General features: G+C 38.5%; 6 protein-coding genes across 8 annotated transcripts in view; 1 reads left to right on the top strand and 5 right to left on the bottom strand.

The window, feature by feature from the left end:
- The window catches only part of atp1a1b (ATPase Na+/K+ transporting subunit alpha 1b), a 14,374-nt gene extending 5,127 nt beyond the window's left edge, over positions 1-9,247 (bottom strand). The window contains exons 1-9 of the mRNA XM_036590618.1: positions 9,052-9,247; positions 5,010-5,123; positions 3,877-3,936; positions 3,546-3,749; positions 3,344-3,457; positions 2,919-3,053; positions 2,423-2,540; positions 2,021-2,289; positions 399-707 (exon numbers count right to left, since the gene is read on the bottom strand). Of these exons, the coding sequence (XP_036446511.1) occupies positions 399-707; positions 2,021-2,289; positions 2,423-2,540; positions 2,919-3,053; positions 3,344-3,457; positions 3,546-3,749; positions 3,877-3,936; positions 5,010-5,123; positions 9,052-9,063 (1,335 nt within the window). The 5' untranslated portion in view covers positions 9,064-9,247. The remainder of the gene's footprint in view (positions 1-398; positions 708-2,020; positions 2,290-2,422; positions 2,541-2,918; positions 3,054-3,343; positions 3,458-3,545; positions 3,750-3,876; positions 3,937-5,009; positions 5,124-9,051) is intronic.
- A 16,552-nt stretch (positions 9,248-25,799) lies between these two features.
- On the bottom strand, positions 25,800-31,515 carry mab21l3 (mab-21-like 3). The gene is made up of 7 exons (XM_036590447.1): positions 31,468-31,515; positions 31,222-31,362; positions 31,065-31,136; positions 30,573-30,864; positions 27,073-27,254; positions 26,412-26,606; positions 25,800-26,033 (listed from the first exon to the last, which is right to left on the bottom strand). The coding sequence occupies exons 1-7, from the start codon at positions 31,513-31,515 to the stop codon at positions 25,800-25,802; spliced, it is 1,164 nt and encodes a 387-aa protein (XP_036446340.1).
- Positions 31,516-32,270: 755 nt separating this feature from the next.
- dnajc28 (DnaJ (Hsp40) homolog, subfamily C, member 28) lies at positions 32,271-35,538 on the top strand. Its single transcript, XM_036590328.1, has 2 exons — positions 32,271-32,699; positions 34,193-35,538. The coding sequence occupies exon 2, from the start codon at positions 34,218-34,220 to the stop codon at positions 35,346-35,348; it is 1,131 nt and encodes a 376-aa protein (XP_036446221.1). The 5' UTR covers positions 32,271-32,699; positions 34,193-34,217; the 3' UTR covers positions 35,349-35,538.
- A 232-nt stretch (positions 35,539-35,770) lies between these two features.
- LOC118821782 (potassium voltage-gated channel subfamily E member 1) lies at positions 35,771-36,598 on the bottom strand. The gene has a single exon (XM_036590546.1). It carries the CDS (start codon positions 36,494-36,496, stop codon positions 36,104-36,106), a length of 393 nt encoding a protein of 130 aa, XP_036446439.1. The 5' UTR covers positions 36,497-36,598; the 3' UTR covers positions 35,771-36,103.
- A 2,226-nt stretch (positions 36,599-38,824) lies between these two features.
- rcan1a (regulator of calcineurin 1a) lies at positions 38,825-52,344 on the bottom strand. 3 transcript variants are annotated; one of them, XM_036590207.1, is made up of 5 exons: positions 43,257-44,000; positions 42,812-43,113; positions 41,330-41,503; positions 40,993-41,152; positions 38,825-40,139 (listed from the first exon to the last, which is right to left on the bottom strand). In XM_036590207.1, exons 2-5 carry the CDS (start codon positions 42,896-42,898, stop codon positions 39,964-39,966), a joined length of 597 nt encoding a protein of 198 aa, XP_036446100.1. In that variant the 5' UTR covers positions 42,899-43,113; positions 43,257-44,000; the 3' UTR covers positions 38,825-39,963. The 3 variants fall into 3 exon arrangements, with proteins under 3 accessions (XP_036446100.1, XP_036445938.1, XP_036446024.1); XM_036590045.1 differs by lacking the exons at positions 42,812-43,113; positions 43,257-44,000 and adding an exon at positions 51,864-52,344; XM_036590131.1 differs by having other exon boundaries at positions 42,812-44,000.
- Positions 52,345-53,022: 678 nt separating this feature from the next.
- On the bottom strand, positions 53,023-66,340 carry si:dkey-67c22.2 (uncharacterized protein LOC792544 homolog). Its single transcript, XM_036589930.1, has 8 exons — positions 66,182-66,340; positions 63,691-63,829; positions 60,229-60,415; positions 60,026-60,105; positions 57,358-59,877; positions 56,831-57,267; positions 56,583-56,678; positions 53,023-54,963 (listed from the first exon to the last, which is right to left on the bottom strand). Exons 2-8 carry the CDS (start codon positions 63,716-63,718, stop codon positions 54,961-54,963), a joined length of 3,351 nt encoding a protein of 1,116 aa, XP_036445823.1. The 5' UTR covers positions 63,719-63,829; positions 66,182-66,340; the 3' UTR covers positions 53,023-54,960.
- Positions 66,341-71,340: the final 5,000 nt, after the last annotated feature.

The raw sequence follows: 71,340 nt of genomic DNA, 5'->3' as shown, positions 1-71,340 counted from the left end.
TTTAACAGCATCTTGATTATTTATTTATTTAATTGTTTATTTAATGGATTTGATTGACAGCCACTATTGTTATTCAAACAGCATACATAGGCTGTTACAAGGTGCTTAAGTTACATGCTACATGCTTTCTGTAACATAGTAAACAAGTAGCAAACAGTATGTAAGGCAGATTCAGGAATTTTTTTTTCAAGTGTTGGCTGGTGGTGCAAAACAATGAAACAGAGAGTAAAATAATTTCTTTGTCATTCAGTGTCTATACTGTCTGTGTCCCAAATTACCCAATACACTGTGCCATTTTACCTGTACATACATCAGTTGTCAACAGTAACCCATTTCAGGGCAGAACTATTGTTTGATATAATGTAACTGTGCTTTAAAAAGTGGATGATAAAAAGTACCTTTAGAATAGGAACATCAGTTTGCTCTGCTAAGAACACAGCTCTATTGCAAAGGCCAGCAATGCGTGCCAAGCAGGCCCAGGTGGCTGAGCTGCGGTCAAAGGAGGTTCCACTCTGGTTTTCTGTGGTGTCAGCTTCATGGATTTGGTTGTCAAACCACATATGGGCCACAGTCATGCGGTTCTGCGTCAGGGTTCCGGTCTTATCTGAGCAAATGGTGGAAGTGGAGCCCAGGGTTTCCACAGCCTCAAGGTTCTTCACAAGGCAGTTCTTCTTGGCCATGCGCTTAGCCGTCAATGTAAGACACACCTGAGGAGGGAGAAGCAGAGATCAAAAGAAAGTAAAAGGAGACTTGACTTCATTCCAAAATGCTGTATATCCATTTTTAACCATTTTGGATATAAATAACAACTGATGTATCATAAAATCACATTTTTATTTTTTTTAATAAAAGTGATATAGCATTGATATTTATTTTATGTATAAATCCCACTCCCAAAAATGTACATCATAAAAATTCTTTTGAAAATGATCCATAATGCATTTTGGAACAAAGCCCTTCACTTAAACCTCATCTAAAAGAGACTCCTTTCATTACCTACAATAGAGAACAAGCCAATTTAATTTGTATAGCACTTTTTACAACAGACACGGTCAAACACAGACATCCAGGTCCAGAACTCTAATGAGCAAGCCAGTAACACTTACCTACATAAGCCTTTCATGACAACTGACATAAACCTACATAAGCAATTATAAAGGCTTATTTCAACAAGCATCAGTTGCCATAAAGGTAAATTCTGATATCATCTCACCTCAGTAGGTTTTATAACCAACACTTGTTGGAATACGCCTTTAATAATGTCTACAGGCTTAAGTCAGTTGTCATGCAAGGATCATGTAAGTGTCATGTGGCCTTATGGACAATGCCCTTCAGTAAAAAGTTCCCAAAATAAACAGGAGGAAATAATGATAGTACCACCAGTACCAAAAAGGAGAAAACACATCCACCTCTAGGCGACACCAGACAGTGGAGTTTTACAGTTAACTCTTAAAAAATTACTGTTTTCATCATGATAACAAAACACTGTCATTATTTCACATTTTTACCTTATTGGAACAAGCCGAAAAATTCATGAAAGTGCAGATTTAAATTTTTCAAATGACACTTCCTTTAAGTAGTTAAAAAGTAGAAGGAAGGGTAATTTATTTGAATCTGACAAGCATTCAGCTATTGTGAAGTCTTGCTTTGCATGAAGAAAAAAATAAGCTTTACATTTTAGCCATACTTTAGTCATAACCGAATGTAAATTTAACTGATTGCGAACTTACTATGTGATAAAATTACATAATTACATAATTACATAAATAAATTTTAATAGCATAGCAAAATGAAAATAATACCTCTTAACCTCTAAGGCATAAACAGAGGCACTTGGATCATACCAAGAAAAAAATCTGTGAGATAAGCTTATTATTATAGTAAAGTGGTAGATACACTTTCAATAAAAAGGTAAGCCAAGATAATAATAGTAATAATAATAATAATAATAATAATAAAGTATTTTGGGATGTGAACTTAAAATATGGTTCTTTTAACATCTTTCATATTTTTCACTTACAGTAACAGTAGCGAGGAGCCCTTCAGGCACATTGGCAACAATGATTCCAATGAGGAAAATGACTGCTTCAAGCCAGGAATAGCCCAGGATAAGGGACAGGATGAAGAAAGAGACTCCAAGGAAGACAGCCACGCCTGTGATGATGTGGATGAAGTGCTCGATTTCAATGGAGATGGGTGTGCGGCCCACCTCCAGACCAGAGGCAAGAGTGGCAATTCGGCCCATCACAGTGCGATCCCCAGTGCTAATGACAATTCCACGTGCAGTGCCTAAAGACAAAGAAAAGTGAGAACAATCTTTGAGAAACACAGCACAAATAGGAACCAGGCTGATCTACTGTGATAGAAAACCCTTAAAGATCTTACAGACAGGATCACGATCATAGCCAACAATGCTGAGTACCTTCTACACAGTTGGTAGAGAAGAAAGCAATATTTCTGGTCTCCAGAGGGTTATCATTTGAGAAGTCTGGAGAACGAGTCTGAGGCTCTGACTCTCCAGTGAGAGAAGAGTTGTCCACCTATAAGAAAGTCAGATATTGTTCAGCACTTAAATATAATTAAATGTAATTATTTTTGCTTATTGCTTATCATCGAGTAGCTGGTTTTTAAACATCATTGGAGGCATGCTGTAAAATATGTGTTTGTGTCATTTTGTTTGTGTCTTTATGTGTTTTTGTCAAGTTATTTGCCTTATCTTCACTTTTAGAATATGATGAATTCCGGATATTAATTTTATTATAACTTAAATCTCAATGTCAAACTTTTGAATGGTAGTGTATGGATATTCAAACACTGTGAAAAAATTCCTTTATTGGAATTATCTACACAACAGTTGTGCAACAGTTGTAGAGTTCTTAAAAGGCTCCATACTTTTAAGATTATCAAAAAGGACCCACCTTACAACCATGTGCAGAAATGATGCGGAGGTCTGCAGGTATTCTATCTCCACCTTTTACCTCCACCAGATCTCCTAGTACAACATCCTCAGCATTAATGTGCTTTTTCTCACCATCACGGATGACTAAAGCTTGCTAGAAAGATTTAAAAAACAATAATTTTACAAGGGCAATTCAGTAATCTGGTTTCAAGCTGAATTACTTCAGCTGATTACAAATTACAGTTCTTTGGAGTTCGTCACTTGTAGAGTACATCACTTTACGCTGTAAAATAGATACTGATGGCATGCTGTACTGCAGTCTGTGCAGCACAACCATACAGTACTGCTACAACCGTAAGTACTGACCTGCAATACTGACTGTGTTGTGTGTTCACAAACTTATTCCTTTCAGAGTAGGTACAGATTAATAAAGGCGGCTTTTACCTGGGGCACCAAGTTCTTGAAGGAGTCCATGATTTTAGAGCTCTTGGCCTCTTGGTAGTATGAGAAGCAACCAGTGATGATGACAACAGCAGATAGCACAACTCCCAAGTACAGCTGCATTGAGTAAAGAAAAAGGCTAGATGTGATAAAAATGATCAAAATCAGTAACAGACTAAAAGTTCTCTCAGCATTTTGTGCTCACGTTATCATTGGCAGGCTCATCATCCATTGCAGCTTGAATACCATAAGCAAGGAAGCAGAGAACAGCACCAGTCCACAGCAGCATGGAGAAGCCTCCAAACATCTGCTTACAGAACTTCACCCACTCCGGTGTGGTAGGAGGAGGGGTGAGGGCGTTCGGGCCGTCACGGGCAAGTATCTCCAGCGCACGGGCAGTTGTAAGACCCTGAAATTCATAAAAAGAAACACAGATAAGCTTTGTTTATTCTTGAGAACATGCATATTTCATTAAATCAGACCTGTATTCTGTAATAATTCTGTAAAACTCACACAAATATAACTCTTTCACTTACCCTGCTCAAATCTGTCCCATATTTACGGTGAAGCTCATCGAGGCTCAGCTTGTGATCATCCTTAACAAAAACATCAATAAAAAGAGATATTCAAACTTTTGTCAAATGATACTTAAACTGTTCTCTTTTCTACATGCTACAGTTATACAGTGTTTGAACATCTCTGGTCAAATTAATTAATTATAAATGAGTGAACATATCATCTACAGGGAACACACTTATGCACATGTTTATGCACATTTACGGTTTATGTGCTGAATTTAACATTTTGAAGAAAAATAAAACACTAAATGTGGGCTGTGCAAATGCTATGGCATATCTAATTTTTTTTCCAATGTGTAAGACTCACATATATAAAAATGATCAATAAAATTGGCAGAAAAATTACACATTTAAGCTTGTTGCCTATACAGGAAGTAATATTTTCACCTAGAAAATCAGCAAAACACATACTTTGATGTTTCAGATGTTTAAAACAACTGTATCTTACCACATAGCCATTTGTTGTTGTTTTAGAAGCTTTCTGTAATTTACTTTTACTCATACATAATGTTTTTCCACTGTAAACTAATTCTTGCTAATCAATCTAGATTTCCTTTTATTGTGTCACATTGCTATTGTGAAGTCACTGAGAAAGGAGATATTCAAAGTAAACATATCATTAATATTACTAGTATAATTATTATGGATGCACACTGAGATCAGATTCATATCAGCATCGGCAGATGATTACTTAATAAAATTATCAGCACCAGAGAGATGTTTAGATTTGGCTGGTATTTCATAGTGATATTTGATGATGTATTTATTGTACTCTGGAAAATCAGAACAATTAGGTGACACTGGACTACAATGTCTGGATTTTATTTACTTTACTGTATTTGTAACCCTCTACAAATAAATATTATATTCCTCTGCAATGCTAATCCAGGTAAGTGTGTCACAATTTCTACATTATATAAGTGTCTATGTAAGGGATCAGCATGGTCTTTGGCAGAAATGAACATAAGATACATTGCTGTTAAGATACATACCTTATTATTATTATTAGTAGTAGTAACAGTAGTAGTATGTAATACCTCTTATAACGTCAAATACACCAGTGATCTCAAAACTAAAGTCAAAATGCTCACCAAATCCACTTCTTTTTTCAGCTCATCCATGTCCTTATCCTTCTTTTTATTCTTGTTCTTTTTCTTCCCACCTTGCTCAGACGTTGCTGCCAGCTCATACTGATCCCGTCCCCCCTGCAACAGAATGCACACCATTTAAAACACCGCTCTGGAAGATCTGCTTCTTCCCAGGAGTAGTAGTTAAATGACCATCATACAATAGTACTTCATTTATTCACATTTACATAATACAGCTATTGCTATGTTCTCAAAGATTATAAAACATTCTTCTAGTGGAGTAGGAGGAATAGTGATTACAGATGTGGAGGAGACCATGAGAGAATGTTCCCTTGAGAGCGATGACCACACATGGCAAGTAACCACCAGAGAAAAGCAGTTCAGGGACCACACCAGAAAAAAACAGTTATTCCATGTCAATGCAAAACTGCGGACTAGAGGTACTGAGATTATTCAAGCTTATGTGCCAAAAAAGGCCTAGCAAGGACAAAAAGTAAAAAAAATATTTGATTGCTGTATCTGAAATAAATCATTTCATTTTATTCTTTTCTTCTGAATTCCTGTAATAGAAAAAAACACTAAACCTTACTGTAATGGTTAAAGACTGTACAGTGATGATGCAAATATAACAAACAGCAAAATAGGTACAGCAGCAACAGGCAGTTGGTAAGATAATGAGAGCTATCTAGGTTTAATGACCTATATAGAGCTACATGAGCATATAATAGGGCAGTTTTTATGTACTTACAAAGCTATGCTAAGGGGAACAGATATACCTTTTAGCATGACCTGCCATGTATAATGAGGTGGTCTAATAACATATGCTTTGTAGCACATGGGTCGTCTTTATCAGGTACATGTGCAACCACCACAACGACCTGGTGTCCGTCCAAGTGAAACAAATGAGTGCAAGCAGCAGTGGAACCCTCTGGACATAAATGTCATCTCTGTCTTGTCATCAGTCATTCTGTTGCTTTTCCCAAGAGGACAGAGAGGAACATCAGCATACATTAATGGCTGATCATCACTGAGTCCTCTCTAAACACCTGAGAGGGTTACAGAGTTCCAAACACATTGACTAAAGCCCCTCTGAAGGGCCTTATGCTCATGTTTTATTCAGCTGTCTGTTCAGCCAGAGCTCACAGCCATTGTTGCTTCAGGGGTGAGGCTTATAGCTTTTTTTCTACCAACTTTGTGCTTGACATAAAAGTGTGCCAGAGGGGGCTTTGGCTGTCTAGGAAATACTGAATTGCACGGAGCCTAAAACTGCCTTACTCTAAACATACTGCTGTAGAGTGATGATGAGATAAAGACTCTGAGGCAAAGAATACCACAAACTATGTTGGCAGTATTCAGAATACAGTTATTTTTACATTTTTAGGAGAACACTTTTAGAATACTTACCCACTAAATTAAAAAATATACATATACCATGTTCAGTGCTTGTTTATTAGTTATTTTAAAATAAGTGCAAAGTAACATACTCTACAGAAGAACTCAATAAAAGTCTTCTTTACAAACACTGAAGTTCCTGCTAAAGCCTGAGTGGACTGATAAATCAATGTGATGAGCTCGTCATTAATCCCAGTATTTCTAAACTTCTTTGATGGATGAACGAAAAGAACAGTCTCCTGTCGACATGTTCATAAGTGATAGGCTTAGCATTGCTGTTGTACTGGACTTGTGTATACTGTTTTTGGCAAGTTACATATACATGCACATAAACATGTGCTGCCAAAACAGGAGGTCCATTCTTGCTCCAGGTCTGAAAAAATCCACGAGAGTTTCTGTCCATCCTTCCACTGTGAGAAGACATCAACACTATGAGTCTGAAAGGATGTGTAGTTGACAAGAAGTTGTTACTGAGAAAAGGAAACAGACAAAAAAGAAGAAAATCTGTGCTAAAAGACTGAGACATGGAATAAGATTTTATGGAATGATGACTCCAAATTTGTAGTTGGGATCAGGTGAACTGTGAAAAGTACAAAACGCAAGCAACTTCTAAGACTGAACTTCAGAGGTGTAGAAAAATATCCCTGTAGATTTCTTTCAAAAACTGAAGACAAGTCTCCCGAAAAGAATGGAGGCTGTAAGAAGCGGAGAGAGGACACATTAAATACTGAAAACTTATATAATATTTAATTGTCGAAGCTTCTGTGTAAATTTCAGTTAAATATGTTTTCTTCAGACCCTGAAAAAATGCATAACGTGAACTGAATGGCCGTTTTGACTGGAAATGAAATAAACAAGAGGCTTTGCACAGAACTGTATATCATAACCGATGATAAGAATTAAATGATTCTTGGAGCATGATTACAAAAGGAAACAATTCATAGTGCTCATGCTGAACAAGAGTATGAAAGTAGACCCCCTTTCTTAACTGTTCATAACCATTTGGTTGAGAGTTTGGAGTTTTACCTTATTTGCTTATCCAAGCAGTCTTGTGCAGGGTTTGAATAGTTTTTGCAAGTGCTGTTGTGTGTTGTTTCAGCACGCTGAGCTGGATAATGTACTTAACTTTGATATACAGCGCACACTATGCTCCACAGAGGAGAGGACATGAAGAACAACAACAGCAAAAACACCCTGTAGCACTGCAGCGAGCCTCTGTGATAGAGATCACACACCACTATTACACTGTGGGCCCAAAAAAGTGCCTCAGGGAGTGAAATAAAGGTACTTGGTGTGTGTTCCAAAACAGGACGGAACTTATTTGAGCACTCAAGCAGCAACCCTCTCACGCTGAGAGGTAATTCTGTTGCCATGGGTGATAAAACCATTCCTACAGGCAGCCGAATGGGCAGTTATATTATACAGCCCTCTTTTCTGGCTTGTTTATAGAATCAAAGAATGTGATAAATCATACAGAAAATTCATTAAGATAAAGAAAACCGAGGAACCAGGATTATGCTAATTTAAGCTGAGCACATGAATGGAAATACTCTATACAGAGTGCAAATAGGGAATGACTTTGGGAATGTTTACTCTACTGAAGTCAATTCACAGGCTCTTGATATGTACAGTAGGCTATATATCTGTGTCTGTGTCTGTTGTCTATGTACTGAAACTCTTACAGAGCGGGAAAATAGTCAATAAAGACCACAACAACATTTCTCCTCAGTTCTTTGAGATTTCTGAACTCCATCATGATTCTCTAAAAAAAAACACCTCCTAACAGTAAATACTCATTTTAAGCCTCGATGCACATCAAAGTTAAGTCTTTTAAAGGGGAATTCCACTGATTTTTCAAGATGTCTGCATAATTCAGTGGTTGAGATACAAACAGTCATTCAGAGTGGTTTGATGTGAAATGGTTAATTTGTATAAATAACAGTCAGTCTGAAACATAAGGTTTTTGGGGGGACTATTTTGCCTTAGAACACCATTCATGTATCCCTTTACCCTGAACAGATTAAAATACATTGATTAAAATACATTTTAGGCCAAAATTTTATCACAGAACTACTGCAAAACATTGTCTCAGACACCAGGCTGAGTATTCATAACCATTTCATGTAATAACTTGTCTATCACCACCACTGTGAACAATTCAGACTTGGCAAGTTTCTCTAGAACGAAGCATTTTACACCAAACCACTTACATCTCAACCCCTGATTTATGCAGACATCTTGAAAAATCGGTTGAGCTCCCCTTCAAGTAATTTTAAATGACTTTCACATGAAATCAAGAAACTGGTCTTTATACCTCAAGCTACGTCTTCTACGTATTCTGCCGTTAGCCTTACTGTGTTTAGCAGTGTGGAATAACACACAGCTCTCCAGAGACCTGTGGAGAATTCACTCATTCCTGAAGAAAAACACTGTATCTCTCTTCTCTCAAAATTAGCAATACATTATTCGCTCCTGAACAATCTCTCCGTGACTGGGCTGACTGGGTTAATCTCTGTCTGAACTGCATCACTCTCGGTTACAGCAGCTCACGAAAACACTCCGGCTGAAGGTTTTTTCTAGTCAGTAAAGACCCAAGACATACTTTTTGGCTCATGTATGTCGCACTTATGATTGTTTATATAGTTTTACTTACTCCGCGTCCCATTTTTGGCTTGTAAATCGGAGCAGCTCCCCTCACACGCTGCACTCCCGGTTAATTTAGAGTCAGGATCTCCTGCAGTCTAGCTGAGCTCGGCTGGCTCTGCGTAGCCGCTGCTGGACACACATGTAAGCCTCTTTCACAACATACTTACAACTTATATAGAGTAGCGGCTCCGGTGACGTGTGCTCTGTTGGCCATGGAAACGAAGGAGGTGGGGCGTGGCCTTTTCCTCCTGAGGTGCGGGGTCCGTCACTGGAGGCCATTGTGGAGCTGAACATGTTCGGCTGTGTAGAGTGCACTGTCTGATTTCCTCAGGGATGTACTCAGATCCTCTTACAGTGAGGTGTAATATCATATCATGACTTACACTATATGTCCAAAAGTTTGTAGACTCCCGCTTATCCAACGTTTCAAAGCTATTAAAGGGGAATTTCATCATTTTTCCACCAAATTTTCTGCGCAACAACATCCTTAAAATGTAAACAGTCATTTGATGTGAAATGCTCCGTCCTAGAGAAACTACACCAAGTCATCAGAATGTGCTGCCTTCATTGTTTTATGATAGATTCGAGATAGGATTTTGGCCTAAATATTCTTTAAAATCCATTAATGGTGGAGAGGTGTATGTAGGACAGTGTAAGGCAAAATAGTACCCAAGGAAAATTATTTTAGATTTACTGCTGTTCAACCATAATCAACAGTACATATAAAAACTCAGAAGACACATATAGGTTCACTGGATAGCAAATAAGGCAGTGCTCTGCGACATATTTGCACTGTAGACCGTAAATTCTCTACAATGCACTGTTTCATATTAAACCACTCTGAATGACTTTGTTTGCATCTTAACAATTGATTATGCAGAAATGTTGAAAAAAAAACAAACACAGCACAGACCAGCATGAATTCCATGCTGGTAAACTGGTCTGTGCTAGTTTATGATGGTTTGTGCTGGTCTGGTGTTGGTTTAGCTGGTCAGTGTGGTATACCAGCATACCAACATCCAAAACACAACATACGCTGGTTTTGCCAATGACCAGCCATGCTGGCTTATGCTGGTATTTCTAGCAGGGAAACCAGTGGAATTTCCCCTTTATGCAGAGTTTACACCACATGTGCTAAACTAACAGGGGAAGGCCTCACACCAGATGTTGGAGCATTGCTGTGAGGATTTGATTGCGTTTAGCCACAAGAGCATTAGAGAGGTCAGATGCTGCTCTTGGATGATTCGTTCTGGATCGCAAATGACACTCCAACTCATCCCAAAGTAATTGGATGGTTCTCCGCCAAAGAACACAGCTCCACTTCTCCACAGCCCAATGCTGGGGTGGCTTTATAGCCCTCTAGCTGATGCTTGGCCTTGGGCATGGCAGCTTTAGGCTCATGTGCAGCTGCTTCAAAGCGTCCTATTCTCTGGGCAATACTTTTCTATGCAGATTATACAAGCTGTATGTGCAAGTGAGCACCTGTGTCAGCAACGTGTGCAACTTAAAGTAGCTGAATTCACTAACTAGAACCGGTATCTGGATACTTTTGAATTACTTTGACTAACTTTTACAATATACTTGCACTTTACTTTAGGGCCATCTACTGACATCATTCATGTTTTGTGTGTTTAGATATCTACATACACCCTTTGTTACTAAAGAGTTTGATTTTTTATGTCACAAACAAGGCCAACTAGGCCAGCTGATAATCTTATCGTTTGCACTGACAGACCAATAAAATAATTTTTGTTTGCCATTAATGCTCAGCTACATTGAAGATGGCCAGAGATAGAGTTTTTTATTAAAGCAAGAGGCTCCTGTTCAGTGCTCAGTGTTGCCTTCTAATCTCACTCTGAATGAGAAATGTTAATTATATCTCAATCTGAAAAAGGACGATCTAAAATATATCATTAGAAAGTGTAGACTCAGCTGCGGCGGTGCAAGCGTATCTGTTTCTGCTGCACTCTACAATGATTTGCCAAATCTGCCTAATGTTCTGCATTTCTCCTATTCTCAGACGCTCGGGTCTCACACGTATCCATTAAATAGAGTCCTCCTGACAGGGCAATAAAAACAAAAGCCTTTTCCAGCCCAGTTTATTTTCATCACCTGTCCTAACACGAGCTAGAATAGATCCTTATTGTCTGTAATTATTATCTATGTGCTGATGCAGTTGAAAGCACATTTCACATATGTGTCAGCTTGGACAACATTACATTGTCCAGCACTTTATCTTCTTGAGGCTCCTGTTGTGAAACCAAGAGTGTTGTGGCGTGCTCCAGACACAGCCTTCAGATAACAGGATGGCCTTATTCAGACTGGAGAACAGGCCTGTCAGAGCGGATACCTGTAAGGAAACAGCATTCACCCCATCTGCAGTCTGAAAATTAAAGGTGCCAGAAAGTGTTCTTCACAGCAATACTGTAGAAGAAACATTTTTGGTTTCAGAAAGAGACTTTCAGAGGGTGACTTTTTAAATAACTTTAAATAAGTCGAAGAACATTATGAACATTTAAAGAAACTTCACATAATATAAACGGTTAAATAAGGTTCTATACCCATGAAAAGAAATCAAAGGTTTTGCTAGTACTGTACATCCATTCCAAGAACTATTTAGGTACCTTTTAAGAGTGTACTGGACTGTGGAGAGATGATGTCCTGCTTCAAAGATCTTCAAACACTAGCAAAGTGAACTATAAGTCAGTAGATTTTGTCATTGTCACTCAATGCACACTCTTAAAAAATCAAGGCTTCAAAAATGGTTCTTTACTGTAATGCTATAGAAGAACCCTAAAGAACCTTTGAATGGATTGTTCTAAATCTGAATAACTTTTTAAAATGTAAAGGACTTAATTTATAAGCTCTATATCAATGAATATGTCCGATACAAGAACCATTTAAGAAGCTTTGTTTTTAAGAGAATATAGTTCTCCCTGTGTCTTACAGGTTCAGTTGGTCAGATAAGCCCATCCCAGGCGGGGGGACAGAGTATGAACATGATAAGCGGCTTCTGAAGTCTTATCTACAACAGAAACAAGGCAAACAGTTTACTTTCCCATTTTTAAATACCTTCCCAATAGAACCCTTTTTGAAGTAGCTGTGAACCAATTGATCACTTTGATGAATTGCTACAGATAACCATTGCAGTTGCTGTAAGATTATTAGATCTCGTATAATTAAATATGCTTTATCAGATCAGTGTTGGTGTCACTATTGTAACAAAACTTTATATCTTTGAAACTGTAACTTTATAGGAGGAATAATATTGTTAAAGGAATGGTTAACGGTTAAGTTACACAATGTTCCACTTACCCTAGATAAAGTCGATCAATCAAGACACGTTTAACGTCCAAATTTTTTTTCTTTAGTTTTAAACTGGAGCTAACACGTTATAGAAGTCAGTAGTCACCCAAAATCTTTTCCATAAACACATCTTGAATTTTCAAACCGAGATGTTTATGAATTGAAAAAACGTGATGATGCACATAAATGTGAAGGGGAGGCTGATTCTTTGGGACACTGACTGTTGGCTGACTGCGGCATTTTATAGTTCACAATAAGTCGTACTGTGCTCTAAACCACAATGACAAGTCTGTGTGACCTTAATGAAGGATGCGGTTTGATGAGTTTGAGAGAGGTTTTGGGCATACATTTACAGAAAACATCTGAGTGACTATTAACTTTAGTGTTTGTTAGCAGTGTTAGCCTTATAGCTTCAGTGATTTCGATTTGATCTTGATCTTGATTTGATTTAGTTGTTGTTGGTAGTGTTGTAGATGTTGTTGTTTCTTTGAGGTTTTTTTTTTTTATCTCAACGTGACAACCCTGGTTAAATAAAGGAAAAATAAAAATGAAAAAATACAGAAAAGATTTGGGTGACTATTGATTTCTAGTATTTGTTAGCAATGTTAGCCTTGTAGCTACAAAGCTAAACTAAAGAAGCACAATTCAGACACCAAGTTAGACATGTCTCAGCTGAATACATCTGGGGTAAGAGTAATTGTTTGTTCACACAATGTCAAGAACAGCTGGCATTGTCAAATGATGTAAAAGCCAAAAAATCATTACAAGGCTTATATAACCTCTATGATCTCCTGTATATCTCACATTGACTGATATATATTTTTATGCAACAAACCAAAGAAAACAATGAAGCAAAACAGTGAACTGAATCTATGTAGCTGAAAGACAAAATGCCTGGCCAAGGCCTTCTTGCTGCTTTGCTTCACCTGAAGCCAGAGGATCCAAAAGAAATTCTGTGGAGGGAACCCAAAGCAAACAAATCACCCACTGAGCCCTCTTCTTTATTATTCTATCTTTCTCTGCTTCCCCTTGTGTGTGTGTGTTTGCTGTCTTAGTGAATCCGTGGCTCTGCACTCTCTCCTGACTCACTCTTTGCTCGCCATGCCTTGCTTTTTCTCACAGTACCTCTGCGTATCAGTAGCTGTCAGTCTGGATCCGTCTCTTTCTGTCTCTCCACCGATGACACTTTATCTTCCAGCCACTCCTTTTGTCTAGCATGCCAGCTCCCTCTGTCTCCTGCTTTTTCATGCACTTTCCCCTCGTCCTACTTCTACTTGTTTATCACTGTCAGTAAATGTGTCTCTGTCTTGTTCTCTACCTCTGGGGCTATGGTTTTCTGACATATCAGAGAGATTGGGGCCTTCACTCACTCTCTAATTTCAGCACTAAAAGAGAGAAAAGATATCTTGTTTTCACAATTTTCAATTTTTTTCTCACTTGTTTGAACATTTTTATCCATTGAGAAGCCATATTTTCAAGATACATTAAAACAGAAGTGATGCACTGAATTTACTTGATTCAAATTCTACAATCATTACATACTTTACAACAACACAATTTGGTTTTCAGGTTACTTACATTATGTGTTGATGTAAAACATTGATAGAAATGACATACACAGGGATGTACGATTAACGATTACCTAGAAATTTAAAGAGTCGGATTACTTTACACTTGTGGTGATAGGAACCAGGGGTCACAGTGTCTTCCATCACTTGCCTTAAAAATACCCTACATGTACCTCTCCACTATAAATGGATGTGAAAAAGTGCATTCTGGGACAAAAGTGTATCTCAAAACTATCCCAAAACAATGTCTCAAGCATCAGGCAGCAAATTCATAACAATTTCATGTAATAGCTTTCTGTGAGGGAGCTTATAGAGGCATTTAACTCTTCAGATGTCTGGTTTCCATCACCACCACTGGCAGTGTTTCAGATTAAACCACACGTAATAGCTTTGCTTAAGTACTTAAGTATGTTAAGTACTTAATAATGCAGAAATGTTTGAAAATCAGTGGAATTGCTCTGTGATATACAACATTAATCTGAATGTTACTGGCCAAACTAATACATTTTCTTTGTACATTTGTAATCAAGTGAGCAAGTTTATGAACCTATATGTGTATTTTACTGGAAATGGTTCTATAATGTGCTGCAAAAGCACCACAGTATGGAATCTGTTCTGTTTTTGAATCTACAGGTAGTTTTTACCAGAGATGTAAAACTCTTGCGGTTAGGCATTTTCCACTTTTACTGGTCACATCAACCATCCAGAAGACATTCATTGATAGTAATGGATATAGTAGTGAATGTGTTGCATCTGACTGAGTTATGGCTATAACAAACTGTCTAGGTCTATCATGACTGTGGGAAATGGGGCTGTTCCACATGTCTCACTATAATTCCTCACGGCAGCCAGTTGACAGAATGCCCAGAGAAAGCTGTTCAACACTGGACCCATTATGTGCAGTCCCAGCAGGATGTGATCCACAATTGTCCCTTTTCAGTACCTGGGAGAAAGAGAGAGGAACAAAGAGTAAAAGAGTGGGTTCTTACTATTTGGCCATGAAAGAGAATGTTCCCTCAGCCACTGACGTTACTAAGCAGTCAGCTCTTCTCTTCAGTACTGCTATGCATTAATACACCATCAGCATCTAATTACCAGCACAAAATATAATGGCAGAGTTACCACAAAGGATAGCGAGCTCGTTTTGTAACTTGATATTCATTATTTCTCACCATTATCTCACTGAAACAATCTCAGAAAGTCTGTCAAAAGTGCAGATTCAAAACTTTCTACTGATAGACTTTACATGACTAACTGAGTGATTGCAGTTTATCTCATTTGCTAAAACACATTTAATGAAATGATGATCTTCACTGTCACATGAAAACATGTAGTGACAGCTTATAGAAAATGTTCTCATAGTTATATCTCCAGTACACACCTGTGTGAATCATGTAGCGCGCTACGGTTGACTCAGCACTCAGGTGTCACTAGTTTCTGGCTGTAAGCATAGACGAAGGAGACTGTAGACAAGTATTTATCAGACCCTCCACCAAGATGTTCAGAAACATTTGTTTCTGCTTTTTGCCATACTTGTTGAAAGAAGTTAAGAATAGTAGAAGGCAGTAGCATCCCAAATGATGTAAAACAGGAGGCAGGAGACAGTATTTGTAATAGGTAACAGGAGACAATGTGTAGAATAGCTAATTGCTGGGATGGGTGTTTGCAGCGCATTGCACTGCGATGTTTTTCTGGTGAAACCATCTAGGAGATAAGAATAGTTTCCACTCTGTAATTTTAACATTTCTAAAATGATTTACATTCTAGAATTATGTACAGTAGTGTATCAGCAGATAATACAGCACAGTCGTACAGCACAAATGAAGGCTGAATAGGTTTACAGTTTATCTTGATCACTAAAACACATTCAACAAATCTGGGGTTGACTTAACTACCTTCCTGGGGTTGTGAAGTCTCTATAATTACTGAATAATAAGCCTTAGTATGTAATAAGCTTGGGATTTTAAGGGCTGAATCATTGTCACTTTCCTAGCAAAGCAAAAGTTCTTTTGTAAATGTGTTAGCATGTTCTCATTAGCTTCTGTAATTTTTCACATAATTTTATAGAACACACACAATTCCATTGGATAACTGAGCAAAAGACAATGAAAATAATCACATAGTTACAAATACCTTCAGCACCCATAGTGAACATAGTGCATTATTGTTAGCTCAGTAATGTCATCATCAGTCAATGTAAGCGTGGAAAGTGCAGACAGGCACTGATCATGTTTATCATATGAGGAATAGGTGACGGGTTTTTTCATTATTTAAAGCTGATTTATATATGACAGATTTACTCACTGAGAGTGTGATTTTACCAGAGAAACTACAACCATGTGTTTCAATTTACTGCACACATCTCCCTCTTACCACCAAAGAAAAACAAAGATATCACCTGAGATATTCAGAAATATTTATTTCTACTTTTGGCATTTTTACATACTGAGTAAAAATATGAGAATAGAAGAAAACAACATTGTCCAAAATGATGAAAAACAGGAGGCCGGAGTGTTTATCAGCAGAGGTAAGAGATATATATAATGTTTGTCTTACTTAAGGTTTGTAAAATTGTATAATGGACGCTACAGCGTGATTCTTCTTCCACTTTCTGTCATGGATATGCCATGAACGATCACGTGGTTTGTAATTGTTTTGTCTTAATTTCATTATAAATTTCCATTCAGTATGGTATGAATGGCAAGGCCTTCTGGTTGAGCCCCTCCGACACTGTCAATCCATCAACTGATGTAATCAGGCCAAGGGTTTGGCATCATTTTGGACAATGTTGCCCTTCAACACTTACACTTTTGTTTCAGGAGTATAGACAATATTTTGTTTCTAAATATTTTTGGTGATTTTTTATTTTCTTTAGTTTTTTGTTTGTTTTTGTGTGTGTTTTGTTTTTTGCAGGTCTTATACATTATATTCCACTGAAATGTGTCTTTGCTAAAAAAAAAAAAAGTTCCATATTGTGATATTTTTACACTTTAGCATATTCTAAAACTGTATCTAGTAAAGTATCATTAGACAGTACAGCACACACATACAGCACTAATGAAGGCTGAATAGGTTTGAACTGAAACCTGTACTTTGTGTTTTTTTTTAATGAGTGATAGAAGGAATTTACTCTCCTGATGTTAAGTTGTAGTGTTTCATTGAAAAGTTTGCTGTTGTGTCATGTGTTTAGTGTTTTGTGGGGATCAGTCTATTTTGCGAAGAAATTGTGTTATTGTGGCCAGTGAGCCTCTGTTTAGTGTTGTGTGTTAACTGTTTTGAGAATAAACTGAGAAAAACTGTAAGCATGCAAGTACATGAAAATGTACTTACGTGTGCAAATAGTGCAACAAAATCAAGGTAAAATGCAAGACTTCTAAGGATTAACAGAAATGAGAGAGAGACAAAGAGAGAGAAGAGAGAAGAGAGAAAGTGAGAGAGTGAAAGAAAGTGAGAAAATGAATGGGAGAGGGAAAGTAAGTGAAAGAGAGTGAGTAAGGGAAAAGAGAGAGAGAAAGAGAGAAAACTGACAGTACTTTGCTTTGCTCACACTGAGTCTGGCAGCCAAAACAAAGAGCTTCTTATGTTTGCACACACACACACACACACACACACACACACACACACACACAGTTAAAGCAGAAGACTCTACGTATATTTTTTGTAGTTTATATAGTTGTTTTTTTCCTGTTTCTTTTTCTATTTTTTTCTATTATTCTACTTCTTTCCTCCACACAGATCAGAGTGCAGACTGCTGTAATCACTCCATGCTTACAGAAGATCATCACTATACTGTAGATGTCTGTTTAACTCTGTTGATTTTACTGTTAATGTGCTGTAAATCTACAAAATACAATACTATGAAGAGAAACTCCTATTTAACTTGGTTACTTGTCTCCACAGCTCAAACGCACTGAGGCCAGCTTTAGAGACCCCAAAGGGCAGCTCTTTCCAACAGAGAGAAAGAGTAAGCCATGTGGGAACTGCGCTGAGAGGAAGTTCAGTTCCTTTGGGAAAGTGGAGGAGACGAGATCAGAGCATTCATGTCTCAAAACAGGATTCATGACTCTGTAACAAATACAAAACAACTGAGGCCTTCATAGATCACTGGACTGTACACATGGTCATTTATACTAACCTTTCTCTATATTTCTTTCTCTATTATTTTCTGGAATGAGTATGAGACCAAATCAATGCAGAAGCATACTTAAAGGGGAACTCCACCAGTTTTTCAAAATTTCAGCATAGCTAAATAGTTCATTTGTAAAGAACTCAGAATGGTTTGATGTGAAATGTTCCATTGTAAAGAAACTTACTAAATGTTCACAGTGGTGGTGATGGGAACCAGACATCTAAAGAGTTTAATACCTTTAAAAGCTCCCTCACAAAAAGTTATCACATTAAATGGTTACATATACGCTGCCTGATATCTAAGACATTGTCCTACGATGGTTTTGAGATAAGACTTTGGATTAAAATATGTAAATGTGTGCATAGATAGAGGTACATGCAAGGGGAAATAGGGTAAAATAGTCCCCAAAGAAAACATATTTTTTTCAGATTTTCTACTATTTTACAATCATCGATGTTACATACAAAAGCTCAGAAGATACATGTGGGTTCAGTGGTGGTTTTGGATAGTAAATAAAATGGGTTTATTTGTGTTGTAGACATTGAGACCTCATGTTCCTATCACCACCACTGTTGGTGGAATTCCCAATTACGGCAGACACTCTTATCTAGAGTGACTCATCGTTTACATAGGTAGGCGAAGGTAGTGTTAGGAATCTTGCCTAAGAACTCTTATAGCTATAGCAGAGGGTGCTTGCCTCTGCCAGATGTTTTACTTACAATGCTATACCAACCACCTTTACCAACACCAATTCCCTTAATCATGTTTAACAATTACATTCAGGGTAATAAAGAAAAATGCAACAGAACATGTTATTATTGGTCTGAAAAAGTGATGAAAATTTGTACAGTTATCTAACAATTCCCATTTGATCTTTTATTTACATGTAATTTTTAAAACTTTTATTCATGATCGGATTTTCTATTGATTTGTTTTAAATGCTTGTGATCCAAACACAAGACAAGATAAAAAAGTGATAAAAAAATTTTTAGCTTTATGGTTTGATCAAACATTTCAGCCCAGAGAACATATAAACAAAAGTATATGAAACAATTTCATACATACACTTTAATGGGTTAATGTGAAAGTACACTGTAGCATTTTCCCCTCAGAGTCCAGCTGATGAGGCTGTGCTGTCTTTGGCATCTGCCACTAGTGCATAAGAAAAGATAGAGAAGACGGTAGCCGGCCCCACGAACCTACTTTACTGTTGCCAGGCAACATGTACCTTAAGCCACAGACCCAGCTGTGGAGAGTTACGATCCATCCGTGAGGCTTAGGATTTGTGTATTTTTAATCATTGCGCTGCACATCACTGCTAAACAAATAACAGTCTGTGTTTATCTATGGTATAATGCTTGAAACCTATTCTTCTTCAAATAAGCTGAACAGCCCAGTCTCTGACGGCTAGCTTTTATTACCTTAGCTCCTACCCAGGAACACTTCAAGCTGAAAATGGATTGTGCAGCCAGCAGTCGATTTCTTGCTACCAGTCACAAAGCATTGTCACTGCCTGCCGCCCCTCTCTGTCCTGTATTTACAACCACTCACATCCTCGCAGTGTGTGCAGAGAAGAATACAGAAAATGCCAAAACACAGAAAACATGAAGCAACTGTCTTTCTCCTCATTCCTTCTTCCTCTTCTCTTTCTTCTGACAGTGTTTCACAATTGTTTAGACTGAGATTATGTACCAAAAGGAACTTGATGCTTGCAAAGACAAAGGTGCCAAAAAGGGTAGAGAACCACTTTTGGTTCCCTAGACAACCTTTCAGTGCATCATTCTTTAAAGGAACTCAGTTGAACTCACTCAACTGAAAGGGTGTTAGGAAAAGGATGTTTTGTTACTGTGCCTTTAAGGCTGATATATGCAAATGAGCTTTGTGCATTGGCAGCTCTTTTTTGTGCTGTCCAGGCTGAAACCCTCCTTATAACTTCAGCATGACTGGGCAGAGTTAAACTCCTGTAGGCTGAATAGCACTGTGCAAAAATCTTAGGCACCTAAACAAACTGTTTTAAACCATTTCGCTTAATACAAGTGTGTTTTTCTTCTGAAAAAACACCATCAACCATTAAAATGCATGTAAACAAACATTAATGTGGTTAGAAATAACAAGAATTTCTTTATTTCAAAAAGACTTCTCTTTGATTTGCCAAGCCACTGCACAGATTTTTTTTTAATTTCATCACCAGCACACTTGATTTGGGGAATTTAGGGGAATTCCACCCATTTTTTAAAATGTCTGCAAAATTAAATTATTAATACATAAATAAAGACGTTCAGAGAGGTTTGATGTGAACTGGTGCATTATGTGGTGGTGATGGGAAACAGGGGTTGTGATGCCTACAACACAAATATAGCCATTATATTTACTACCAAAAACCACCGGTGAACCTATATGTGTAAACTGAGTTTTGTATGCAATGTTGACATTGGTAAAATAGTGGAAAAACTAAGACAAAAAGTTTTTTTGGGACTATTTTGCCAAATGTTAGGCCAAAAGCTTCTCTCTGAAACATAGTAAAACAATGTCATCAGACAGTATTTGTAACAATTGCATGTAATACCTTTTGTGTGAACCTTTTAGAAGCATTAAATTCTTCTGACATCCGGTTCCTATCAGCACCACCGTGAACAATTCTGACTCTTCTCTAGAATAGAGCACATCTAGCATTCTAAATGACTTTGCTTACATCTTGACCATTTAATTATGCAAAATTTTTGAAAAATTTGTGTAATTCCCCTTTAAGTAAGTATTTCTTATTATATAGTATTTATATTATAAACAAAGTATTTGATGATAATTACAAGTACTACTGGGCTGACATATGGAGAGGCTTGGAAATACACTGTGTCACACAGAAATTCACTACTTATTTACTTATTGTATCAATGAATGTGTTTACATGCACTTAAGAAGTAGACACTGCCCAGATGTTCAGCCCAAGTCTTTAGAGTGTCTTGTCCTTCTACAGTTCCTTAATCAGTGCATGTACCACAACCATCATTTCAATACATGCTCCACACTTGCAAATAAATCCTCTACATCTCTTTCTCTCCATTTTCGAAACAACACTATATTTGCAGACAGAATTCACCACCAAAGCACGTAATACATGCTGCTAAATTCCAATAAACAAGATCCACTTTTCCAAGACGCACATTGCATATTAAAAGCTAAGCTCTTCCATCAGCAAACAGAATCAGAGAATGGAAATGACCACAAGGGAGCTCGTCCGTTTTGCAAAGATGCATTCACAGAAAAAGTAGTAGTGATCACACTGTGGTGATGAAACAGGAGTAATCAGTTCTCTGCATCATTCATTTGGTGCCCAATGCAGCATCTGTCTACATTTATATACAATATTAATGGAAGATGAGGGAAGAAGGATTCCTTACATGCTACACTACCAAATAATTATCATAATAAAATAACTGGGTGAAAAGTCAAAACAAATGTATTAACCTCTAAAATTCGAACAATCTATCAGACGGTCCACACGTCAATTTCTCACTCTCAGAACTACATACAGAATTACATAACAAAATTTCCAGTCAAATACAAGTTATTGTATAAAAGCAAAAAGCATAAATTTAACAGAAATGACACAGAAGCCTTAACAACTGAACACTATTTTTTCTGTAATAAGTGTGTCCACTTTTTTTCTTTATTAAAGCTGCAATTCTATTTGGAAGACTTGCAAACAGTTTAATGAAATCTTTTTTTTTTAATTTTACACACCTCCAAAGTTCAGTCTTAGAAGTTGGTTGCATGTGTGGTCAGTCCATAATTCTGAGAACACCAGCAGTTTCTTTGTTTGATTTGCAATTTTTCCTCTTTTTTGTCTACTTCCCATTCTTAGTAACAGCTTCTTATCAGCTACACATCCTTTCAGACTCATAGTGTTGAGTTGTCTTCTCACAGTGGAAGGATGGACAGAAACACCTGTGTATTTTTTCAGATTTAAAGCAAGAGTGGAGTTTGATTTTCCCCTCTCTCTCAAAGATGAAAGTTTTAATTGCTCTTTATCTGATGGTGACAGTTTTAATGGTCTACCAGGTCTTTCATAGTTGTTAAGAGTGCCATTTTCTCTCTAACTTTAAAAAAGTTTTAACTCTAGTTTTGGAAACTCCTGTTTTTTTTTCATTTATTTTTCTTTTACTTTCCTTTTCCTTATGCAAGTAGATTATCTTATACACAATGCCTTCAGACCTATTTCCTGAAAAATGAATAACTTGTACATAATTACTGTCTTGACTGGAGAGTTAATTAATGAAGGGTGGCACATTGCCATTGATAATCATAAGAATTTACTTTTTTTACTACAGGTATTGCCTTACTTCATCTAATGTCACTCCTCTGCATGTTGCTGGAAAACCAAATGAAGAAACAGGCTCCTCTATTCAGCAACTCAGCACGTTTTACTCACAAAGCCAAGCAGACATAATAACATCCTGTGTGTCGACACTACACAACTGTTTCATATGGAACGGTTTATCTGAAGAGTGGAATGGAGAGCACAGGTGTTACACTAGAAAATATTCATTCCATTTCAAATCAACACACCAAAGTATCTTTATATCATGCATTAGGCAGCAGCACATGGCCAATATGCGCTGAGAGTGCTGAGCTTTTTGGTTGTGATATTTCAGAATAAAAACCTTATGGTAGGCTTTAAACTGGGCTTGCTGCAAATACCTTTAAGGAGATAAACACAATTTCCCAAGTAATCACAAGTTCTTTGGGTGGGGACTTCCTTTGATACCTTAAAGAACCTTTCAGTGGATTTTGCAAATGGGATGTGTGTATGTGACAAACAAGGGATCCACAAAGGTGACAAACAAAGAGAGAACACTACTGAACAAAATACTGAAACATAAAGAAAACCAAAGACAGAAGAACATGAGAAAAATCAGAAAACAAATGAGAGACTGAGAGAACAAAACACTAAGAAGCCCAAAAGCAATGAAGATTCTTTACTTTTAGGAGCATTAAAGCAGTTTGAAAACTATCTACAGTTCAGAGCATCCACTACACAGAGTACACTTCAAGATTTTACCACAATAGTGAGTGTATAGACCCTTTTAAAGTTTAAAGAACCTCTACATAATATACAGTTTCTGTAAACCTTTAAAAGGTTCTTCACATTCTCACATCTTATTTACAAAATTCTTTAGGGAACCAAAAGTGGTCCTTAAATCTCAAACAACCGTTTGTAGCACTTTTTCAGTTATTATATGATTTCTTTTAAATTATTATTTGGTAACATTTTATTTTACAGCAGATCGTCATGGCAACTGTTATAGTCACACATAAACATTTATAAAGACTTATTCCAAAAGCTGTCGTCTGCAACAAAGGCTGGTTTAGTAAACTTTGATGTCCAGTTGACACAATGCTGTTGTCAGGTGGCGCTGATGTTTTCTGACATTGGGTTGTCATGACACTTTTTGGTTGAAATGACAGCATGTTATACCAACTAACTATGTAGCTTAGTGTATAATCGAGTGACATAATGCTGATGATATAACATAGCTTAAATCTTATAAATGGTACACTGAAAATACCCAGCCTGACTTGCCAAGCTATGTCATATTATCAGCATTATGTCACTGTGACATACACAAAGCTACAAAGTCATTTCACCTTGCAAATGCAACTTTTATGACAAATGACGCCTACTGGAATAAGTGTTATAAATGTACATCACGGCTGTCCAGAGAAAAACATCATTCTCCAAAATAGTAAGTTTACAGGAGAGGGCAAAAACTTTATTAACTTTTAATGTAGGTTAATGTAAAGAGGTCTTATTTCAAGTTTTGTGTTCAAATGGTGTTGAAAATAAAAATTCACAAAAATTGAGATTTTTTGGACAGCAGTGATATGTAGGTCTATGTCAGCTGTCATGAAAGGTTTAGATAGGTGTCATTTAGCCTCATGAGCACTATCCTACAGTAGTGTTATCTATGATTTTCTGTATCAGCACTTGGCTGAAGTGTTTGCAGTGTTCAGCATTTCTGTGATAAAAATATTCCTACTATCCCTTTATGCACACTCTAATCACCTGATCCTACCATAACATTTGAAAGTAACCATGTCCATAAGCAGAACATCACTATTAGATAAGAAAAGTGGGATTACTTGAAATTAATCACTGCATGATATTTTTTAATTTAAATTTATTATATACCATTTAACAAGTGCCTTTTTACCTCCAGCACTCTTTGTGAAGGATGGTTTTGAACTACTGAACTTCTGAAGTAAGTGAACATCTGAAATAGAAATGGCACATTTGAAAATCTAATAAATAAATAAATAATTACATAATAAGACCAGACTGTGTTCTTGCTGTGGTTTTCAGTTTTTTTGTCTCTGTTTTTAAAAATATTCAATGAAGATAATGATAGACTCCTGTGCATAAAAGAGTAAGAACGGGTTTACCCTAAAATGTAACCATAAGCAGAAATAACGGAAGGAGTAACATTCCATGTTGCACTACACAATGCCCGGAAAAAATCCAGTGATTCATCTCTGATTGCTGTGACAGGTCTTCCACATGTGTCAGCCCACCACAGCAGGAGGTGAACTTGTTTTGTTGCTCTCTCACAGCTCGGGAACATGTAATTCATCAAAAGACAGTCTTGGTTCTTGGCTAAAACAGACTTTTACCAATGCACTCTTACTAAACCGTATTAACTGTAATGAACTGCACACTCTAAAGAGGATCATGAGGGTGTTGATCAGAACTACCATTAAGTGACAGGGACCTCTGGTGGATTACACAGGTACTGTTTCAGCATTTGTTGCATGGCGAGAAAAAGTAGAGGGCACAACATTACACAGTTCAGTTCATCTATTCTAACAGGTGCAAAGAGCTGTTCTCACTTATTTGATTAACTGTGAAGAATTTAACAACAGTCCAACGCTGTACTTAGACCTCTAAAGGCGTATCATCATTCTGTAATCAACATCACACCTATTATAGGAACACTGGGTCTAAGTTGGTTTTCTCTATGTGAAAAATGAACGGCATTGTTGAAAATCACAGCTGATGTGCCTTGTGGTAACAGAAAATGTTCCAAAGCTGATACGTTTTGTCTCATTCATATTTCCTCCCTTAGTGCAACTGGATTCTCTGAATTATGAGGTTGTTTAGCAGTCAAAATACACACATTTCCACAGCCATGCTACATGATGGTTAGTTTGGTGAGGCTCCCAGTTTTATGATGTCAACTCAGAAGAAAGAGTGTTAGGTTGCATGTACACTCTCAGAAAAGAAGCTACGAAACTGTCACTGGGGCAGTGCCCCCTTGTCGCTGGGATGGTCCCCTCAAGGGTACATCTCAGTACCTTTATTCAGGGAGCATAATTGCACCATAATCCATTGAACTTATATTTTCTAAGCTGTACTGACTCCACACCTTGTACCTTGATGAATGAAAAATGTACACAGAACCTTTATTTCTAACAGTGTAGCAATATTTGTATTTCAACTATTCATATTAATCATCTTGTCATTCAGAGTATCCAGTGACGTTTTCAAAAAATATGTATACTTTTTGCCCCCACAGGACGCATTATCAGGTTTTGAAAATGCTGTTGATTTTTCCCATAGTAAAAAATGCTTATACCTAATATGGCTTTGGTGCTGACTACAGATTGATGCACAGCTTTAGAAGCCTATAATGTGTCATGCTTTTAAATATATAAGCACCGTTATTCAGATACTGTTTCATGAAGTATAGTGAGCTCCTAGTGAATATAAGTGTGTGGGTTTTCCAGGAAGTCTACGATTTTTTTGGTCATGTCATCTAGCTCGTTGGTGTTGGTGTACTTCAGCAGGTTGTAGGTTCTCACAAAGTAGTGCCTGAGGTAACGCTGGGAAACACACTTGTGCAGCTTCTGCACCAGACGCAAAACACACTCTCTGAGGTTCCTCCAGTCTCTGGAGCTCGGGTACTTCTCACACGTCCAGAACAGCAGAGTCTAGAGCAGAGCCAGAGATAAGGACACCTTTGGAATGGCATATTTTCAACAGTACTTTGATTGCAAAAAGAGCATTTAATAGACGTGCACAAAATATTGCCCACCAATATAGTATTTGTGGATAAAAGTGAAAACGTAATTGTTATTACTGGTTTAGTATTCATATTATGACCAATAATTTAGTGCTCCATATCTGCTCCATATTCCATATCTGGGCCAGTAACCATAATATTGATCAGACTCCCTAATATTTAACAGTCTCAGGCTGAGGATCCATACTGTAATTTACATGTTATACAGTAGTTCAGTATTGCAGAACAAGCCTGAGGCAGAGAGAGGCAGAGAGAGAGATAAGGCAGATAAGCCTGGTGCCTGTACCTGTAAATGGTGGGCAGTGATGACAGGTTTGCTCCCTGGACACCACACATCCTCCTTCAGCTGACGGACCACCCTGTAACACTTCCTGCGACAGCCGCCATCCTCATCTATACAACCCAGCAGCACTTGTTCTGCCCGTGAGAATGACAGCAGCCAGTGGTAATTGGACGTAGCCATGAGATTGAAACCAAAGGACTGCAAAGAACAAGAAGACAATGTGTTTAGAACATACTACCTATCATACTGTTATATTTTTAGTTGCAGTTCAGCTTCTCAGTGTATTTCACCTGTCAGAAAACATTTGGGTGTCTATTGACGTCTAGTGTTTGTTAGCAACATAAGTATCATAGCTCCAACATAGTTGGCTGGTTAATGTTTATAATACTATGCAAGGTTCCCTTTTTAGACAGATAAAGAAGCAAAGTCTGCACACCAAACATGTCTTGGCTGATTGTCTACATCTTGATTTGGTGGAAAATTGTGTAACTTTGATTTTTTGGCCAAACCATCCCTTTAAAAAGCTCTTCCTGACTTTTGGTGGACATCACTAAACTATGCAGGGCAGGGGCACTCCAGGAACAGGACTGGGAACCACTGACTTAAGGCAGTTAAGTAGGGGCTCATTTTTTCTGCATTGGTCTCAAGCCTCCCACCTCCTAACCTTAATGCAGCGGGTGCGCTCAGTAGAAGGCCATCTCTGCAGTAGGCGGGGCCAGCGGGCTCTCTTTGGCCAGCAATTCATCAGCTCCACTGTGGGCACCAGCTCAACCTCAATCTGCGCTTCCGACGTCTCCACGGCAACACGCACCACTGAGCCCACCGACTCCAGCACACTCACTTTCTCTATCACAGCAAGAGGACAAAAACAACACAGAGCCAGAGGCACTGAGTTTGTCCCAGAGATGATCACTTGGTTTAGAGTAATGTTATTGTATTGTTGAATGGAAAGGTCATGGAGTATTGCGATGTATTGATGCCACATTTGTGTTACACATGAGTGTGTACAGGCATGTTTACCACCCACATTCTGTGCCTCAAGCGAGTTTAGGCAGAAATGCTAATTGTAAAAGCACAGACCGCAGTGACCGGCATTCTATAGATTCTCTGTGTCATATTAGAGTTTTTCTAAAACTACTAGCACAAACCAATACTGAGCATTATTTTAGCTTTCCACAAAAATAGCTGTGCATTCACTTGTCATTATTTTCTAGTTAAAACCTTTGCACCATTTAAAAAGACCAGCAGCACTTTACACCACATTAATACATTTTAAAACAAATGGGCCATCAGAAACCGTCCAAAAAAATAAAATCATGTTTTGTGCATTAAAGAATTTTTTTCTCCTGTAAAGCTTATACTGTAAAAGTTATACTGGTGGTAATGGGTCCTGTTAGAACATGCAGTACTGTACAAAACTTAGATACTACCCTTCATTTATTTCATTTCCAGTCTCCACAGCAACGCGCACCACTGAGCCCACCGAATCCAGCAGACTCACTTTCTCTATCACAGCAATAGGACAAAAACAAGATTGTCCCAGAGACGATTGTTTGGGACGATTTACATTAAGAAAAAAAAATATGAATTTCTTTAGCGACAGGATAAAAGCAAAAAAATGACACAGAAGCCTCAACAACTAAATGTAACGTTAAATGTTTCAGTGTTTAGTGTGTCCACTCGTCTTTATTAAAGCGTTAAATTCTTTTCAGGAGACTTGCTTTAAGTTCAGTCTTAGAAGTTGGTTGTATTTTCTGTTTCTCATGATCCAAGTAATCCATAACACATTCAGTGATGTTGAGGTCTGGACTCTGGGCAGTCAGGCCATTGTTCACCATCAGCTCTTTGTTCTTTATTTGCAAATTTTCTTCTTGTTCTTTTTTTTTTTCCTTTTTCTCAGTAACAGCTTCTTGACAGCTGCACATCCTTTCAGACTCATGGTGTTGAGTGTCTTCTCACAGTGGAAGGATGGACAGAAACACCTGTGGATTTTTTTCTGATCTGAAGCAAAACTGGAGCTTGATTTTCTCCTCTCTCTCAAAGATGAAAGCTTTAGATACCGTTTATCTGATGGGGACTGTTTGGGTGGTATACCAGGTCTTGGTTGTTAGAGCTGTATTATATAGAGTCTCTCTGTCTCTATGCCTAGAGTTAACCTGGTGGAGGCAATCAACTACTGATGATTTTATGAATTTCCAGTCATCAGCCTGATTTGACCACGAAATCTCCATTCTCATTGTGTTGCTGCATTCTGCAGTTCTGTGTCTGGATGTGCATTGTAGGCTGACTGACAGGCCTTTCTCCACTCCACTTTTGTTTGAATCAAACAGTTCTACTGGACGATGTCTAACCCCAGTGGTTCAACAGTTTAACGTTGTTTGACAATACCCTGTTCAGCAGCTGTATAACAATGCACAAATTTCACAATACAATATGCATTGTGGTTTTAATACCATTAATTTTGGCGCAGAAGTAAAAAAGAAATGCCAGCGTCAATATCACTGGTCAAATTCAAGACAAACCAAGAGCACAGCACCTGGTGAAAACAAAATGTCTAATAGACAAATACATTTAAATGCACACAAAATGTAAATGGCCTCATTTCCAGTGCAGAGAGTTTTTGGGAAAACTATTTTTTTAATAAAACAGCAAAAACGATTCTATCAGTAAATCTGATATGACATTATTAATACCATATAAATTGAAATATTCACAATTCATATCACTGTCTAGCAGCTCCATTACTTCCTTCTACTTCTGTATCAAAAAAATGAATATTAAAATGTGTATCGAACCACTTCTAAAATGCAGAGCAGCACAGTCGGTCTGAAACCACAGAATAAGACTAAGACTAGGTTTTAAAGGCTGCTATTGATTTTGCTTCCTGACTGTATCCACTCATAAGAATATTGTAAGAAATTAGTGATGCATGAATACCTTTTTTTTCAGAACAATTATGAGTACATTCTTAGCACTCGCTGATACTAACTCTGATCTTACACTGAGTAACCTACTTAGAATGAAGTAGTTGTTAATATAAATGAGTGCAATGTACCTCAATTAAATCATAAAAATCTAACTGATTTTAAATGATGTGCATTAGCTAGCTATACTACATTAGGTACCTTGGATTGAGTAACGCTGCAGTGGAGAAGAGTGGGTTTTGTTCCACATTAAAAAAGCACTTCTGTACAGCTCTGAGTAAAGTATATTTCATAGTTTTGATCCCTGTTCCTCACTTGTTTCTTACAACAGCTGTCTCTGTAGCACAGCGACAGCAGAGGTCACATCCATGGCTAATCTGAGTGGCTCACTTGTGGAGCTTCTCAGAGTGTTTTGTTTGGCTGGTTGAAATGTAGTTAAATATCCTCTAAAGCCAGGTACACACTGTGTGATTTTAGAAGTCTTTTCTGTGGTGACTCACACCATGAGTTTGAATAGACCATCACACAGAGACAAAGCCGATTTATACTCTCCCGCTATGCCCCGTCCATGCTATGTGAGCTGCAGCTTCCACAGACGGCTCTGTCTATGAACCATTTCAAATTGAGTTGTGTCATTCAAAACAACACGCTGTGGCCCTGAGTACTGAGCAAACACGCTGAGAAACTGTGCAGCACTGCTGACAAAGTGCACTGAAACTAAAGCCAGGCAGTGATATACACGACAGGATAACGTGGTCTGTCTATAGCATATGTATTAACGCTTATACCTCACAGTATTATTCAGTTTAACAGAGTAATTTATACAGACTGTGGTAACAAATGTCGATTTTTTTGTCCGTTTTGCTAGCCTATGTGTGTCCACTTATATTGGGAGAGTGGTTTTGTTTGTGTGTCTTTTAAATTGGGCTAAAATCGCACAGTGTATTCTGCGAAAGAATTTGCCAAGGCAGAATGTTTAAAGTGACCAGTGACCTTGAGTCCAACCACAAAGGAGTCAGTTACTCTGTGCAAGCAGACCCTTCTTCACTGCCAGCTTGAGTCGTTCGTTCATTATCACAGTAGTGTACACTCGGCTTATGTTACATGGTATCAGCTCGTATCTGATGTTGGTATCAGTACATTTTTATGAGTATGAATACGAGTAAATGAGCACAGAGTATGAATATGAGTAAATAAGCACAGAGTCAGTATCAATTCATCCCTATTAGCAATATCTTACCTGTCAGTCTACACGTCTTAATAGCGGCCTCTACCTGCTCCTTAAACAAAGTGACCACTTTGGCGGGTACGATGTCACCCTCCATGGCCAAGCGGGCATCGTGCCACTCCTGAGAGGCGTTGGCAAAGCTCTCCAGCTCCAGCCACTGGTGCAGCTTCTCTGGCTCTCGCACTGGGGAGAGGAGGTGTGAGCCGCTCAGCGTGTAGTACCTCCACTGCCGCGCTCGCCTTTCTTTATAGCCCATCAGGCCTCGCACAGGCACAGAAATCAGGAACAGAGTGGGAGTCAGCACCTGTGGGTACAGATACAAACTCATCATTCTATTTGCATTATGATTTTCCATACTTCCATTCATTAGACGTATTATATTGACTAATATTATAGTAGAAAAGCATTCTAATGAAATGAGTATGTACTGTTATGAGGTGTAAGGTAACTTCAAAGTGATAATAACTATAAAAGTACATGAAGTTTTCATTCCAGCAGTCTTACCTGAATGGCAGGATTGAACGTACACCTTCCCCGAAGTAATGCAGCCCATTTTGATGCTAAAGCAGGCTGATCCTAGAAACAACATGAATAAGGTACAGTACATACTGACTATAACTGATGAATGCATACACATGAAATTGAAGAGGAAGTGTGTTACTTTGAAGCTGTCATTGTGAACTCCAGAGTTGGCAATGGATTGGAAGCGAGCATCCTTTGAACTGATCTCAGCAGTTAGGTCTTTGATTATTTTTTGCACATCCTCTACTGATTTAGAGACCTGCCGATGTCTGAGGTCCACCTGGGAAGAATACAAGAATATAACATTCTTTATGTTAAGTCACAACAGCAAATTACAGCTGGTACATTTTAAAGCTCTACATGTCAGCAAAGAACCTCAGTGTACCTGATTTTGCAAGTAATGGTCCAGGTCTTCCTCCGTGAAGTTCATCATTTCCCAGTCTTGTTATTTCTTGGCTTCTGCCCTGATCTTGTGCTCTTGTGTGTTTATATTTTAGCTGGTGCTTCTGAGCCCTGTGTGTGAATCTGAGTATTTGTGTCCTGGTCCACATAACATAGATGGAACTGGCGGAAAAGCACTTCAACAGATTGATCTAACTGCATTGATTTTTTCAGATGGTAAAATGCTCCCATGGTCCTCTGGACAACCAACTTCATCACTGCTTCATTCACACAGCATGGCACTGCAGGCCTTTGAACACATGCTTCAACTTTAATTTGTAAAGTTAAATAGAAAAATACATGTACATGCATGGATTTAGGCTAAGCTTACAGATTGTTGATAGATTAACTAAGCAATACGCTTTTGTATCTGGTTGCACGTTTTTTGGTGGAAAAATACAGTATTAATAGCCTGTTCCTGGACAGAGTGTTCGAGTAAGCGTTTGAAAGCTAGCCGAGCTATTTAGGACCCAGGGGAGCACAGAGGTGGACGTGACCTGAATATGGACAGACACTACTCTGGTTTTCTAGTCACAAACGTTGTATTGACATCAATGCTAGAGAAATTTCCCATTAACACGCATTAACTTCCGACAGTCGGTAAGCTAATTGATGTCTGAACTAACTGAGCCATCTGGATGGACATCCTGACAGCCAAACCTTAATAAATTACCACGAATATCAAAATTGGTGCAATTTACCTACATCTAGTACTAATATGATTTAATTAGAATGATATAACACTGTAGTGCCCTCTGATCTTCTCAGCAGCTCCACATAAAACGAACAGTCCACAGTCAGTGCTAGTGGAATCCCTTTTACATGCTTTATTCATATTCTGTCGTATTGCTTATAGACTTACAGTGTAATTGTCTCTTTGCACCCACATTATACACGTTAAACAATTTACCTCTGTCTGAATAATTAACAGTTTAAAAGTCGTCAAGGGAAATAAACGTTATGTTTCCACAGTACTAGAGTAGCGGATGACATTTTGGCGCCCTCTGGAGCTCAGTTAAAACATTACAGTCTGCGTTCTTGTTTTATAAACTCAATGACTACAAATCCCAACATGCACTTCTCCTTTTCCACCAACAACAAACCCCCGCGTTTCCAGCTAAGGACATTTAGTTCTGTGCTCTTATGCGAATGGAAGCACTTATATATGGAGCTGAGGTATGTCACCCACTCCTCCTTGTGTTTTAATATTCATTATAGTGTCAAAGACTAACGTTTAATACAAACTTATATTAACGAACTGTCTAGGTAGGTAACGAGCTAGCGTTAACTGGCTATCTGTTATGGCAACGTTAGCTGCACCGATTTGACTCACTAAATGCCTGTCTGTAAATCTCATCTGGACTGGTCGGAGCATTATAATTAATGCATCTATCCCTTTTGACCATTTAACGGAACCTTAAACCAGAACGAGCAGATATGGCAGTTCGCGGTTTCCCCAAAATTAGGCCAGCGTTACCAGTGGTTTGGAATCTGGGTCAGAAAGTGCCCGTCTTGATATGACAGTGCAGCAAGTCTATAGCTACAGCAGTGGGCTCACTACAGCAACATCTGACCAGCTGAAATGCTATAAACTTTTTCTTTCTATGCACTTTGCAATATAAAGTCGTTTGCTTTGGGTTTGCTGGTTTTCTAAGTAAAAGTAAGTTAACACATCCTCTACAGAGAACACACTTCTACACATTTTAATGCACAATTAGAGCTGGGCGATGTATATAATATTGTGATACTTCCAGAAATTTCCACAGTTCAGTATGTTCCATGATATTTTTTTTTCAGACATCTGATCAGTTGGGACAGAGAAAAAAGAGCCAGTAATGCTACATTAAAAAAATGTATTAAAAACTGTGAATACAGTGATTTTTATTCGGTATTTAGCATACTGTGTTGCACTAAATCCAGTTAAATGGTTCTAATTTTGCTCTTTTCATAATGAAACATGCATTTGGTCAATGTTCTACAAGCACTGACGATACACACGATGTATTCAGAAAAGTATATTTTATTGTAACATTATTTATCATGATAACGATGTATATGGTCATATTGCCCAGCCCTATGCATAATTGCTGTTCAATTTGCTGATTTTAACATATAAATAAATAAATTAATCAAGCATAAAATGTGGCATGTAAACAGACTATGAAACATCTGATGTTATGTTTTATTTTTTTCAATATGTTAAATTCATCAAATAGAAATCATGCTCTAGAATTTTCTAGAAAATTGCCTATTTAAGTTTGTTACTGTAGAGGAGTTCTTGACAAAATACAACAATACATGTAATGTATCTGTAGCTTTAATCTTAACTTAATAAACAAACAACAGTCAGCCTTTAATACAGGCAAATACAGGACTGGGCAATATTGATAAAATTTATGATATTTTCCAAATAAATCACAATCGTCACGGTATGAGATAATATTTAAGCTAGCATTAATCAAGTTAGGTCTGCATTAATCAAGTTGATGAACTGATGTTTCCTGACTGCTGTTAATCAATACCATACAATACAGAATGCCATGCAAATCAATGTAGGTTGTTTTTGGTCATTTTTATTTTGCTGTGATTGCAAAATAAATCTATTATAAATGTATGGCAGCCTTCTTTACCCCTTATCAATGTGTTACATTGTTTTTGCTTTTCTGAAGCAGCTCTCCTGTTCACTAAAGCACAATGAGCTGCTCTGTGTTGCTTCGACTGCACCATGGTGACCTCCACAGAGTCCTGCTGCCTATCTGCAAAGCCCCAACACTACGCACACTCTGCTCTGGCACTCGCCTCAGCCGCAGTTTGAGAGAGAGCTACCGTCTGCTGCAGCTGCCTGAAGATGGAGACAGCAGCCCTGCTGAGGTTAGGGAGGCCTATGTGCGCATGGCCAAGCTGTACCATCCAGACTCTGGAGCCCCAACAGCGGATGCTGCTTTGTTCTGCCACATAGAGGAGGCTTACAGGGCTGTAGTGGCACACATGGCCCGGCGGGGGTCTACATCAGCGTATGCTCAGATGGAAGAGGACGAAGAAGACAAGAATAAAAGTCATGCTCCCCAGCACAGGCAGTACCTCAGCTTTGAAGGTGTAGGCTCTGGCACACCCAGCCAGCGGGAGCGGCAGTATCAGCAGTTCCGGATGGACCGGGCAACAGATCAGGTCTTAGAATATCGTCGTAAGCGCATGGAACAGGCAGCAGCAGAAGAAGGCGCCATGGTGACAAGGGATGCACGTGTACGCAGCAAGCAGATCAAGATCACGCAGGCCATGGAGCGCCTGGTGGAGGACCTCATCCAGGAGTCCATGGCCCGTGGTGACTTCCACAACCTCAGCGGCGCAGGCAAACCACTCAGAAAATTCGACCACAATCCCTACGCTGACCCCATGACGCACAACCTCAACAGGATCCTCATTGACAACGGTTACCAGCCTGAATGGATAGTAACCCAGAAGGAGATCAGAGAGACCATTAAGAAGATGAGAGAGAGGCTACAGGAGGTTCGGTCCAGACTGGGCAGCCCCATGAGGCATTCCGAACAGCTCCGGTGGAAAGAGCACTGCGCCGCTTTTGCTGATGAACTAAAGAAGCTCAATAAGAAAGTGGACAATTTCAACCTGATAGTACCGCTAATGGGTTTGCAGATGGTTCATTTTAATATGACCAAGGAAGTGGAGAAAGTGCTGAAAGCTGACCAGGAGTGCAGAAAAGAGAAGGAGAAAGAGAGAAAGTGCATGGAGGAGAGAGAAAAAGCAGACACATCTCAGCAGAACGTTAGGCAAGGACTCATCATGTGGATGCAGAGTCTACTCAAATGAAATGCTTGAAAGTGTTTTATTACTGTATTGCAGACTGCAGAATTTTGAACAGCACCAAGTCTACAATCAGCAAATGGTTCAACAAAAGCTTTAACAAATGGTTGTACAATACCACTTATAACATTTTTTTCTTGAATGTTAGTCACAAATCACTGTCCTGTAAATAAAAGTAGTCTTTATTTAAAATCAATACAGAGATTAAAAAGTGCTCAGTCCCTTTTTTCCGCTTATTAGCAAAGATGGTCATCCTATTTTTAGACTAAATAAATCTCTTAGTTATTATTATTTAGTTTTCTTTTAATTCAGATTCAAGAACTAAACTAATGGTGATGAAGTGAAAACAATCTTAGGGAAAAGTTTAGGGAACAGATATGCAGTGACACTATATACTGCAGTAATACAGATACCCTATAGCTCCAAAAATATGTTGTCACCCCTCCTAGTTAGTGGATTCAGCTACTTTAACACTTACCAGCGTCTGTAATCTCCATAGAGAAGCATTGCCAATAAATTTGGATGCTCTGGAGCAGACATGCATGAGCCTAAGGTCTCTATGCCCGATGCAAAAAGCCTCCCAGCACTGGGCTGTGGAGCATGAACTGTTTGATATACAGTATACATTTCCTCCTAGTCTAGCAAATGACCCATACTATTTAATATTTAGTTTAATCTGACTTACTCTAAAAGCATTATGCTAATGTCTAGTTATCACCATTAGTTCTCCAGGTGCACTCGTTGCCATGGTTTTTGGTTCCTCACCCAGGTAGATGCTGTAGTACAGCTGGGTTTCCAATAACCACAGGCTCCTTCTTGGTTCTGAGAGCCTGCGTAATGGCTACAGAGGGAGGAGACAACATACTGGCCCAGTCTCGGGCGATGTACTGGTGGTAAGGATCCTGTGAGTTCTCCAGCTTTTTAGAGCGGATGTAGCTGAACATGATGCCAAAAGTGAAGAAACTGAAGAGCCCCACCACCAGTAGAATGTAGATCATTCCTTGGCTTTGGCCTTTGATTTGCACTGCGCTCAAAGGTGCAGGTGGCAGGTGAGCTGTAGGTGGAGCTGGTGGTATTATCCAGGTTTGGTTGAGGTAATGCTGGAGCCAAGAGATCAGGAAAGATTGGACATCTGTGCCGTTATAAACCAACATACTTGCCTGTTATTTGTGAAATAAAGAAATGCAGACAAAGTTAGTGTGAAAGTTAAACATGGACATTTAGTCAGTTTAGAGTATTATTACTTATAATATCCGCACCTATACACGCACATGGGTAACATGGTTTTTATTGGGTTTTTTTTTGTTTTACAGTACTTAAAGTTCTTAAGTGCATAGTGCTAAGGAATTGTTTGGGTAACATAATGGTAATTTCCAAAAGGCCTACATTACATTGAAATGCCAAAAAGGTTTTTGGTATTAGCTGGGTGAGTGTTTGGTAAAAACGCAAAGTACAAATCATTTTAGGTAGCAAAATGCAGTGTCATATTTAAAGGGCCCATATCATGGAAAAACTAATTTTCCTCACTAAATAATTTAGTTCCATATATGGAAACTAAGGCACAAAAACAGCCTGTTTTGAATCCACTGTTTTTTGTGATTTTACACAAACCAATGCGTTTACACATATATGCCTATTTGGCCTACAGCAGTTTAGTCTCGCCCATTCATGTTGTAAAGAGCGTTTCAGTCCAGAATGCTTTTTGGAAGAGGCACAACACAGAGCTGCCGATCAGAACCAAGATCATTTACATACAGTACTTTCGTCTTAAAAGTACAGTACCAAAAACAGCCTGTTTAATTCTAAAGGATAAACAGAGGTTGGAAATGGTCATGTAAAAATGAATTATGACTGTTTTTGGCACAGGAAACCATGCAAATGTTATATGTGGACCTCAAAGATAAAGTACAGTATAGATTTTATGGGATATGGGCCCTTTAAGCAAGAAAGTAAATCTGAAAATCTGTAATTTAGTTTGACTGTCTGGTTACTTACTGTCACTTTACCCAGTTTACCCAAATTACACAGTGCTTTGGAGTTTGTACCACACATTTAGCCAGTTTATATCCAGAATCTACTGGGCAGTTCAGTGTAATTTAGGTGCAATTTAGATAAAATATCTCAGAACTTACAATCATGTTACCCAATGATAATGATAATGACAATGATAGTACATTGGAGTCTGTACTTCACATTTACCTGGACTTAGAGGACTGTCAAATATAGTGTTACCCATATGTATTCTTGTTCAAAAAGCTGTGTACAGTTACATTCTAAACCAATAAAAGCATTCAGTCACACACATACACAAGTAATAGAAACAGGCAACCTGGTTTTTAAAAGGAAGAAAACACACTAATCAGCATTTTAACATTTCCTCTTTGTTCCTGGGCAGGTTGATATTTAAGACATGAACAATACTTTAAACAGAGAATCTCTATTGGAAAGATGTAACCTACCTTTTGGTCTTCAGTGATGAATGGAGTTTGTAAGAAGTGTATTAAAAGAACAGATGAAGTTCAGTGTTGAATGTCGAACACCTTTCTTGTGGACCATCTCAGAATGATGGTCAAAAGGCACGGTCTTCAAGTGGGTGGTTCCACCCATCCACGCACTTTCATCCATGTATATGAACCACACACACACACATCCCCCTCAGGACATCAACACATTTAATGAACCTGAAAAGAGTCAAGGTCATCTGTCTCCTCAGTGGAAAAAAAAAACTCCTGATCACTGCACAGCCTCGACATGATTGGTCAGACAAAGAGCCAACGACTCTCTTTTATTTTCCAGTTCCATGAAGTAATTCGCATGGCCTTTAAAATGTAGAAAGATGACAGATGTGGGTCTGCATTACTACTGATATAATGTGAAATGCAACTTTCTAGAGAAACTTGCCAACTGAGATTTCTTTACAGTGATGGTGAAAAGATCTAGAAGTCTACAATTAAATTTATATTTTTGAATATTTGAAATTTGAATATTTCCATACAATGTCAGAACATAGAAACTTTTCACTTTTACACCAAGTACAGCACTAAAAAATAGAAATTTCTGCCCTTACAAATGAGTAATAAAGAAGTTACGTCTGAAAGCAGACAGGTTATTGAGGAGGATCAGACGGAGGAATGAGAGTAGACACATAACTCCCGACCCTTTCTCCATGACCTTGCAGATGAATAGCTCCAGAGCAGAGAGGGAACAATGGTGCGCATTGAAATAGGCATATGTGATGACATGCCAGGGCTTTTGAGGCTCATGGATTCTATTTCAAGACAAATCCATGCTTCACCTTGAAAAGTCCTCCGCATGCATCATTACTGCCTCGTATCAGTACACACAGTGCTGACTCATTCTTTGAAAACGGCGGAATCCATAGAAACACTTCAGTGGTATGTGGGCTCAACATCACGATTCACACAGTTTTAAAAGAATGTACCAGACCAAATGAAATAACGACAAAAACTGAACAGACGTCATTACCGTGTAAGTTCCTGTTTTATTATTTTGGTTATGATTGTTTATGTAGACGTTTTAGTACATACATCCAAGTCAACAACGCTGTTGAAACCAAGCAAGTTTTTCTTTTACAAATTTATGAGTAGTCAGACAATTAAGACATTACAATGAGGTAACTATACAACATGAAAAGGCATTGGACAGACATTGCTAAGCTCACTTTTACCATGTAACAAATGTAACTTGTGCAAATTCTGGTAAAGAGCATAACAGTCTTCCCTCATTCTCAATCTGATTGCTTTACAGTGTTGTGGTCCTGAATTACATAAATGTAAAATTGCAAATTTCAGACATGAGAAAGAAAGTATATCCATACAAACTTACAATCAGGATAATATTGGGCCAAGATGTCATTTTTACTGACCAAAAATACTTACATAATTAAATTAGATTTATAGTTATGGCAAATTTGCTTATTTAACAAACAACTTATTATTTTTTATTTTTTAGAGAAAGTACAATTTCTAAAAAAGATCCAAATCTTCAGATCCTCAGTCATTCATTCAGGGATTAATAGTTAACAAATGAAGCAATCTTTACAACCAGCATATAAAAAAAATGTATTGCCCATAACCGCAACCTTCCAAATCCTAATATTAATCAATATTCCTACAAAGGCATAGGAATATTATTGCCTCCTGTTTCAGCTGATGGAAACATTAATAAAACAACCACGCGTAAAACTGTACTGAACTGCCGATTAAAGAAAAAAACGGAAAGTCCATAATAGATTTCATCATACAAATTCCACACCTTCGTACTGGGATAAAGCATGCTTCCCAAGATAAAGGAAATAAATAAACTCACTACTGGAGACTTTTCTTCTCCATAGTCATAGACACCAATGGAATTCGCATTCCTGAAAACCCCCTGACCTTTAAGTGTGGAGAAAAGAGCCACTTTATCAACAAATGCATGCAATGAAACCCCTTCCCCTGCAAGACAGTGGACATGTACAGTATTTCTTTCTCCACGGGGCTGGGCTCAGACTCAAGGCCTCCTCTAGAGGGGACAGACTGACTGCATGCCAAGGCTGGCCTCCTATCAGCCCCCGAGATGGTAAAGCAAAGACAACGGCACAGTGAGACACTTTTTAGGCTCACTGTGTGATGGCAGGGATGTAATCGGGACGCCGGGTCTGGACGATTTTGGGACGTGGGCGTCTGAAGCCCTCCATGTCATCTTCGGCACCAGAGCTGTCCTGGTCACTCTCGCATACGTGCACCACTACGCTGGGAGTAGTGGGGGTTCCAGAGTGGAGCTCATACTTCTCACCTACAACAGAGAGAAACAAAGAGAATGGTTATCATTATTCATTTAGCCAAGCAGTAAAACCATATTCTATAAAAGGGGCATATCTTCCATTTTAAAGCTTTCTTTTATTTCTGAGGTTTATGTACCAAAAGCAATCATATTTCATATATATGTTAACGATCTCTGTTCTGACTGGATGTCCTGTATTGTGCCTCATTCAAAAAGCAGCTAAACTGTGGCAGGCTGAGTAGGAGCTACACAGTCACATGCAAAGGTCTGGGCGCCCCTTGCCAAATTACATTGTTTTACACTGTGAATATGTTGATTTTCTAAGTTAAAAGAAGTTAACACATCCTCTACAGAGAACACACTGCCACAATTACTGTTGATTTGCTGGGGAAAAAAAACAACATAAAATGTGTTCTGTGCATATGTCACATTTTATATTTGCTATTTTATTTATTTTACAGTGTTAAACTCAGTACATAAACAAATAAATTTTGCACTAAAATAGACATATTAAGTTCCCTGTAGAGGATCTTGCATATTTTCACAAATCAATAAAACAAGTAATTTCAAACTTTTGCATATGACTGTATGTAAATGCATTGGCTTTTATGAGATCGTGAAAACAATGAATTAAATGGATGTACAGATCAGGGAGTGAATGATACAATTTTTAAATGGAACAATTTGAAAACTTACATATTTTCATGTTTTCTCCAAAAATATGCAGTACTTGGCTGAAGCAACTTAGCTGGTCTATGTTACTTTATAGTTTTAAGGGATTTTAGACTTTAATGTAGTTATAATGAAATGTCAAGATATTTGTGTTTAAGCTTGAAGGACAGGTTTTCATGTGTGCATTTGGCACCTGGACCGAGTCTTGCGATGGCACAAAGGAGGTCATAATTGATGACAGGTGTGGCATCCTGGGCCTGTTCCCAGCCCACAGGTGGAGAAGGAGGTGGAGAGAGGAGGAACTGCTTATCCGGTTTGGGAGGCTCCAGGCGTGGACTTCCTATATGTACAGACTAAAAAAGAAGGATGGAAAATGTGGAGGAGTGACTAAAGGAACTGGAAAAATTTTAACAGTTAAAGTAGCCAGAAGTATCAGTTACTGACATAATTCACACATTTTTTGTTGTCGGTCATCCAAAGCTAAATGTAATGGGAAGAAAAAAAAAAGACTCAAAGTAACAGCAACACACCTGGGCAAAGAAAAGTCGCACTTCTCTGCCGTTGAAGTCACTCTTGTGGAGTTTTGCTCTTGCCTCTGCAGCAGCGAGAGCATTAGTGAAGTTAATTCTGACCCGCCTGAAGCTCTTGAAAAACTGGAAAGTAGCCTCACTGTCAAAGGCACGGAAGAGCTCCTCAAAACTAGCCTGAGGGAGGAAAGAAAAACAGGAATTAGTACACATTTGGTACAAAATATTCTTCTTGCTTTCAATGGCTGACAGATTGACATTGTATGAGTGTTGCTATATTAATCTCCAGTGACGCACAAAATGCTAATGCAATACAAGGCCTACAAATGACTGTGTCTAACAGCACTCCGCAAGATACTGGTTTCCAAGGTAACGAGAGAGAATCATTGCAGACTGTAGGATCACAGATGGATGAGAGAGAGAGAGAGACAGCGACAGTGTCCTGATGGAATACTGGATCAGGCTCCACACAAAACAGCATGGAGAATCTGAACCTCCATCTGAACCACTGAACCTCAGTACTTTCACTGCTGCATGTTAGTGTTCCAGCACTGCATGTCCTTAACCACTCACGTCAGAAAACTGTCTTTCCATGTACTGCAACTCTGTCATCCCACCTCTACGCATTCCATCTTTGACCCCATTTCCATTTTTGTCATCTCTTTCTCTATTTCTAACTAGCCCTTAGTCACTGACTTACTCATTACTCAGCTAACATATAACTCACAAGCTGAAGAACTGATAATATTACCAAGATTTTTAAAAGCAGATGAGTATTAGGACTTAATATGGAAAGACAATTTATCACGAAAAACGAAGTCATGATTCACTGAAAAATGAACTTTCCCCTTACCACAAAACAGTCAACTGGCAAAAACATTCTGTTTAAAGTTTGTATGAAGTATGAAGTTTGCTTTCTTAATTTTGCAGTGTAGCTATGAGGCTAATTTAATACACAACTAAAGAAGCAAACAATGGACACCAAATATGTCTTGCCTGATTGATTATATTTGGGTTAAGGTGAAGACTGAGTAAAATTTTACTTTTCTAAACCATTTCTTTAACGCCTCCATCATGGTAACAAAGATTTTGAATTTTATATGAACATAATGCTTTTTTGCTGTATACTATTCATCCCTAATACTACGAACTACATCCCTAACAATGCCAGAATGAAAAATGCTCCTAAGTCAAAAACCATTCCTGATCAATGTACTGTGATCCCAATCCAAAGCTTTTGTTCATTATGGACATAAAGTGATATTGAAATATGCAGGAAAATAACTGCAATATGCTATTCTATCCACATCATGCAGCTTTACTTTACATTGTAAAGAAATGAACACAATTGCATCAGATCATATTTCATCAGCCTGAACATGCCAACACCTTTCACAATCTAGATTACAGCTCACTTTCAGCTATTCTGTGAGGCAAAGAAAAGATCATGTGGTCACGTTTAAGCAAAAAAAAAAAGACCCCTACCCTGGCCTCAGGTCTGTTAAACATATCCTGGTCCTCCAAGGAGGCGATAAGGCAAAAACGGTTGCACTTCATGGTTTTCAAATGCATGATGGATGCTCGCTGGATCCTCCGGAGGACTTGAGGAGTGAGTGATCGTAGAGGGCAGGAGGGGTGGAGAAGAGGGGTCTGTTTTGCCTTCCCCAGCGTGAGGGCAATAAAAATGAAGTCTTGTGTCAGAAATAAATCCTGTTCCTCCCCTGCTGGGTGCCTGCAGCTGTTTCCCCCCTTTCTTCCTTTTCACACCACCTCTGTCGAAGTCAAGGCTGCGCCCGAGAAACGTCAAAGAGTTCAATACCGGAAATAGGTTACAGCCAAAATGAGCAATGCATCAAAACCAGCTTTGGTTTTGCTTTGATTGAAAGAAAAAGAGATTTGAAAAAATATGGTATTACAGAGGTACTCTTACATCAAAGCAATGCGATTAGGTCTGTAGAGAATCTTCTGGAAGGTGCTGAGCTGCTGCACCACTGGCTTAACGTATGCAAGGCTCAGTCAGCGCAGACTAGCCTGCCCTCTGCTTTTTATATAAGAGCCTTCCCCCAGCGCCACAGCAACAGGCCCCGCCCATTCAGGAAAAGACTGAGGCTGCAGGCCCCACCTACCCTGACCACTCTCCACCCAGACTGCTGTCTGTGCTGACTAATCTGTAATCAGACCGAGAGTATGAGGCCTGGCAATGGAAAATATGTGCCATTGCCTTCCATACAGCATTAAACCCAATTCTGCCAGTCTCAATGCTGCTCTCACGCATTCCTACTGGACAAGCAGGACTGGAAAACCATGATCTATCACACAATTTTCTTTCACTCATACACAAACTCACTCTTTGTCCTACCCCGCCCTCCCCTTCATGTGGAGCTGGATGGAAAATCTAAATCAGCTGAGCTGTGCAAAGAGGCAGCTGTGTTATCAAGAGCTCCCTGCAGCATACTTTCCATGGGTGTTAATTCCCTTCATGTCTGTCTCTCTCCCTCTCTTTTTTTGCTCCATCCCTCACTCTGTCTATGACTGCAGAGCTGGTGGATTTGTCCTTATTGCAGTGTAGCCATTCCATCATTTTAAGTGGCATTCAGCTCCAAGACGTCAGACTTATTTTTACACTACATGACGTCTTTCTCTCCACGTCTGGCGAGTCCAACAAACACAACTCTTCTTCTGTGTTTATCTCTGTCTTTTTGATGAGGCCTTACTATCAGGTTAAATAGTCCTTGCATTATGTCATAACCACAGAGATGACACAGTTGTTTCTAAATGCTTATTAGTCTATGATTCAGTGCAGACATCACCTGGTGTGTGCGCATTTGTTGAAAACGGCTATTGTTCCAGTGAAGGAAGACCACTCATGAGGCAGTGGAAAAGCAGAAATGTGAAACCAAAATAAAACACAGCGAAAGAATGTAGAATGGAAAATGTAGAGCAAAACAGTGTTGTGTGAAGCTGCAGTCACTTGCTGCAGGGTTGTGAAGTTTCTCGGACAGGTGGCGTTTTACATAAAACCTCAGTCATTTCCGTCTACTGCCTTGCAGCAGCTGGTGGCAGTTTTTGGCACAACACACACACATATAAGGCTATTGCATGCCACCAAGTCCGCAGAGGTGGCATCACTACTGGAATTAACTGTTAAGTAGAGTTCATAGTCTTTTTCTTTCCATTTTGTAAGCACTACGAACTCCAGCTACCAACCAAAATAACGGAACCTGTCCAGGGGAAGATTAGAGGTTGGCTAGCTATGGTCCCGTGTCTAATGGCTATGAGCTGCAATTTACCCAGCATGGATGTAAGGTGTTTGAGGCTAAAGTGTATCTGGGTAAGCTGAGGGGGGTCCACTCATCTCACCTGAAGATTCCCGGCCAACCCAAGCACTGGTTCTGTAGCTGGACAGCCCAACTGCTGACATGAGTAAGTTCAAAAGGGAAGGTAAATAAAGGCACAATAGTAGAATATAACAATTTCCTGTTCATTTGGTGAGGGATCTGGGTGATCCTCTGCTCCACCACATGTTCTACTACTACGCTACACTACGGATTTTAGGGAACAATGAGCCCCCCCCCACCCACCTAGTAGAATGCACTTAACCTAGTCCAGTTAGGAATCCAAACCTAGAACTATCAGTACATTGGTCAAGTAGCTGTGTCATTTCCCATCACGTAACAGAACTGTGAAAGTAGCCAGGGGTTCTCTTTAACTTTCTCACACAAATCTAGTGACACCACACAACGATTCTGTAATGGCTGCATTTGACTAAACAGTGACCTGCACTATTTCTACCTCCACCCATATGTCCTGGCTTGGCATGCTTAGTACCCTAGAAAGAGGGGCAACAAAAATCAGCACAGGTACTCAGACTATGACACACAGCTGAAGCTCTGCTGCAGCACTGTGTGTGTGTTTGGAGGAGTTTAAGGCTCTGCCTCAGTTCGGAGCTCCATGCATCAAAAGGAGTGAACCTGGTTTTTCATTTTGACGGTTTGTTTTTTTTTCCATGTGAAAAGGCCTTTGGCTTTGTTGCTCCACTTTGGCACAAACTGTTGGAAAGTGGTTGATTGTATAATTCTTATATGCAAATTCTGTCCATCAGAACAGCCATTCTGTCTCTAAGGTCTGGATCCTCCTAGATCATCTTAGAATTTCCTGTACTGCTCTGCGCCTCTCTGTCATGGGTACATAACCTTAAGGCTTAGAGGGACAAGATTGTTTGGGCCAGTTGAGGGTGATAACACTCTCTATAATTCTTGTTTGCTCCAGCTCTCTGTTGGGGAAAATGGACAAAATGGTGATCTGATCACATCTCTATTAAAATGTCTCCTCAAGAATGCATGATTCTGTCTGGTTTATTCTCAATAACGTCTACAACGAATCCACAAATCCACAAAACTGTCCTAGATATACTGAATATTACTATAAAATACCTATGGTTTTAAAAAATGAAAATAATGAGATCTATATATGACTATGCTACAATTTATTGATTTTTTTAAATTGCTTTTTGTCACGACAGTGGATGGTTATGACCTATAATCTAAAGCACAAATAAGTGGGTATCAAACATTTTTGCTTATACAGTGCCCGACCCAAAAAAGAGCCAAGCGCTCTCACAGAAATATGTCTGTGCTGTTGTGAGGCCATTAAAACAAACATTTAGTAACTAAGCTGCAATTTCCCTTTGGGATCAATGATGTTCTATCTATCTGTCTGTCTGTCTGTCTGTCTGTCTGTCTGTCTATCTAAGCTAGTGCTGTCTGATTGTTTTAACTATATTTTCTGATATACATTAATAAGAATTGTATGTCAACAACTCACCCCATACAAGCCTGTAATTTATTCACCACTAGTTTCTATACTTTTTCCATCCTATACTTTTGCAGTACAATTACAGCGAAATATGGCTGTTGCTAAACATTATGGAAAAACACTACACAAGCAAGCTGCATAAGTATAGCTTGTGTGTTTCTGTATAACAAAAGGTTTAGGTGTTAGTCATTTTGTAAGTAGGTTAGATCACAGAAGACCACCAGTCAACATCTAAACCACACATGGTAGCTTACAATGGGTCAGTGCAGAAGTGCAAAGCTCATACAGGAAAGTTGGCTGCACTGCATTAAAGTCAAGTTCCTCCATGACTCATTGTCTTTAGTTTTAATGGCTCTCTCTGGTTTCGTTCTCACTGTCCCTCACAGGACTTTCCTGAATCATAAAATAGATGAACTTTAGTTTTCCATTTGTGCATTCCAGACTTTCCATGAAAGACATAAACCACTGTGGAATCTTCCATCACAAGACTATCAGCTGACTGAGTCCAGGCTTAGTCCAAATCTTACAGCATGAGTACTCTGACACATTTTAAGTTTAAAAATTGGTCTATGCTAATGAGTAACTCACCAACAATTTGTATTTATTAGATTTTTCACAGGGATTACTGAATTACAAGCAATCTGTTTGACCAGTCGAATCTGTGTTGATAATTTGGTACAATCAATATTTTCAGAGAATTCTTAAAGTATTATTTGGATTGTTCCAAGCATGGACTGAACAAACCTTTAACAAGTCTCATGCTTCAAATATACACTAACAGAGAAATGCATCATTTTATCAAACTGTTAAACATAACACAATGTGTACAATTTAAAAAAATATTTTAAAATAAGTGGAAATGAAGTGACACTATTATACGGGTTACACCAAATGTCCATTAACATTACATTTTTAACATTCAACAGGAGTTGCTGTAACAGTCAGTTGTTTTAACAATGAATTTAGGTGGTAAAAAACTGAGATTTTTAATGTTTACCAGCATTACCATTAGAGATTGCACAACATCTCTTTTTCTTTTCTGATACTGACATTGAAACCATGAGTACTGGTTGGTATTGATACAATCCAATATTACTTCTTTAAAACTACTAAGCTTTATAATGAGTTGTTTTTAATTGAAGCACTTCACTTAAGGTGGTCATCTAAAAGTAGGCCATCATGCTCAAACTACGCAAACACTACTATCCCGCAGGAAGGATTACACAGATGACAACTTCACATTATACATTGTGAGTATGCGCTAGTTCAGAACAGATTTGTTACAAGATTGGATCAGATTCATTCTTTTTCCCCCTCTGATATGCAATCCAGCATTTGCTGATATTGGCCTGATGTTAACAGGTATGAAATTGGTGCTGCCTCTGATTACCACATAGTCATATCCTCTACAAAATAAAACTTATTCAAGTTTAACAGAGTTATAGGCTACGTCAATTCACATTTTATCCAATTTAGGTTATAAGAGCAAAATAACACCAGGGATCAGCCCTAAAATTAGCTTTTGAGAATTTGCATTTACACTTATGGCTGTTGTGGTCATGAAATTTTAGCTAACAATTAAAGGTCATAAATAAATACGACTAATGATTTGTGGTTTTTAATTGTGTTTTCGTGTTTGGAACTATTAAAATACAAGCCTAAAGTGGCTAAATTGTCTGATTACCCACCATACCTGCTAGCTATGTTTACTTAGTAGCTAACACTGGTTGCACTGTATGAATCAGTACTGTACACACACTACCACAAACATATACAGTAACAAAGAATTATATACATATAAAGAGTTAAGCATTGTTCTTCATCAGAGTGAAAATATAAGCTAAACACACATTCTGCCAGTATATATAAAAATGTTAGAATTAGCAACACAGCTAACAAATAAACAAAGATTACTCAGTGTTGCCCTCTAAGCATGTTAGAACACCAAGTTAGTCCAATGATGTCACAATAAATGCATTTACATATTTCTTTTATTTACATTTATTCAATCTATCCATTTCATTGTTGACGCATAATATGACTGTAAAATTTGATAACTGTGGAAAATGACTGCAATTGTTTAAGCTGTCCGCAATCATCCCAAATAACTGCAGTCATCTTAAATAATTGTGATTAGTCAATTTCTTAATAATTGTGACAGGCCTAATTACACAACAATTACATGTGAAGGGTTTCATTCCAAAATGATGTATATCCATCAGTAACAATTTTTTAAATAGCAGATGCGAGTTTTTGAAAAGAACAGCAGCTGATGTATAACAGAAATCACATTTCTATGTATTTAATAAAGGTGGTATTAATCATATAGCATGGATATTTCTTGTATGTCTAATGCCCACTCGCAACAACGTATATCATGAAATAAACAATCTTGACAGAGATCTATGATGCACTTTGGAAGGTGCTCCTGTAATGAAATGCTGTATAATATTTATTTACTTATTTTTTTTTTTTGTTCAGCTATTTTTCCTAAGGCTTGATCCAATGACTTAAATGTCAAAAAAACAGGGAGAGAGGGGAAAAAAATAAGCTGGTTAGAAAATACATTCACCTTCACAGTTCACAGGGCACAGACATTTTCTGTTTTCGCAATCCAAGACACCATGGAACACATTTGCCTGTTTCTCCATTCGGAATGTAAATATCTCACTGTGTCAGTAGATGATTTTCCTGTTCCTCATAAACACAGTTTCCACCAAGCTAGATTTTCTGACCCATTTGGAAAAAACACAGATAACTGCCCAACCTGAATGTGCCAGAGTAGGCTTGGAAACGGTCAGGACTGAGCTACATTAACAGGGACAAGACATTCTGCCCTTTATAATCTACCATTTCATGGGACAAACATTCACCAATCAGTTTGTCACAGAGCTGCCAAACATCAACCATAACACTAGGTAATTTGCCTCAGTTATCAAAACGATAAGAGAACCATTACTGCATGTGGCAACTTGCTGTAGTCTAGCAAAACAATACACAACAAACTGCTGCAAACCCCATGTATAAAAGTCCATATGAACACAGTCATAGTGACTAATGAAAATAAAATCACCATGACAGCTTCTGTACTAAGAAAAGTAATTAATCAGAGGCATAAGAAGCATATAGGTTCTCTGGCTATAACAAGCAACTTTGTTGACCATATTGAACCTAATAAACACCCATTAAAACATTTATTAAAAATCACATTTTCATAAAATAAGATAACATCACCACATCCTTCATCTAATGGACTTTTCTCAGTAGTCAGAATTTTATTATTTTTGTTAACTGGGATCACAGTTAACAGGTAAATCAATCAGTCGGGGCACACAAACCAGAGAATGTACAGTTGGTTTCAGAAAGGTAATGATTTCCTTCTACAGAGGGAAAAAGTGAAGCACACCATGGAACTTCTGAGTTAAATCATGCGTCCACAACTCATATTTAGCATGACTTTAATAAAAATATACAGTGCCCTGCAAAAGTATTCAACCTTCTCGCAAGTCATCTGATTCATCTGGATTACACAAAACACTGTTCCAAGCAGTTTTTTCATTAAAACCAGCCTGCTCTTAAATTAAATTTTCAAAGTTCATTATTTCTCATCAGATCCTTTAAAAAAATAAAAACTGAAAAATGCTGCTTGCATATGTATTTAACCTCTTTAGACCCGTCCTTGGTAGAACCACCTTTTGCTGAAACAGCTTTAAGTCTGTTGGGGTGAGTTTCTATCAGCTTCACACACAGTTTGAAAGTGATTTTTGCCCATTTTCTCAGACGATTTGCTCCAGGTTGTTTAGGTTGGTAGGATGACACTTGCGGTCCACACTATTCAAACAGAAATACAGATTTTTGGATCTCGACTTTGACGTCAACACTTTAGGAGAATTATCTTTTTGTTGGTCAACCGCTGATGTGTTGCTTGAGATCACTGCCCTGCTGAAGGGTAAAGGGTAAAGGGGGTTCTGGGACCTCCCAATTAACTGCTTGGACCCATAAATGTCTTAAAATCAAAATTTTGGAGGGTGCCTGAAAATAAACTTATTGTGAGGTTATGCTGTTTGTTAGGTTAAAGCAGATGCTCAAGTACAAATTCAGGGAAAGGTCACTGTTTAGCTGCTTCACCTACAATCAGCAAGCTTCTGTCTTTGGTGTTCTTAACTAGAGATGCAGCTGTCTCAGGGTGGTGCTGCAGTAAACTGGTTTACCCAGTTGGTCCTACATAGCCTAGCAATAGTAACTATACCTGAGATACCTCTGAAAAAACTTTGCTATATTCCATAGCATATTTGTAAATCTGAAAACCTGCCCAATTTTTCAAGAGATTAGTGGAAAGAATGAATTCTTACTCATTTCTCAAAACAAAGACAAAAGAGATGCGTAAGATCTCAGTGCACCAATGTGTTGAAGATCCCATTACCAAACTAGAAAAGAATTGTTCCAAAAGAAGAATTGTTTAAAAAAAAAACAAAAAAACACTATTTGTTGTGACTGAAGCTAGCTTCAGCGCCGCTATGGCAAGTGATTTAGCAGTGAGCCAACGCTGGAGTAGCCAGCCAACAAGGGACCCCCTAAATACCAGGGGATATTTGCTTTCTGGCAAACTCCAGACATGCTTTGATGTGTTCAGTATTGGCTTCTTTCTTATCACCCTCCCATACAGGCCAGTTATACACAAAGCTCTAGATACTGTTGATGGGTACACCTTCACCCCAGTCTCAGCCAGTCTACAGCTCCTTCAAAGTGATGGCACCCCTGAAGCTTCAAGCTCAAGAGCGCCCTTCTTGCTTAAGCGCTGAGTTTTGAAGGATGACCTTGTCTAGGCAGCGCCTGGGTGGTATGATGCAGTTTCCATTTCCTCACAATTGATCCAACGGTGTTCACTCTGATTTCCAAACACTTGGTAGCTTTTTCCCTTTACTTGTGCATGTCTAGAACTATCTATAATTTCCTTCAGATTCACAGATTTACAGCCTGACCAATGGCACTTGAATTAAGTGGCCTTTTGTCCAGAAAAAGTCAACATTTTTTTTTTTAATTAATTACAGTTCAAGGCCAATTATAAGCCATCCTATCATCATTATGGCAATATCTTGTGTCATTTGTAATCTAGACAAATCAGATGACTTTGAAGGGGGCTGAACGTATTTGAAAGGCACTGTGTGTAGAAACACACACACACTCAGATATATGAGCTTGATTGTCTCCTCTCTCTCAAAAATGAAAGCTAAGTACTGTTTATTTGATAGGGACAGTTTTGGTGGTCTATCAGGTCATACACTGTTGTTATGAGTCCCATTTTCTTTGTAACTTTTGTAATATTTTTTGCCATTTTTCAAATTTATTTTCCTTGCTCCTTCGTAAAAAATCTTACACACTATCTTCTCAGAAATAGCTGAATAACATGTAGCTAATGACCGATCTGACTGGAAATTAAATGAAGGGTGGTCTCTGACTGTTGCAGTGTTGTAACCTACATATGTGATCTGTGCAAGTCAGAAGTTCCGCGGCTTCGTCACTCTCTCCGTCTTTAGAAGGAAAACCACTACCTTTCTGTAACCTGGCTGATTTATTATCATGTTAACCATGAGCATTAGCCGCAAATTAGTAAAAAAAAAAATCTCTCTTTATAAAGTAACTGCGTGTTCTTTCAACTTCAGCCGTAAACAGAGCAGGTCAGTTAGAACCATAAACAGGGTGCAGTGAGTGAGTTACTCACCCTCAGCTGCTCCTTTCTGAACACTTCTTCAGAGAGCTCACACGCCACCAGGCAGTCTATCTGGTCTATCAAATGCACTCCAACAGGGTCGTCGTCGCCAACCGCAACCTCTATTTGCTCCATGGTGGAAATACTGAAAAACTCGTCGTGAAAACAACAATACTAGTTTTCGTCGTGGGTGGGTGTGAGAGAGAGAGAGAGAGATAATGTTAGCTGTACTGCGAGTCCAGCTCAGCTCAGACAGCTGTTAGTGAGTTTCCCCTCACACTTGTGGAAACTCTGAATAACAGCTCGCTCATAGAGACAATGCTGAAACCTATAGCACTGCATAATAATCCGGCTGAAACTCTAATGAAGGTGGGCTATTCTCTAGGCAATCTGAATACTGCTTCATTCGTGGTAAATGATAAATAACAGCTAATGTTGGCGGCGTGTGAAAACAGAACAGTCGTTTTTTCCAGCGGGTTACAGGAAGTGGGATTTTTCAAAATTGAAGTCTTTGACGAAGACAGGCTGTGGACTGACAACGCAGCCTGCAAGCCTCACCACACAATCACTTAAGAAAATTACTTTTTTTTTCTCTTAACTAAAATAAAAAAGGCGTTTTAGCTTTTAATACACATTTTTGATGTCAAAAATTCAATATTAAGTACAATTATTTGTTCTACCAAAAGTATGAAATTGAATGATTATTTTTTTAATTACAAGGTAGAAAGTCTAATTACATATTCAAATAGTTTTCTTACTACTGAAACTTAGCTGTAAAATGTAGAAATTTCTAATTTAGAAATGTCGTATTTCTAGTTTTTTTACATGTAAAACTCAATTATTAGGACCGAGTACCACTGATGTAACTCGATTTGCCACCTAGTGGTATACAGTAAAACCTGAATTTTAACATTAGAATTAGATTTTTACATCAGATTTAGTTTTTGTCCATTATCAACATTTCTGTGGATTATAAGCTAATACAACTTTTCATTAGACCTCCTCACACAAGAACTGCTCCAAAAGTGTACGCTTTGAGCCGCTGTGCTACCATTAAATCATTTAGCAAGTAGAGGGAATTACTGAATTACTGAAATTGTAGAAGCTTGAAACTATAATATTAAATGTAATACTAAAACTGTCAGCAAAAAAAAAAGATAAAAAAAAATCAGTGATCATGGTCATTTATTTTAATAATCAAGGTTGCATTATGTACAAAGCAAGCAACATAATCTTATGGCAGAGGAAAAATTGCAATGTTTAATCAAAATTGAGGATACTACACTTTATGTTAGGAATGCGGTACTTGAGCCTATACAAAGGATACAAAATACACTGCCTTTTATGTTTTCAATACCACTCATTTTGACCAGTGTCCTGAATAATCACAGAAATTTCACAGTTATAGTGAAGTATTTCCCATTTTCCTATATCGGTAAGGTCTAACAGTGGGAATCAATTCAAAACAAAGTTAAAACATTTTTGGTCACAACTTTGGGTACTCTGCAAAAGACTTGTAAATAACTTCTTCTTAACCATTGTCTCCAAACTTCCCCAACCAAAACCCTGAACCCAACTTAAACGTTACTGTACAAATCCTGGCTCAAATCACTTCTGCCAATTGTTTTTTACTCAGTGTTTTATTCACAAAACAGACCTTCTAGTGAGAGACCAAGCATTTTGTGTCAGTGTGGGGGAAGTGTTGAAAGTGGCAAAAACATACTTTACCCACAGTGTTGAATTACACCTTTCACTGGCAGTGCTCCTCTAGGGTTGACAGACAAGTGAAAATAGCACACGTGCATGTGTATTTATTTTGTGTGCATAACATTGTTCTACAAGACTGCATTTACTAGGATAAATCTGAAGCTTGGAGAGACAGCATGTGCGATTTAAATTAATGGTTAAAATCTTTCCTGTGGCCGATCTTAAAGTGGAAATATTTCTCTCTTTTAATCAGCCTTGAACTGACTGGACATGAGCATCTCTGCACAAACTAAAGAAACAGTACCAAAAAAAGGATACACGCAAAGGAAGAATAAACAAATAACAGTAAAGGAAATGAACACCTAGGCTACACACTGAACAGTATAGCATAATGTACAGGTGTCTCAACAAGAAACAGTTTTTGTTCTCAGTAAATATTATGCATTCTTATCTCTTCCATCACCCTTTGCCAAGAATGTTGATGTAAAATTCTACAGCTATCATAAACAAAGCACCCCAACACGAGCCTCTACTGGGCAAAAGCACATACAATTTTCAATCAATTCAAATGACAAAATAAAACAGTACTGTACACCTCCTACGCTGTTAAAACCAATAGTGTGCCCCTTTTGAATCCATTCAGAGATCTAAAAATAAACACCTCAAAACAAGAACTCCCTCAAAAAGCTTGACACATGTAGGTCCACTCAGATTTAAGTGTTTCCAACCAGGCTAAAATGGTCAACTGCCAGCAGACACTGGCCAACAATGTTTACAAGCCAGTTGTCGGTCAGATACAACGGCACACTACAACTGCAACACTAAGGAAAATATTGTCCATGAAGTAGAGCAGTCACAATGTTGTCCTCAAATTTTAATGACTAAAAAAAAAAACTTCACAAAAATGTTAAGAACAAATAACAGTGAAGTCCTCCTGATCACAAAAGTACTTCATAGATGAGATTTACATGTAATGAGATGAGGTGCGGGGCTGGGTGGAGTAAAATTATTACCTTGTTAACCAAATATCCAAAAGAGCAGCTTGAAATAAGCTTCTTTCAACTGTCAAGACAGACAGACCACACTGAAAGTCAAATAATACTTTTGAATTTGACCAAGCAGTGCTTTTGCTTCACTGTATAAGAGACTGTAAGCCCCTTAATCCATCTGAAGATGAACAAAATGATCCGGTCTAGTAGATCAAGTCCTGAGGCAAGAAGAAATCTGCTGCCTACGGTGGTGTCATCAGCTAAGGAAAAAGTGTTGAGACTGTTGAAATATCCACTGGAACTAGGTCTGCCTCCTGGATTTACAGATCATTAATATCCAGTGTTGACACTTCATCTCCGCTTTCTTCATCAACCATGGGTAGGGGAAACAGATAACGAAGCAGCACAGTTGGTTACTGCAGGGTGGGGGGAGGAAGGAGAAAAAAAACTTGTTTTGTTAATGAATATTTACTGTTTATTGACTTAATTAACTAAATTAGTTATCACATTGTGAGAAGTCTGTGTACTTTGGCTACAAACATACTTCAAGCAAGTACGCAAACACCATGTTGCGCATGTCATGACGCAATTTATAACGCAGCGCAAGCTGCATTCTGAGTGTTGCGGTAAGGGGCGCTATAGCAACAGCCAAGCTGCTTTGTACCGCCAGTGCATCCAGGCAACTGTGACAGCAGACCACCAGTTTGATGAGTCTCACAAAACTTGTTTACTCATATAAACATATGGTCCATCACCTCTTCACCCCAACAGAACATGGCAACATCGTTGCAGCTGGTGGAATTAGAGCAGATCACGTTTACAGACACTTAGATTTGTGCTCTATCGCCCATTAAGAACTCAGTGTTTTAACAGCAACGTAAGAATACAGGGTGAGTTTGTGCTGCAGGACTGCGTGTTTGCAGTGCACTGTATGGGTGGTGTTCACGTTCTTGCAGTAAGTATGTTTCTGGCCTTACTAAAAACAAATATTCAGTGAGATTGTGTTCTTTCATTTGATGAACAGTGAAGTTTATAACTAAACACTGAACTGTACTACAGCAAACACAACGCTTAAAGTCCCAGAGAACATAATGTAAAATATTTAAAATTATTGCAAGGGACCAACATTGAGTATTATATGAAATATCCAGCAAAATTTGGAAGGAAACCAGATATATTTAGATATGATCGCTGGTTGGACAAATAGATGAGAGCAGGAAGAGAGACAAATGAGCTAGCCTGCTAGCTTTTGGTTATACTTGCTATATTAGCTTTGGCTCACTATTTAGCTTTCACTGACTAAGGGTTTTACAACTTACTGCCCAAATCCATTTTGTTAGGGCAACCACATTGTCTTTATAATGTGGCCTACACCTGACATTAGTCTGAACAGCCCTGAATGGACCAGCATGCACAGATCCAACACGGCTGTCTTCTGCCTTTACACAAGATTTTTACGCTCCTTTTATGGGATGTCAACATGAGCTTCTTTGGACTTCAAACACAAACAGCTGACACTAAAGCCCTTTTTGGAAGGGTTTCATTTCAAGGGTCCTGAGGTAATTTCCTCGTTGACAGGTGATCAGCCATGTCTGTTTCTCCCTCCACCCTGAGAAAATTACAGGCCAAATTATCTGTTTTTTTTATCTAGTTTTTTGGTTCTTTGGAAATCTTTCTACTTCTATTTATTTAGTCTGGGTCGAAGCACTTCATCTCCATCCTCTCTACACTGGTAGAGCATTAGCAGGAGGAGGAACAAAAGTCTCAGACACGTGAGATCGTATAAATCTGTGTGAAGCTCCTTTGAGTGCTTTGCTTTTTGTACATACATATTTTTGCCCACAAGAGCCTCATTAACCTAACTACAAAGAAAACATGTTTAAGTTCCCTGGGTTTTAACAAAAAGATCTAATTTCAGGAAACCGATTAATTAAACTACTTCTGCCGAATGTGTATGCTTGCTAATTAAAGTTTGTTCCAGTGCCTGTGACTCTATCGTAAACACAACTAGGCATCACTGAATAAGACCTCTTACCCGTTTTTCATCGTCGTCGTCGTCATCGTCATCATCAGAAACATGGGGCCTTGCGATGCTCATCTCTTCCTTGCTTTCTGCAATCTGTTTACACTTCTGAAAGCAAATCAACAGTACAATTTACACACTGATGGTAAATCACAATTTTACAGCAGTTATGAAATTACAACCACGCTCCAAATTATTATAGGTAGCATAGAATTACACCTTTCATATTCACCTGCCACTCAACAACCAATTCATCTCACCTCTGTTAACTCTTTGATACTGATGCTGTTAGCCTGCTGTGCCACTTTTCTCTTTACTTCTTCGATGTTGGCCAGATTAGGTGTAGGTGCTGGAGGAGGTTTGTTGGTAATGGTGGGCAGTGGAGGCATAGGGGGCATAGCTGCCAAGGCTCCCATATTAGATAGGGCTGCGGTCATAGTGGCTGCTGTCATGCTAGCCACAGCAGCATTCATAGGCATGTTTGGCATCGCAGGCATACCAGGTATGCCCATCGGCAGGTTCATGGGCAAGTTGGGAACTGGAAGGGGCAGAGGCAAAGACAAAGGGGCTGAAGTAGGAGTTGGCAAAGGCAACTGGAGAATAGCCTTAGGCTTAAGGCTCTCTGGGATGGGCATCCCTGCTTTAGCACACATGGCAGCAGCATTAGCCTTAGCGATCTCCAATAGCTGATCTTTGTCTGTGAAGAAGAAAAGTGAAAACACACATGAACATCAAGTGCATAATATTTTCGACTGCATAGACAACTGCATAAAAAAAGTTCTCTTACCTAGCTCAGTGAGACGAGGTGGTGTCTTGCTAGAGCTACGACGTGTTCTCGAAGTGGACCTTCTTTTACGGAGAATGAGAATGGGTGAATGGCTTGGCTCACGTTTCCATCGATCTCGTCTATCAAAAGAACGACCTCGAAATGCAGGTCTCCTCCGGCGAGAAGCAGAGCGAGATCTTTTAGATCGTGAATGGCGGGCCCGTGATTTTGACCGAGATCGTGACCGTCTTTTCCTGGCAGGGGAACGGGATTTTGATCTTTTGCTTTTTTCTGGACTCTTGGATCTTTTCCTTCGAGCAGGAGAGCGTGATTTAGACCGTCTTTTTCGGACTGGTGATCTAGACTTGGATCGTTTTCTTTTGGGAGATCGTGACTTTGAGCGCTTGGTCCTAGTGCGAGATTTAGACCTTGATTTTCCCCTACGGTTGACTGATCTTGAACGCGATCTCCTTCTCCGGACAGGTGACCTGGATTTTGATCTCTTCCTTTGGCTGTGCGAGGGAGATCTAGACTTTCGTTTTCTTGGAGATTTGGACCTTTCCCTACCACTAACAGACTTTGATTTGGACCGTGTCTTATGGGTGGATGATATGGACCTGGAGCGCTTCCTACGAAGAGGTGACTTGGACTTTCTGCTGGATTTTAACCCCGATTCTTTTTTTACTGGACTTGGTGAAGGTGATCTTGAATTATCAGACTGCTCATTATCATCTGAGCCAGTACTCTCATGTTGAGGTAATGGTTCTGATGAAGAGGATCTTGATCTAGATGTGTTTGGCCTCTCTCTGCATTCCAAGGTGGTCTTGGACTCTCTTGTGGCATTTTCTTTTTTTGACTCAAGTTCTGATTTTGTTGAGTCTTCACTTGATATTTTGTGTGGAAATGCACATTCATGAGACAGTGGTTTCTGTGATTTGGACTCTGACATTTCTTTATTATTACCATCAGAATCTTTATGGTATTCCACTGAAGATTCTCTTTCTTCAGCAGGAGATTTAGACCTGCTCTTAGCCGGAGACTGACTTCTATCTGAGGAAACCCTTTCTCTTGAATTGGATCTAGACCTGGATGAGTCTCTCTGTGAAACAGATCTTGATCGCTTACTTTTAACTTTCTTTGCTCCTCTTTTAAATCTAGGTGAGCTAGTCTTTGAATGACGCGAGACAGATCGTGATTTTGAACGCTTGTTGCGCTTAGGAGACCTTGATTCTGACCTTGTTCTACGTGGAGATTTTGACTTTCTCTGCCGAACAGGGGATTTTGATTTAGAGTGCCTGGAGCGCAGTGGAGAGGGAGATCGGCTACGTCGTCTTGGAGTTCTAGACCTTGATCTGATTTTACGAACAGACCTTGAACTAGACCTTTTGTTTCGCCTCAATCGAGATCTAGACCTCCTGAGAATCACAATGGACCTTGAACGGGTTCGTCTCATTCTCCTGACAGACCTGGACCGAGATCTTCTTGTACGGGATACCGGTGTCCTTTTTCGAGAACGTGACTGTGAACGTCTGCCTCTCCGAGCAGATCTGGAGCGTGATTTTGAACCACGGTTCTTTCGGCGAGAAACTGATCTTTTTGACCTTGACCTTGAACGGCGTAGCTTTACAATAGATCTAGATCTTGTTCGGCGGCTGCGCCGTGGGGACCTGGTCCTAGATCTCTTGGCCCTGGTACGGGACCTGGAGCCAGAGCGATTCCTTCTCTTTCCAGAGCGGGACCTTGACTTGCGTCTTGTTCCCCTGACTGATCTAGATCGAGATCTTTGATTTTCTGATGGAGACCTTGAGTGTCTTTTTTGCACACCCTTCTTTCTTCTTGGGCCAGAAACCGACCTTTCTCTTGAGAGAGATTGATCTTTTCGATGCGCTGGCATACCAGAAGATCGCTTTGGAGTTCTGGATCGACTGTGGCTCGATTTAGTCCCTTTATTGTCCGAAAGTGATTGGGACCTTGACCTGGAGAGCGACTTCTCAGGATCCTTCTTTCCTCTCTTATCTCCATTTGGTTCCTTCTGGCTGACTTGCTCTTTGTGGACATTCTCCTGTTTGGGGATAATATCAGGGAGTTCCTGAGTTTTGCTAAAACCTTTCCCAAAATTCTCTATTTTTGTGTCCTTCTCACTGTATTTTTCTCTATTTACAGCTTGATCACATGTATCCTCAGGAGACTCATCTTTCCTCCATGCAGACTTTGTGTGTTTCTCTTCACAATGTTCAGTTTTGCTGGTCGCATCTCCCTTTATTTCATCTGGGTGTGAATTTTTTTCTTTATACCCATCATTTGAGAGCTTCACTGCACCCATAGGAGACTTCCTGCCCAAGTTAGGTGACTCCATTTGCAATGCTTGCACCATTTTTGATTCAGATTCTGACTCTGACCCTGACTCTGATGTACTGGCTGACCGTGATCGAGAAGGAGAATTTCTCTCTTGCTTTTCTTCTTTTCGTTTCTTTTTCTTCTTCTTTTTCCCTGCATGACGCTTTGTTTTTCTGACTTTGCCATCGTCGTCATCACGATGTTCTGTCAAAAAAGACAGATGCAACATATGGAAAATGCACTTTGCTGACAAATTAGGTTTATGGCTGCGCAAGTTTCACATTTAGTTTAGTATTATATTGCCATTCTAATCAAAACCATAATAAGCATAAATGATCAAATAAACTCTTACCTGCAACGGAATTTCTTGTGGTTTCTTTATCCTCATCATGACCTCGAGTCTCAATGGTAGATGGGCCTTCTTTTTTCATACTGGTTAAATTAAACAAAAATATTTTCATAAAGCTTTTTCCCCATAAACATGCTTTGTGATATGATAGGAACGCATGTGTAGTCTAGTGTTTTATTTCGAATGCACAACAAGCCAAATCTTACTTCAGTTTTGCTTGAGATTCTCCATCTGATTCAACTCCAGATTCAGAGCTGCTCTCTTTTTCACCCTTTCTCTTCTTGCGCTTCTTCTTACTTTTGTGTTTTTTATGCTTCTTATTTTTCTTCCAAGATGTCTCGCTACCGTCCCTGAGAGCAATGTCTTCACACAGAGCAGTTTCAGATGCATCACCTGTAAGAGACATGCCTTTGTTAAGCTCATACTGAAAGGCCTAGAAATGACACATTATTTCATCGTTGGAACAAATCTTACTTTCCTACTTAAGATTAAAACAGATTTTAAATCAAGTCAGTAAATGGAGTGATTTCCAGGACTTTTCCAAAACCTTTAGAGCATTTACCCTAAAACTTTTCTAGGCTTGGAAAAGGTTTTTTTTTTTGTTGTAATTATTCCATGACTTTTCCAGAATTTTTATGACTGTACATACCCTGAATAAATTGCATCAAAAGACACCTACAGCTATGCTTCCCTGATAATGTCACTAATGTAATCACCACATGCTAGAGTGGTTCAGACACAACAGAGGTAATGTAGTTTAAAACTCTAAAACTGGTTTCAAAGTTTCAAACCCTAAGCTCTAAAGCATGCCAGAAACTGGCTATTGCAGCAATAGTTTTAAAATATATCACAAGATGGGTCCTGTTGATAAGCAAGTTAAGGATCTAGCAAGCTTGCTGGTTAGGAAGAAAGGCAACCATATGACAAGATTTAACGTAATTCACCAATATTCGAAGATGCTGCATGAATACAGCCCAGCAGTGTCACTATTTGCTCTCTAATGTTTACAATGTGTTTAAATTTCACTGCACAACTAAGTCAGCGTCATTAGGGACTGAAATTTCAGCAAATGCCCTGTAAGTTTTCGGCTTAAAAATAGCAGAAAACAGCAAAAGGTTAAAAAGGTCTACAATTAAGTATGTTAAAATAAACACAAACACAAACAATTTCAATAGTAATGGCAATGAGAAATCATGATAAAAACACTGTTTGCTCCCTTTGTCTTCCTGTGCTGGTCAAAGGCAAGTTCAAAGTTTTTCAGCATCACCACATGAACACTGGTCTCTTTTCCACTGTCAAGCCAAATGTCACCGTACACTTGCGTTAGCCTAGTCAAGCAGGCTACAGCTTAAAACACTACAGAACAGGTTCGACTTCAGCTTCCTGTGACCCCAACACTAATCAGTCAACTTTGCTCACACTGTTATAAGTAGCTGTCATCTATACCTGTGATAGCAGAGCACCAATTTGTCAAATCAAACCCATACAGGGGTGTTTGGATCACTTTAGCTAAGCTAAGTTAGCTAGGAGAGAGACACCACAGAACACGTTTAATTTCGGCTTTCTGTGCCTCTAACATCAGCTGCTCAACTTCGCTTCCTCAGATTTGAGTTATGTCAGCCAGACTCAAACCTGTTCTGTGGTGAGCAGAGCTGGCAGCATGCTAGCTAAGCTAATGCATGCTTTCATTTATTTGGCGTCTGTGTGAGCTAACTGAATGTATTTGTTTTTGAGTTTGAAATAATGCAGTAAGATGTGGTGAAACAATATCGACATAAACGTAGAACCAATCAGTGTGCAGCTGTATCGTCATGACATCCCACCGAACAGTTCTGGGGCCCTGAGCACGGACAGCTAACTGTGTGAAAAAACAAATGTGCTGAGCCCAGTTTTTAAGTGTTCCGTATGGAACCATGTCTGTGTGGAAAAGCCACTGGAATAGTTACCCTTGGTGCTCAGAACTTTTTTGCCATGCAGTGGAAAATAGGCCAGGGAAATACAAACAGTCTGCTGCAGCAGCGCTCTTTAGCTCACATGTTTTTATCTTTAACTGATTTTATGAAATTGACGAACAAAACTATGTAACTGATTAAATTCAGTATATTACAATAATGAACTTCATGTCTTGTTTTGAAAGTTGTTACTGTGAACACATGCAGCTGTCAGATCCTGCTGGGGTTTATTTCTTCTCTAAATGACTAACATTTCCAAAGCCATGCCCACATACTTTACATATTTGAAATATAAGATGGTTTCCGTCATAGCAGAGGCACTCTAGAATTCAGCTACAGAAGTCTTGGAAAGCCATTAAGTATTACGTTTTCATAATTTTACAACTTTTAATGTTTCATAATACTTAATAAGCTGTTTAAAATTAAAGCAACCCTCTGGTTCTCTGTCAGTTCCTTTTGAGTAACAATATTATTTCAAAAGCATTAACAAAACAGCCAATTTGAATTTTGGTTTTGGTCTAGAATTTTCATTTTGGTGCGTCAAAAAGTTTGACTAGCTCTAGCAAACTGCTTAAGGCACTGTCATTCCACCTAAAGGCTATTGCACACTGCAGCGCCAAAACTTTGAAACTATTTTAACGAAGATTCACTTTAAATAAAAAAAATAAATAAATAAATGCCACTGACATTCGATGTGCGCTGCCACTAGATGACCTCCAGCACTGCTCAGCATTTTGCTATTGCCACTAGCACTGCAACTATCAAATATTTTTATTTTGAAATATTCTATCAAATATCATCTTTCATATTCAAATACACGGATCTGCAATGTCAGAGTCCATTGTGAGTCCACTTTGAGTCTGGACAGCAGAGCTGCAGCTATGTGCTACGGGTGAGAGGGAGTAATTGGCTTGATAAATGTTTGTTGTTGTTCATAGCAGTAATAACCATGTTGATTATTTAAATGGATTTTTATTACTGAATATTTTATTACTGATTTTATCCAATGTTATCAAATTTTCGTTGCAGCTCTAATTACTGCATTAAATTAAACCTGGAATGAGACCACAAAAATCAATGGTAGATGACCTGTAGCTCTATATTTAAATCTAGAAAGCCTGTCAATCTAAAATCTTTAAGATAAACAGACTAGCCCAGTCTTTTTTCACTTGTATGTTTTAGCTTAAATGTGACTTTTGTAAAATTATGTAGAATAATTAATTCCATTGAATCAATGTAAGAGGGGTGTAAAATTAACATTATGTGGTATAACTGCAATTTTATCTGCCAAGCAGCAGATCAAGCATTACTAATTTCTGTTTCATTTATCATTACAGCCCTAATTTCTGAGTGAATTTGTAAATGCAATCTAGATTCTTACTTACATGGTCTAATGGAAATAACAATAATAATAATAATAATAATAATAATAATTATTATTATTATTATTATTAAAAAAGCCTCTAATTACAAAACAATAAGCTTAAAAGTCATAATAATAAGAAGAAAAAGAAAAAGATAAAGAAAAAGATAAAGAAGAAGAGTACACGGTGGTAGTTTAAAAAAAAAAAAAACATGGTGGAAGAATAAACGTTTAAATACAAACAGACCGGAACAGTTGATTATAGGATGAAGCCAGCCAAAACCAGTGTACACTGAATGTGATGTTCAGTCCTGTTAATGTTTCATGCTTATACATATTAAAATGACACATACCAATATTAGCATTTGTTGCACATTCCATTTCTGCAACTCTGCAACAGACCTCTTGAACCCGGGGCAAACTGGGATCTTTCACCCCTTCAACCTGACTTGAACTGTGAAATGGGAGATGAAGTGATCCTCACAGTTCACTCTGAGGGGGCGGAGAGAAAAATACAGTTATAACTTTAATGATGAAAAATCAGACACTGCACACGTTTTCACACTGTATTAGTGTAACTGATATCACATAAGATCTGATCTATTTGGTACTGTAGTAACATGATAGCTGGTTAGCGTCTCTCTGCACTTAGCTAATGAAGTCGTTGCATAACAAACAGACCCTGCTAAAGTTACCTGCTTTCGACTGAAAAAGGAAATAAAGCATGTAGTATGGTAGAACAGCATGAAGTGCAGATTTTTAAAGACAGTTTTGATTCCCAACATGCCACTGTTCTACTAAACGGTTTAAATACGAAGTTCTGTCCAAATCTCTGGCCAACATGCTAAACTAGTACTAGTAACTGATCTAAGTTAAAGGGGAACTCTGCTGATTTTTCAAAATTGAATGATTAAATGGTTAACATGTCAAAGTCATTCACAGTGGTTTGGTGTGAAATGCTTCATTTTAGAAAAACTTGCCGAGTCAGAATTGTTCAGTGGTGGTGATAGGAACCTGGAGTCCACCTCTAAAAGTGCCCTCACAGAAAGTTACTGCATGAAATGGTTATGAATATGCTGTCTGACATCTGCGACGTTATTTCTTGGTAGTTGTGTGATAAAGTTTTGGCCTAAATCATATTTTAATCAATGTAATTTAATCCATTCATGGTGGAAAGACAAAGTAAGGATGTTCTAAAGCAAAATAGTCTCCATAGAAAACATTTTTTCAGACTGACCATTATTTTGACATCAACAACATTACACATACAAAGTGCAAAGTACACATAGTACATACAATGGCTAATTTGTATTGTGGACACTGGGACTTTTGGCTCCTTTCACCACCACTGTAAAGAAAATCTGTGTTGGTAAATTTTTCTACAAATGAATTAATTCACATCTGTTTATAACAAAAAATACTTTGTTTACGTCATAACCATCGAACTATACCCATCTTTTAAAAAAAATCTGTGCAATTCCCCTTTAATCGCAGTGGTTATCGTAGTATATGCAGTCAATATACCGTTGGCTACACACTGCTTTATAATGCACGTCTATGGCCAGTGAAATATTGGCATAGTGCAAGTAAACACTGTTGCTAGCAACCGATTCAAACCCACTGCACATTAAACAACTCCCGCCAAGACTCGCTGCTCCACGCTGGATTTTCGGCTGTCGGCAGGAAAGCTAATATTTCTTTGAAGTTAATATATAAATGACGTTCAAAAACAACAACAACAACAACAACAACTAAGCATATTAAACCACTGAAAATAAAACGTCTACAGATATAGCACAGCTAGCGAACGCTATTCGAGCTGGACCAGCTCTTCACAAAGATCCACAGACGCTTCTAGAAGTCGTTTAACTTAGCGAGCTAGCTAACGGTTACATTCAGGCTAACCTGCGGCTAGCAGACTAGGACCGTCATCATAAAAAACAGCTAGACAGCAAATGGCTGAGACAATATTGCAGCAAATTCTCCATTTGTGGTGAACCTGTGGGTCAGAAGTGTGGAGGTGATAAAGATCCGCAGGACAGGACAGTGGAGGTTTCACTGCGGGACGGACAGTCGGTTAGCGCTGTCCGGGCCAACACGCTGCCTGGATACTTCACGTTAGCTAACCTGACGAGCGACAACGAGGCTAAAGTTGGTTTCTTATTCGATTTTTCCCGTTCCACCTTAAATGGGGCAGCTGTTACATTCCCCAGCCGCCAGAGTGTAACTTACCTGCTGCACCATTTAAGGTGGAACGGGGAAATTCGAATAGGAAGCTGGCGAATGGTAAGCTGACTTAAGGTTCGTCAAGCCACACAACGGTCTATATGCACATGGGCCTAATACAGATACAAATCAGTTACTGTGTTAGAAAAGAACGGGGGTTAAAGACATCACGTTTCATTTACATATCAACTTTAAGCTTGAGACGGCGTTTAAAACAGCTACCAAACACTAAAGTCAGTTAGCTAACTACACATAACAGCTGGCTAGGCCTACGGCCACATCCAGCTCAGGCTAATCAGCGCTGAGCAAACGTAGGTAGCCAGCATCGGCTCCACAAATTCTGCATTTAACTCCACAAACAAGGTCGACGTTTGTATTCGACCGCGTGGACGAAGCAAAACTGGAACTGCATCAGTAATAAAATGGATACATTACTCTCACATTACAGACCAGCTGACCGCTTGTACCGCTAACAAAGGCGCCACCGGCCGCCCAGCTAACTGTGCTAACTAGCGACTTAAAGCTAACGTTAGGCGTTTCTCACTGGCCGTAACTGTCACTGTACGGTAAATCACATCGATATAGCAGCGTATTGGGATTTAAGCTAAATGCACGAACCTCTATTTCTGATTCCCAGATTTATCAGCAGTTACGAAACCGTGAAAAACTTGCTCCATGATGGTCGCCATGACATTATACAGCGAGCAAATCCTCCAGTATCCCAGAAGCACGAGGAGAGCGGAGAGTCCGCAGTGGCCGTGCAGGACTCCTCACTGACTCACAGAGCCACACCGCCACCTGCTGTCGCTCAGGAAAACAGCGCGCGCTAATCCATACAGATAAGCTGAGGAAAGTATGCAGTGGATCAGCGCTTTCATTCAAGAGCAACAACGCGCTGACATAATCATGTTTTATAATTACCAAATTATCACAGCTGTACGATGTAGATAACACGGGATCTTAATGTTATACTTATTATTCTTGAAGTGTAGCCACTGGAAATGAAAATTGGCATTGATTTTGAAATATAGACAGACAGATAGATAGATAGATAGATAGATAGATAGACAGATAAATACACAGATAGATAGATAGATAGATAGATAGATAGATAGATAGATAGATAGATAGATAGACAGATTACACAGACAGTCAGACAGGCAGACAGACAGACAGATAGATAGATAGATAGATAGATAGATAGATAGATAGATAGATAGACAGATTGCACAGACAGACAGACAGACAGACAGATAGATAGATAGATAGATAGATAGATAGATACACAGATAGATAGATAGATAGATAGATAGATAGATAGATAGATCACACAGACAGACAGACAGATAGATAGATAGATAGATAGATAGATAGATAGATAGATAGATAGATAGATAGAGAGACAGATTACACAGACAGACAGACAGATAGACAGATAGATAGATAGATAGATAGATAGATAGATAGATAGATAGACAGATTACACAGACAGGCAGACAGACAGATAGATAGATAGATAGATAGATAGATAGATAGATAGATAGATAGATAGACATATTGCACAGACAGACAGACAGACAGATAGATAGATAGATAGATAGATAGATAGATAGATAGATAGATAGATACACAGATAGATAGATAGATAGATAGATAGATAGATAGATAGATAGATAGATAGATAGATAGATCACACAGACAGACAGATAGATAGATAGATAGATAGATAGATAGATAGATAGATAGATAGATAAATACACAGATAGATAGATAGATAGATAGATAGATAGATAGATAGATAGATAGATAGAGAGACAGATTACACAGACAGACAGACAGATAGACAGATAGATAGATAGATAGATAGATAGATAGATAGACAGATAAATACACAGAGACAGACACAGACTGACAGACTGACTGACTGACTGATAGATAGATAGATAGATAGATAGATAGATAGATAGATAGATAGATAGATAGATAGACAGACTGTATGATTGAATGATGAAGACTGAATGACTGACAGATAGACAGAGAGACACTGATTAATAGATAGAAAGACAGACAGACAGGAAGACTGACAGACAGATAGATAGACAGACAGACAGATAGATAGATAGACTTAACTAAAAGGGGAAATTTGTATCCTTGATAGGACACAAAACAGCATGAGTAAGCAGAACACCAACAGAAAAAGGTACCGTACAAAACAATGTAAATAGAATAGTGTGTAAAATTATACATTATTCAGGCTGATGGTTACTGTCAGGAAAAAGATTTTGACCAGTCGATTGAGCGATGCTCTTAGATGCTCTTATTCTCCATCACAGTGAGTGTTTTCAGGCCTTCGAATGCATCAATTTTACTCAAGAAAAATACACAGTGTCTGAATGATCTCCTACATGTTTGTATAAAGCTATAACAACAACTACGATTTACCTTAATAAAACATACAGATATTGCAGTTTCATGGTTGGAAAACAACAGAATCTGATGTGTTGAGTAGTGAGTCAAAAACATCATTTTGGCCTTCTGAGTCACATAGAAGGAACTGTCTTTGAGAATAAATAGATTACATACAATAACACAAATGTAAGAGAAGTAATCAGCAAATATATTGGCGGATTACTGTCAGTAGGCCTATGTCAGATATACTTGTTGAACATGTTATGTTAACGTCTCTGTGAGATTATTATTATGTCTTGAAGGATATTCCACTCACTATAAATCAAGTAGGGATTGCTAGTATAAGCAGGACTAGTCTTTATCTTTAACTACATCATGCTGTTTAGCAAGCCATCTATGTGATTAACTTACCTATTTGTGAATTCAAAGATAATGTTTTGGCATAGAAATTTACTTCTGTAGCCCATTTCCAGAGGCTCTCTGAGTCTAAAACAGGCTGTTGTTCCTGTTCTAGGCCAGCTAGTCTGAACATTTTCACCCAGCTATATGTTCTGTAATATGATGTGTTCTAAAAAAAAGTTTGGAAACTATTGTGGACTCAATATAGCCTAGCCTACATAAATCACTGTGTTTCAAATAGGAATTACAGTGTGGCTGAAGCTAAATCCAGTAGAGGGCAGTGTAAGACCACATTGATCTCCAGAATTAGCAAAGCTCAGTCTTGCATGAGAAAGAATTGTCTCAGGCTATAGCTTGGTTACAAAAAGCTATACAAATAATATGAGGACTATCCACTGGGTTCATACATTTATGTGGTATCTGAATTATAATTACATTATTTGAAGCCTGTGATGGTGGACACTGGGATTTGATCTGAAGCTATAAAACCAGATGAAGAGAATATCATTAAAATTTCAAGGACTATCAAGAACTATAGTGTAGCTGGTCAGCTGACATCAAATACACATCTAGAGAGGAACAGAGAAGAAACAAAAGCCTAAAGAATCATGTTAACAAAAGCATTCATCATATAAAGCTATATTAAGAGTCTACCAAATAAACTTGTTTGATACAAGTTCACAATTATCTGTAGAGAACATGAACACTGTGCTGCAGCCATGTAGAACACCTAGTGTCGTAGTCAAGACTACTAGAGCCGAGTCAGAGGCAAGACCAAGACCATTTTTTTGGAATATATATATATATATGTATGTATATATGTACATACACACACACACACAGACATCGCTGTTGTAGAAAGAAAACCTTGTATCTCCAAAACGATAGCTTTACAGGGGAAGGAAAAAACATACTTCACTTTTAATTAGTCAATGGAACCAGACATTTTTCCAAGCCATTTTGGGCCGTTTCTTTTGGTCCATTCATCATGAAAGTTACAGACGATGTAAAAGGCAACAAGCAATTTCAAATTATGTCAAAAACTGAAAATCGAGAAAATAGGAGATATGGAGTTTTGTTCCGACAACAGCGATATAAATGTATATAGGTTATTCTCTGTTCCATTCTTATTCAGAATCCCCACCTAAAGTCAAATGAATATAAACTACATCTTTTTTTATAAATGAAAAAATGAAAACATAGTAATAACAACATTACAGTTAGCCCTCAGGGGATATTTAAACTTTGGAAGCAATGAACATCAACAAACAAATAATACTTAGTTAAGTCATCACGGAAATCATTTAGATCCTCAACCAGCAGATTTTATTTGAACCTATCCAGCTGTGGTTTTCAGCCCCCCAGTGGCCCGTGACCATACTGCAGTTTTTTTTTACGCAATAATTCATTAGGCTACAAAACAGACATTTAACCAAACTTAGATTTAAATATGACGAATATTGTTGATTATTTGCAAAAATAAGACATTCTATTTATATCGAATTTGTTGATTGTTTTGGCAAAATGTTAGCTATTTATGTTTTTTATTTTCAGTGCAAGCATAAACCAAAATAAAACAAACACACAAGTAAAATGAAATGAAAGAAATACATAAGCTATGTATTCATAAGTGAATACGTAGCTCTGGGCTTCACGTTTATGGGAACTGAAAACAAGTAACTACAGCTCTGCGCTGTTTGCTCAGGTTTCTTTCCAGTTGAAGCCTTAAAACACAACAATTTACACCGTCACTCAGAGACTAAACACAGTGAATATATATCTAAATCTGCTGAACTGAGTCAGAACACTGCTTGCAGCTTTCAACTCTTCAGCCTGACATCTAGCACACTGTAGTTGCTAAACCAGCCATCTTATTAGGTGAGTCAGAAAAAGATTGCTTAAATCTGTGGAAGTATTTGTTTATGTGGGCCACAAGTTGCAAAAGTTTTGGAACCCCTAATGTGGAGAAAGGACTGTTGTATTCTGTTTATTCTGGTTTTGTTGAATAACCTCAGACAGAGGCATCAGACTCGGCTGGTTTCAACAACAACATCAGAGTCCACCTTACCCCGTGACCGAGACAAGACTGAGTTCAAATGAGGTTGACACCTAGATGAGACCGAGACCAAGACCGCTAGTTTATGGTCTCGAGACCAAGATCAGACTCAAGTTCTACAACATTAAGAACATCATTCTAAAAAGTCAAAGACAACAATAAATCTACCTTTTTCTCAAGCCTGCATGTTACAAAAATTGTTATTAATGGAAAGTCCAGCCTAACCCTTACCATTAGAGGCGACCATGAGCTGTCCAAGCAGTATAAACAAACACTATGTGTCTCAAAGTCTTGACATTAGGCTATAGCCTATGATCATTTTCAGACCTCATTCAAACTACAGTACAAAAACAATACTCACATCAAACACCAGTGAGAACACAGGCTTCACATAAACCCAACCTACACTGCAACATCCTTTTCTACAAAGTATGTGGCCTAGGCACAACTTTTGCTCCAGTGATGACCACATAACTGAGTTAAAATAAGCTGAACTGAGCTGAGACATACATAAAAAGTAGTCATCAAGCATCTACAGTTAAAGTATATTGGCGGACACTAAATGTTTATGGACCATTTAGATCTTGGCCTAGTTAAAGCTATTTGATTAAAAGAGCACTTTTAGGAGACGTTTTGTAATTCAAAGTTCAACTGTTTTAGTTTGCTGATGCTTAGTTGGATAGCAGCTAGCAAGTGAAGTAGATTAATTTCAGTAATTTTATGCAGACTTTTATGGCAGTTAACTCTTATGGAATCAATTGTACTCTGACACATTGCATGCAGCTAGTTTACGCTAGTGTTAGTTTGATGTCTTGAGCTCACCCAAGAGTGCACCTCTGTGTTTTGCTGGACAAGGACATGACAGACAGTTGCCACTAATGGTCAGATGTATATTGTAATTAAGTGCTGTCAA

The sequence above is a fragment of the Colossoma macropomum genome, unplaced genomic scaffold, assembly GCF_904425465.1.
Source record: "Colossoma macropomum unplaced genomic scaffold, Colossoma_macropomum, whole genome shotgun sequence".
In the NCBI taxonomy this organism is placed as follows: domain Eukaryota; kingdom Metazoa; phylum Chordata; class Actinopteri; order Characiformes; family Serrasalmidae; genus Colossoma; species Colossoma macropomum.
This window is presented reverse-complemented; position numbering and strand designations above follow the sequence as displayed.

Excerpts from the sequence above, each read along its gene's own strand:
- rcan1a (XM_036590045.1), bottom strand. The coding sequence starts at position 51,986 with ATGGAGCAAATAGAGGTTGCGGTTGGCGACGACGACCCTGTTGGAGTG. Across the intron at positions 41,504-51,863 it reads TCAGAAAGGAGCAGCTGAGG|GCTAGTTTTGAGGAGCTCTT; the intron begins GTGAGTAACTCA and ends TTCCTCCCTCAG. Across the intron at positions 41,153-41,329 it reads TGCGACTTTTCTTTGCCCAG|TCTGTACATATAGGAAGTCC; the intron begins GTGTGTTGCTGT and ends CTTCTTTTTTAG.
- mab21l3 (XM_036590447.1), bottom strand. The coding sequence starts at position 31,515 with ATGATGAACTTCACGGAGGAAGACCTGGACCATTACTTGCAAAATCAG. Across the intron at positions 31,363-31,467 it reads ACCATTACTTGCAAAATCAG|GTGGACCTCAGACATCGGCA; the intron begins GTACACTGAGGT and ends TATTCTTCCCAG. Across the intron at positions 31,137-31,221 it reads TTCACAATGACAGCTTCAAA|GATCAGCCTGCTTTAGCATC; the intron begins GTAACACACTTC and ends TGTTGTTTCTAG.
- si:dkey-67c22.2 (XM_036589930.1), bottom strand. The coding sequence starts at position 63,718 with ATGGAATGTGCAACAAATGCTAATATTG. Across the intron at positions 59,878-60,025 it reads CACAAGAAATTCCGTTGCAG|AACATCGTGATGACGACGAT; the intron begins GTAAGAGTTTAT and ends CTTTTTTGACAG. Across the intron at positions 57,268-57,357 it reads ACCTCGTCTCACTGAGCTAG|ACAAAGATCAGCTATTGGAG; the intron begins GTAAGAGAACTT and ends TCTTCTTCACAG.
- LOC118821782 (XM_036590546.1), bottom strand. The coding sequence starts at position 36,496 with ATGTTGGTTTATAACGGCACAGATGTCCAATCTTTCCTGATCTCTTGG.
- dnajc28 (XM_036590328.1), top strand. The coding sequence starts at position 34,218 with ATGAGCTGCTCTGTGTTGCTTCGACTGCACCATGGTGACCTCCACAGA.